General features: G+C 39.7%; 1 long non-coding RNA gene across 1 annotated transcript; it reads left to right on the top strand.

The window, feature by feature from the left end:
• Nucleotides 1–18,411: 18,411 nt before the first annotated feature.
• LOC132636423 (uncharacterized) lies at nt 18,412–45,791 on the top strand. The gene is made up of 3 exons (XR_009581255.1): nt 18,412–22,140; nt 38,700–38,754; nt 45,151–45,791. It is a non-coding gene; the product is annotated as an uncharacterized LOC132636423 (long non-coding RNA).
• Nucleotides 45,792–72,089: the final 26,298 nt, after the last annotated feature.

The raw sequence follows: 72,089 nt of genomic DNA, 5'->3' as shown, positions 1-72,089 counted from the left end.
CATCACTTTCTAAGCATGTTTTGGGGAAATTGAGGAGCTCTTGGCTAATCCTTCATTGTGGTAAGTTTTCTAGCCTAGTATTCATTGACTTAATCTTCCTAAGCTTGAATCCATGCTAGAAATCCATTAGAATCAAAAAGGGAAAATCGATTTTGATGATAACTTCTTGAAATGAGTTATAGTCTTTCAAAATGGAAATTGTTGATGGGTTTGACAAATCTATTCATAGAATTTGATGATTTCATAGCTAATTAGTTTGAATCTTCCATTTTTGTTGATTAAATTGAAGATTGTAAAGTAAGGTTCATAATCAAATTGGGGGTTTTCACTTGAATCTCGAAATTAGCTATTCTTGAGTTATTTTAGCAATTGTTTAGTAGGATTGAACTCCTCAAACATGGAATTTCATATTTCACTTTTGAAATGACCATTTTACTCTTGTGGGCCCGTTTCCCCTTTCTCCATAGCTGAATTGACCCAAATGATAAGTATAGCAATATGGGTGTTGTTCTTCATGATTTCTGATATATAATGTGAATATGATTAGACTTTGAGTATTTGGAGGCGCAACGAAAGGGCTAGGCAAAAGTTTGATTGTTCGTGGCTCCTGCTCGGCTACGAGGTAGGTTACGGTTTGCCTTATAGTTAGACTTCAGTTAGCAAAGTATATGTAGAGTTAGAGATTGTTGGAGAGATCATGTTACGCCTTCGGGTATGAAGTTGGGATTACTTAGGTTGGTATTGTTGTTTGATTGTGGCTTGTTGCCTAGTTGTGATCTATTGGCTTGTGGCCCCATTTGTGATACTAGACTTGATATTGATAAATCTTCGTGATACGTGTCCATGTCTGGAATTGGTGATATTGATATCATACATGCATTCATACTTACATATTGGGATTGGGTTGCGCGCCGCAACACATCTATTAGATCGGGTTGCACATTCCGTAACATATATTCGATCGGGTTGCACATTCTGCAACATATATTGGATCGGGCCGGTACATGAACTTCGCGAGTCCCGCATGGGTCAAGACTAGCAGGCGTGGAGGTCTTCCGCCTGGAGCGTGTATGTATCATTGCATTCTTATTACATATTCGTACTGTTGGATTTGGACTTGGTACTTGTATTTGCGGTGATATTCAGACATGGTGATCTATACTTGTGGAGACATTTGGACTTGATATTTAGCAATTGTTAATCCGTTCTTGGACATTGTTGATTGTACTTATTGTGAGCATGTCTATCTTTCAGTCTCTTACTTATATAGGTGTTAGCTAACTGTTGTCGGCCTATGATGCCTACTCAGTACGTGTTGTTGTACTGATTCTACCTTGTTGCATTCTTTTATGAGTGCAGGGTACGTGGCTGGATCGACTTCTTCCCCTTGAGACTGACTCCTGAGGCATTGTTGACGAGCATCTAGGGTGAGCACATGGCCAGATCCGCAGCCCAGTTGACTCCTCCTATGTTGCTTGTCTTATTCGCTACTTTTGAGACAGTATTTCATTTTGAGACTATGTATTCAGACTTTTAGTTATGTAGCGGCTCTTGTACGACCTAGACCAGATTTTGGGATTGATGTAATATTTCCGCACTTATTTACTTAGCTATTTCAGACTTGTTAGATATTTATGTTGGTTGAGTCATTTTATTGTTGTTTGAATATTGATTAAAGGACGGGTTCGCCTACTAGGTGGGAAAAGGGTAGGTGCCCGCATGTTCCCGATTTGGGACGTGACATAGCCTTAATTGACTTAAACAATGAAATTGACTATTTCAATTGTGACAATAATTAACTAAGCTGCAAGAATCATATAACAATCAATTTTCAAATATAACCACAATTAAGAATCATATAACAAGCAATTTTCAAATATAACCACAATTAAGCATCTAATTAATTCTTATTAATTTTAAATTGTAAATGCAAACTATGATTATGCAATTTTGAAACAAGAGGTAAAATGATTATGCAATTTTGAAATTGAGAGGTAAAATGCTTATTCATTTAATTAATCAAATTGCTTGAAATTAAACTAAGTAAATTTGACAATTTGACCTTTGATAATTTAAGCAATTAATCGAATAATTGTTTCAAGTTATTTTCTAATTTGTCTTGACAAATACTTTAATATTAATATTAAAATATGTAAATTATTTTTAAATAACTTACAATATATATGTGAAATTATTTTGCCAAATAAAATTGCAAAATATTACCGAAATAATTTTTGTAGAATCATTTGATTTATAGAAATACATATTTCACTCCATTTTGGGATCCAAGAATCTCGGGTAATTAGATAAAATTATTGGAGGGTCAAAATTAGGTGTCAACAACTGCCCCTTCACTGTTCGGGGATGGCAAGCCCATCCCTGATCATCAAAATTTGACAAATCCTGATTTTGGCAGACCAAATTTCAAAAACTCTTCCTTTTTATGCAATTTTTTCAAGTATATGGTCGGACCCTAGTTTTTGGGTTTCCTACATATCTCAGGTTACATACGAATTCAGGCCATTTGTAGTTCGACTCATTTAGACTTCTAAGTGCAAGTTCAAACAAATTTCAAATTTCCCAGTGTCAAATCTGAGAAACCCGGAGTGGTTTGTTGGAGTGTGACTGACTCTCTGGTATTGAGTCCGCCTACATATCCTGGGTCTTGGGAATCAAGTCACTTGTAGTTCGACCCGATAGGAGGAAAAGGGTATCCCTTATGCGGGATTGCCTTTGTGTTTTTTCGGAGTGTGCCCGACCGGTTGTGGGAGTTTTTGAAAAGAAAGAAAATAATGCAAGCAATCAAATTGAATTTGCGCGGCTGAGCACAGGATGGAGCGATCTTCCAATTCCTACCCGAGAGCTTAACTCTCATGGGCACTGTTATACCCCATTTAAACGGGTTAAATTAGAGTACAACATATTGGTGATTCCTATTTTGCTTTATTTTTAGGAGTCGCCACCTAATTGATTTTAAGGTGAATTAGGGCACCTAATTATTAACTAAGGTAAAACTAACTAACCTCCGTTAATAGTCTGCTTAATCAGTGTGATTCTAGGTAAGTGTTCTAATTATTCTAAAGGGAAGGGGTTAGGCATCCTCTAGGATCCGTTAACTACGATTTACCGGCCAAACTTAGGTTAATTAATTAAGGTTAAATGTAGTATCTAAATTTTAGAAAATGGCTTACAACTATTGCTAAAGTTTTAAAGGAAAATAATGTTTGTTAAAATAAGATTTACAAAAAATACAATAATTTGTATAAAAGAAGAACTTTAAAGGCTACTTTAAAACAAACTTATAAATATAACTAAGGCTTTAAATAATAATGCTATTTTTAAAAAATAAGATTTGCAAAATATAATGATTTGCATATAAGTAAAAACTTTTTTAAGAGAAGACCTAGTCAATTTAAACTTAGAATAAGTTATATTGTAGGAATATAGTGGTGTAAAAATCTAGACTTATTTTATAAATAGAATGCAAAAGGATATGAGTTTTCTTTCTCTTTTACTAACTTTATTTAACTATATTCGGCTTAAAAATATATATAATTTGATAAATCTTAAAATGTTTATAGAATGTCCTTGAGTTTATATTTGCGTGTTAATGACGTTTTGAAACTTCAAGATAGTAAGAATAAAATATGATTCCCTTAACTCAAAATATATAATTACGCTATTTGCAAATCAACTATTCTAAATAAAATAAATATTAGATGCTATAAATAGTTTTGACATTAAAAAAAATGAAGCTTATGGAATTAATTGGTCTTCCTTAAATTAACTACCCTTTCGCTAAAACTAAGTTCCATACTAATCTACTAAGGTTCATTTAGTTAAGGAAACAAACAAGTAAAATGTTAGTTGCACAAATACAAATCAAATGCATAAAATAAAATAAAGGAGCAAATGATATTAAAATGGGCTCAGCCCACTTTTTTAGACTGCTGCGATCTGTTCCTGGATATTGGGCTTTGGCCCAGAATTTTGTTTTCTATTTTCTTTGCTGCGAACAGGTTGACTCGAGAGAGAAGATATCGCGTTGGGCTCTTAGCCCAACACCGAATGCGGAAGGGACGAGTCCTCGGACTCGCATGCGATGGTCATGCATAAAAAAAAGAAAAGGAAAAGGATTAGTACAATGAGGATTTGCAAGACCCGTTCCTCAAATAACTATAAAAAAAAAATAGCCAAAACACAATAAAGCCATCACGTGAATAATAAACAAAAGTAGAATCTTGTCATGCCAACTTAATAGAGCAAACTCAATACACAAGTGATGTATATATACATTAAGTATACTTCGTGTATACGTACGTATAATTCATAAACAAATAGCAATGGTGCGCACATATGCGTTATTGAGCCTTTGCAGCCCAGCAAAAAAATAAAATAAAGTAACAGCATTCAAATTAGAAACTTTACACTAGTGAAAGAAACTATCTAAACTCACTGCTTTAGGGGGAGGGTTGAGTTGGTAACTGGTTCCTAGCTTACACTTAAAAGAATATGATGTATCACATTTTTTATGTCTTAATATAAAGATATCATACAGCCTCATCTAGTGAAAACCTTGACATGGTTCAAACAGTGACGTAGCAAGTTTAAGGGATTTTTTAAGAGAACTAAATCAGACATCAGATGCAACACTCAGTTTTAAATATTATAACAGAGGGCAAGTGACCAACACTAAGTGACCAACCAGGACAAGACGTGAGGTAAGACTTAAAGCCATTTTTACTATTGTTTTAATCATATAAGCAGCAGCTAACTGAAAAGAAAAATAATCTCAACATGACATTCATGGGATTCCTTGTCAGCATATTTGAGAGCGTAGGAGGAGAGATTTCAGCATTTTATTCTCAGCCGATGTATTTCAACTAGTAAGATAACAACCAAAGTAGTGCAGATACAAGTAAGGAAATCACATCAAAGGGGTGGTTTTATGATGCACATATATGCTCAAAATGGGAACTTCACACAACTCAAACCATGATAAACACTTCCTCATCTTCAAGATGAATACAACAGATCCAACTTAACTCATTTAACGATCACATTCCACTTACCAGAATAGAAAGAAACAACTTATGATTGAGGTCATGATTCAACTACTTGCATTTTAACTACTCACACATTATTCCCTACTGATTCAGACATTCTACTTCTCCAATTTATCTCCTATCTTCAAATATATGACTTTCTTCTTATCATTCAACCCAATTAAACACCAACAGCAAGGACTACTAACATTTACAGGGTGATTCACTTAAAGGACTAATTATTGTTTTAGAATCCTCTTGTTTTTAGTAGAGTACCATTTAAGTCTAGGTGTTCCATTTTTTAGCTGATCTCTCTTCTTCATGAGCCAGATCAGGACAATCTTTAAAAACATGGACTTCTCAGACAAGACAAACATGGCATACTTTAGTGGTAAATCAATTTCATTCTATTGTTCCATTATCAGTCTTGTATATCAGTTATATATGGAGGCTAACCTAATTCTGAATTGGACCAAACTAGACAAACAGATACTTATCAAAACTAATGACTATCATATTACCCCCAACAAATACATGATTAAACAGCAGTCAAACTACACAAATATAGAACACGCTGATGACCTAACAAACAGTAATCAAACCCAATAAGGCATAAGAACACATATGAAAATGCTAATAACCTAAAACTATCTGAACAAACACATTTGAACAGAACCTGAACGTAACTTAAACATGCTTGTAATCATCTTAATAGGCACATAATTAGGTATTAGCATAATCTAGTCAAGCCACAAAGCATGTTCATACTAGACCAACTATATAATTTGAGCAGTATGAAAAGCTAAGCTATAGACATGCTAATGACTACAATAAAAACTACCATCAGGTTAACGACTAGGCTAATATAACCCATACTTAATCCAATTAGCAATTGAACTAAATTAAACTAAATAACACACTAACAACTGGGCCACCCGAACAGAACATTAAACTAAAAAAAAAAAAAAATGAATAACCGCACATATAAACAAGTTAAAAAAACATGAAAAATAACTAAAGGAAAATGAATTACCTTTCTTGGGTGCAGCGAACGGGGTGCGGGGCTTCCGATATACCTCGAAACACTTCGAAATTCGAACTTGCGTATGCTCGGATTCAACGAACACCCAAAGCAAAAATAGAACAGGATTTAATATTTTGTGACGATATAGAGAAAATTAAAAGCCGATATTTTAAAGGAGAACTGGAACAATTAAAGACTCGTATTTTCAAGTAAATTTGGCGATTCAAGGACTTTAATCTTAGGGAATTTCTGCCGCTCAAAGACCTCCTTTTTTCAGATTAGGAAGTGAATATTTATAGGGGGTTAACTAGGGTTTTGCTAGGGTCTGACGACGAAAATTGGGCGGGATTCTAAGTCAAATCCCCTTTTCAAATTAAAACGTTAGGAACCCTTTTTCTGTCACCGATCAGAAGCAGAGAGGAAGAAAACAAAAACTATTAAACTTGTACCACGAAAAAAATGAAAAATAACTGATGAGAGAGAGAATTCAGTTTCACAAATGGACAAAAATCTATTAAAACATTTCAGATTGTCAACGAAAAAAGGGGGAAGAAGACGACTTGCAGACTAGTTGAACACTGACGGGGAGTATAAACATTAATTTCCCTTCCCAAATCGACCATGCACGGTCTGGGGAAGGTGAAATGAGCCTGTGATTTGGCCATTTTCGGTCAAGGGCGTGGAGGAAAGAGAGTGAGGAGGGAGGAGAGAGAGGAAGGGGAAAGAAAGGGGGTGTGTGGCGCCTGATGAAATGAAGAGATGAACCCTAGTGGTTCATTTGTTAACAAGCGGGTCGGGTCGTGGATGGTGGGCCAGTTCGGTGAATTAAACGTGGGCTGGGTATTAAATGGGTAGTGGGCTAATTGTTAAATGGACTGGTTCGAACGTTGGGGAATTAATTGGGGAGGGTAGATGGATAGTGGGCTGGTCGAATTAAAAATGGGCTACTGAGTTGAATATTATTTTGGGCTTCTAAATTTGCATAAAAGACCTCCTTCAAAATATTATTTAATAAAAAAGTATGTATTTATTAGTGCTCAGATAAAATAAAATAAAAAGAAATGAATTATATTACGTCGTAATAACCGTGCGATAATATTTTAAAAGTTCAACAGCAAATAAATGCTATTATTTAAGTGTGCGAAAATAAATGCGATGCGTGTGCATAGGATGGTAAAAATGTTGAAATGATAAAATGCGAATTATAATAATACTGGTAACAACAACAACAACAACAACAACAACAACAACAATAATAATAATAATAATAATAATAATAGTGGTAGTAGTAACGGTAATAAAAATAAAAGATGATAACAATAGTGACTATAATAGAATAATGAAATGCCGGTATTAATAAAAGCTAACAATTATAGTAAAAATATAAATAATTATTTCTTAAATTGCGAAAAATATTAGAAGCGTAAATAAATATTTTGGAGGAAGGCGGGACAAAATTGGGTGTTAACAGGCACCCTATCTGTAACGACCCGTTTGGTTGTTATAGTCTTTTCGGCACTTTTGACCCTTCCTCGAGCTTGTAAGCTCACATTATACCAGAGGGAACTGTTGACACGCTTCCCGAGGTGGTTGGATATGATTTGGGTGACTTTTTGGAAAAAATGGGCTTTAAGCAAAAAAGAATTGACTCAAAGTTGACTTTTGGGTAAACCGACCCTTCTCAAAAATTCATCTATTTCGAGAGGTCTTTTCAAAATTATTGTCTATTTGGTTCGGTTCCCAATACACTCGAGTCCATTTCGGGATTTGGGTTGGAAAGTTGATGTTAAGGTATCGGGGGTTGACTTGGTCAACGAGACCTCCGTTGGGAATTTTGAGGCTACTAGTGCGTTCGTAGCGTGTTTTTATGTATGTCCGCATATATGGTATGTGAGCAGATGGCCTCAGGAGATAGTCGGGAATTTGGGTTGAGAATGTGAAAACTTGAGGTTTCTGGTGTCTGGTACCCGCTTTGGCAGCACCAGCACCGCGGCGGCGGTACTTCTTCAGCGGACACCCTGCCGCTGAAGCCGCCTATGTGATTTGGACAGGACCGCTGCAGCAGTCATAGGACCGCCGAAGCGGTGCCGCTGAAGCGGTATAGTGGTAGAAGAAGCGAGTGACGGGCAGTTAATTTCTTTAAATGAAGTGTTAAAAGCCCTAAGTTCCTCATTCATTACTATTCCGAAAACTAAGTTATTGGGAGCATTTCAAGGTGATTCTTGGGGGGAAATCTTGGTTGTAAGTCCTTCTATCTTCTTTCCTATTCCATGATCTTATTATCACCTTAGTATTCCATTATCATGCTAGTTCACTAAGAGTTTAAGAATTAAAAGAGGGTTCAATGAGTTCTCCTTCTAGGCTTTGTAATCTTGATTTATTAACTGGGTTAGCTTCTTTAAGCATGGAATTGATGATTAGAATCTATTATTGCATGATTTCTTCCTAATTAGTGGCTAATTTATGGAATTGGAAGTTAGGGTTCATATCGAAATTTGGGGGTTTTGCCTAGAATCTGAATTTGAGTAAATTGTTGATTGTTCTAGCTTATTATTGATGGGAATTGATCACCTAGAGCTTTAATTTCATGTTGAGACCTTTAGATTCCTAATTTCACCTTTCTAGTTCATAAACCCTATTCCATAGGTTGGGGATTTGGGTCTTGAATAGAAGTAGGGTTTGATTGATGTTCTTCTTGATTCTACTTTCATGATTCGAATATGTTTAGACTTTCAGTATCTCAAGGCTCAAAGGAAAGGAAAGACTAAGGAGTGATTGTTGGAGACCTTAGTGTTCGGCCTTCCAGATAGGTTATAGTTTATCCTATGGTGAGACTTCGATTAGCAAAGCATATATTTAGACGATATTGTCGAAGAATGCATGTAAGCCTTCGGGTATGAAGTTGGGTTGGATATTGCCTTAGGTTGGGCCCTGTTGTGTGATTTGGGGCTAGCCACCCCATTGTGTTGTGACTTATATTGTTCTATTGTTGTTGGCTCGATGCCACGTGAAAATAGTTGATATTGGTGACAAGTGATATATCTTCATGATAATATTGTAGCACCTTACTTGTTGTCGTTTGAGACGAGGATAGTGATTCTATTATGGCATATTGTGTAGCCTTTTATGGATATTATTGGTGTGCCTATGTGTGGTACTTTTGATACACCGATGATATACAAGGAAACACTGTTATGAGCTGGGCTCAATTGGATGAGAGTGACGTGAGGATCAATGTCCGATGTTTTCCTAGAATCGAGGTATGAGTGCTGGTAGCGATTGTCGAGGTTGTTGTCAGAATCAAAAGGGTACATGGACTTCGCGAGTCCTCCATGGGTTGTGCTGTCGAGATGTAATGTTCCATCATCGGAGTACATGGGTACGGTGCATATGCATTGCATTAACACTTCATACATTATTACATTGCATTGTATTGTTTGGCATTTAGTGATATTCCTGTGATTTCTTGTGACCTTTGTGATATACGGATTCAGATTGGATATACTAAGACTTGATATATTTGGGTTTAGATGCTATAACATAGGTGATGATGTGTACTTGGTTACTGGCTCGTGATTGACTTATACCTTGTTGATTTACCTATTTATCTTACTTTATTGCCTTGATATATGTTAGCTAATCTTAGTCGGCCTATGATACATACCAGTACTTGTTGTTTGTACCGACCTTCACTTGTTGCATTATTTTATGAATGCAGAGTTCCAGGTGTGATCGACCTCTACTCCTCATGACTGATAGTAGTTCGAGGGTTGCTGTTTAGAGTCTTGCAGGGTGAGCACGAGGACGTCCGCCACCTTGAAGATTCTTATTTTATTTATGTCTTACTTGATATCTGAGACATATTGAGACTATTGATGTATTATTATTACTTCCAGACTTGTAGATTCTAGTTAGATGCTCTTGTATGACCAGACCAGATACTGTGGTGGTTTTGATGTATTTCCGCATCATTTATCTATTTATATGTCAGACTTACGTATTTCTATCTCTTCCGCTCATTTACTTATTTATTCATACTTTTAAGATTGTTGGGATAAGGGTACGCTTATCGAGGTGGAAAGGTAGTGCCCGTGCTACTTAGTGAAATTGGGTCGTGACACTATCTCGACCGACTGCGTAAGAAAAAATTTCACGTTCGCTCCACATGCATCTGGGTCTGGTTTGATCAGCATGCTCCTCTCCTTGGCGGCTGCTAACCTGCTTCCATCTGCTGGGTAACATTGTGGTTGACCTCTTTGTCCTGTTCTGCTTTCGTCATCTTTGTGTGGTTTTGTACCTTCTTGGTTTTGTGGGTTCACCATCTCGGCACCGTTTAAATCTGAATGACCATCTTCGCCCTGCGTCCTTACTTTACCACCCTACGTGGTTTCTGGCGGCCCTCTTAGCTGCTCTCTGAAAATAAATGACCTTCTCAACATTGCTTGTTTCAGTAGACCTCCTCTGGTCTTTTTTGTATGAAATAGCCCTCTTGGCAGCTTTGCACGAATGACCCTCTTGGCAGTATGGCCCTTTTGGCTATATGGCCCGTTTGGTGGTATGGCTATCTCAGCGGTATGGCCCTCTTGGCTGTATGGCCTTCTTGGCGGTATGGCCCTCTTGGCTTCATAGCCCTCTTGGCGGTATGACCCTCTTGGCAGTATGGCCCTATAAGCAGTATGGCTCTTTTGGCGGTATGGATGAACAACCCTCTCGACAATATGGATGAATGACCCTCTCGACAGTTTGATATGAATGTCCCTCTTAGTATGTTAATGACAGATATGGCCCCTTAGGCTAAATCGTCTTTCTTTCGTCCTTTATATTGATTATGACCATTTAGGCCTGATGTTTGCCCTTGGGGCGTTTGTCCCCTCTTCAACCCTTTCTTACTAGATATTTGTCCTTGTGGCATTTTAATCCTTTGTCAGCCCTTTTTTGCTAGATGTTTGCCCTTGTGGCATTTTGTCCCTTTTCAGCCCTTTTCGGATAGATATTTGCCCTTGTGACACTTTAATCCTTCGTTAGCCCTTTCTAGTTAGATGTTTGCCCTTGTGGCATTTTATCCCTTTTCAGCCCTTCCTGGCTAGATATTTTCCCTTGTCCCATTTTAATCCTTCGTTAGCCCTTTCTGGCTAGATGTTTGCCCTTGTGGCATTTTGTCCCTTTGCAGCCCTTCCTGGCTAGATATTTGCCCTTGTGGCATTCTAATCCTGTTCACAGCTTCCTTGGCTTGGTTGTGGTCCCGATCTTCCTCAGATAGGGTGTTTTCACCTGGTATGAACAAATAAAATTAGATAAATGGTCGTTCTCCTGACGACACTAGAGACCTGCATCAGAAAATGTTAGTTTCCTATAAAGTTGATTCGTGTTGTTGTCTTCGATTGCATCCTGGCTTCGCTGGCTTCGCCTGCTTTATTGGGCAAGGTCCTCTTAGGTACAGTAGTTTGAAAAAATGAATTCATCTTGAAGCAATATATATATTTGCTGATCAAAAAGTTTTCGTATTTTTATTTTTTTTGTTCATAAAAGAAATGTAAATTTTGAAAACTGTCTAAATTGGTTGTCATCACACACATATTTAAATGAGGACTTTTCTGCCCTTCGTTGTGTCTGGTGGTTGAAGCTGCAACTCCATTGTGTGAAATTTTTGAGACCTTCTCAAAAATTCTGCCCGCGTTTAAATCTTGCTTTGGCAAACTCTCGCGTCAAATCTTTAAGAAATTTTGAGACCTTCTCAAAATTTCTACCATAGTTTAGGGTTTCGAGTCGATTTTCTCTTAGACGTGAACTATTGAGGGAAGAAATTTTTGAGATCCTCTCAAAATTTCTGCCCAGTTTGAGATGCTAGATTGGCTGACTCTTGGGTCAGACTTGTTGAAGGAATTTTTTGAGATCCTCTAAAAAAATTCTGCCCCAGTTGGGTATGTTTGGCGAGTTCTCGTGCCAATTCCAAGTTCTTTTAGAAGTATTATCTCTGTGGCTTCCTAGGGGTTTTTGGGTTTTTTGTTTGGTACGACCGAGCTCAAAGAGCGCCTACGTATCTTGTCGCAGCAGGAATCAGGTCGAACGTAGTTCGAAACAAAGTAATTAAGTTTTGGGTTTTTACTAATAATGCGACCTGGTCCCAAATGGGCTGTGGGGAAGTCAGGTCATTGCGTAGTTCATATTATAAGGAAATCATTTGTTTTTTTTTCTATCTATTACAAAACGATTACATGCAAAGAGATATCTATCAAGCAAATAAATTACTAATACAAAAGAAGTGTGTCTTCATGCGTAGTATCGATTTATTGCATCCGAGTTGATTGCTTTAGGTCATTCTTGGCCTTCCATTTCTGATAGTATCACTGCTCCTCCGGAGAGCACCTTGCGGACCACGTACGACCTTTGCCAGTTGGGTGCCAACTTTCCTTTGTACTCGTCTTGGTGTGGAAATACTTGCTTGAGTAACATTTTCCCTATTTGGAAAAGTCAAGCTCTTACTCGCTTGTTGAAAGTGCGAGCCATTCTTTGTCGGTACAATTTACCGTGACATACGACCACCATCCCTTTTTCATCGATTAAAGCCAGTTGCTCGTATTGGTTTCGGACCCACTCTGCGTTGTTCAACTCCGCTTCTTGAATGATCCTCAGTGATGGTATTTCCCCTTCAGCAAGTATGACTGCTTCAGTGCCATAGACAAGCAAATATGGAGTAGCTCCTATTGAAGTTCGAGTTGTTGTTCGGTATCCCAGCAATGCATAAGGCAACTGTTCATGCTAGCACTTGTAGTTGTCTGTCATTTTCCTTAATATCCTTTTGATATTATTGTTGGCTGCCTACATAGCTCCATTCATTTGCGGTCAATAGGCAGTTCAATTCCAATGGGTTATTCAGAACTGTTCACAGATGTCCTTCAGCAGGTTACTGTTCAGGTTTGCTCCATTGCCCGTTATGATGGACTCTGGTATGCAGAAACGACATATGATGTTGTTTCGCATGAAATCGGCTACTAACTTCTTTGTCACTGATTTGTGCGATGTAGCTTCTAGCCATTTGGTGAAATAATCGATGGCGACCAAGATAAATCGGTGTCCATTTGAGGTGGCAGGATCGATGGGTCCAATGATGTCCATGCCCCAAGCGATGAATGGCTAAGGTGAGCTCATAACTTTGAGTTAATTTAGTGGGACTCTGATCAGATCTCTATGGATTTGGCATTGATGGCATCTTTGCACAAATTTGCAGCAATCGCTTTTCATTGTCATCCAGTAATAACCTGCTCAGAGGATTTTCTTGGCTCGAATGAACCCGTTCATGTGAGGTCCACAGATTCCCGCGTGCACTTCTTCCAATAACTTTGCAGCTTCGGCGGTGTCTACGCATCTGAGTAATCCTAGATCCGGCGTCCTTTTGTAAAGAATCTTCTTGTTCAGGAAAAACTCGTTGGCCATTCTCCGAATAATTTTATTCTAGTTGCTCGAGATGTTCTCGGGATATTCTCCCTTTTCCAGATATACTTTTATGTCAATATACAAAGGTTTGCCACTGGGCTCTGCTTCCACATGGGAACAATAAGCGTGTTTTTCTATTAAACTTATTTCCAGCGGGTCAATGTGACTGCTTTCGGGATGTTGTATCATAGATGCTATAGTAGCAAGAGCGTCAGTGAACTCAGTTTGAGCCCTCGTTGTGTGCTTGAAGTTAATCCTCTTGAACTTCTTGCATAACTTCTGAGCGAGATTTACATACGGCAAGATCTTGGCATTCTTGGTAGCCCATTAGCCTTCTACTTGGTAGATCAACATATCTGAATCACCCATTACTAATAACTCATGGATGTCCATATCCAAAGCCATTCTGAGGCCTAGAATGCAGGCTTCATATTCTGCCATGTTGTTGGTGCATCAGAACTTGAGTTTCGCAGCCATTGGGGAATGTTGCTCGGTTTCTGATATCAAGACTGCTTCGATTCCTGAACCCTTCTAATTGACTGCACCGTTTAAAAACAATCTCCATCCTGAATAGGGCTCGGCTATGGATTCTTCTATCGTCAGTACTCCCTCATCTTCATCGACTGGGCTTTCGGCCAGTAGGTCAGCCAATGCTTGTCCTTTGACAGTCTTCTGTGCTATGTATACAATGTCGAATTCGCTTAATAGCATTTGCCATTTGGCCAAATTCCCGATAGGCATGGGGTGGCGAAAGATGTACTTCAGTAGATCCATCTTGGATATGACGTGAGTAGTCTACGATGACAGGTAATGCCTTAGCTTTTGGGCTACCCATGTCAAGGCACAACATGTCTTTTCCACCAATGTGTATCTTGCTTCGCAGGTAGTAAACTTCTTGGTTAAGTAATACAATGCGCACTCTTTTTTACCCGTTTCATCGTGTTATCCTAACACGCATCTGAAAGCATTATCTGATACTGAAAAGTATAGCAACAACGGGCTCCCAGGCCTAGGGGGTACCAAAGCCGGTGGATTGGACAAGTACTTCTTGATAGTGCCAAATGACTTCTGACACTCATTAGTCCATTTCATCGGTGCATCCTTCTTTAGTAGCTTTAGTATTGGTTCCACAATGATAGTGGAATGCGCTATGAACCATCCAATGTAATTTTGCCTTCCTAGGAAACTCATGACCTCTTTCTTAGTCTTTAGAAGGCATAGCTCTTGGATAGCTTTGATCTTTGACGGGTCTAGCTCTATGCCCCTTCGGTGGACTATGAATCCTAATAGTTTTCCGGCAGGTACTCCAAAAGTATATTTGGCCGGATTTAACTTCAAATTGAATGTTTGGAATCTATCGAAGAACTTCCGCAAATGTGTAATGTGCTTCGAGCTTTCTCTCGACTTGATGATGACATCGTCCACGTACACTTCAAATTTCTTGTGGATCGTGTCATGAAAAATTGTGGTCATAGTCCTCATGTAAGTGGCGCCGACATTTTTGGGATCGAAAGGCATCACTCTGTAATGATACACTCCCCATGGAGTGATGAAGGCTGTTTTTTCCGCATTCTCTTCGCTTATCAAAATTTGATGATATCCTGCGAAGCAATCCATGAACGATTGTAATTCGTGTTTTGCGCATTTATCAATGAGTATGTGGATGTTTGGGAGTGGGAAGTTGTCCTTGGGAGTGGACCGATTGAGATCTCGGTAGTCCACGCATATTCAGATCTTTCCGTCTTTCTTAAGTACCAGCACTATGTTGGCCAACCACATCGGGTATGCAGTTACTTCCACTACTCCGGACTTAATATGTTTTTCCACTTCATCCTTGATGCGGATACTAAGATCTGGCTTGAATTGCCTGGTTTTCTGCTTGACCGGAGCGAAACCTGGATTGATGGGTAATATATGGGTCACTATACTAGTACTTAACCCTAGCATGTCAGCATACGACCATGCAAAAATATCCACGTATTCTCTTAACAAGTTTATCAGCTCTTCTTTTTTAGGTGCTTCCAAATACGCACTTATCCTAGTTCCTTGATCATTTCCTCAGCTCCTAGATTGATTGCTTCTGTTTCATCTTGGTTCGGCTTTTGCTCATTCTCAAATTGCTCTACTTCCTCTACGAGGACCTCAGACAACATTGTCTCTTCATCATACTCTTCGTATTCCTCTTCTCCTATGTCACTCGACTAATTCGTTTTGCGACATGTCATGACATTTACAGTTGTTTTGTTGTTTTTATTACTAAAAAAATCAAGGCAAAGCCAGGTTAGTATGAAAAATACGCGTAAGTAAATAAAAGAAAGGTTATCATATGTTTTTTCATTTTTCATAACTCGAGGCTTCATTAATTTCGACTGAAAAGAAGTACAAACTGTGGTCCTGACTCGGATCAACATCGAGTCATTTCTGTTTTTGAAAATATTAAAATAATAGAAAGTGCAAATGGTGAGTAATCGGGCCTCGACCGATTCTCACCATTTTTAAAGCATAAATTCATCATTTCTCTACCGAAGAGCCAAGAGCGGGGTAGAGGTCCAGTTGGACAGTTAATCACCTGGATCAACATTGCGGATGGTGGGCGCTTCAGTGCATTCTTCCAATACCACTAGGCAATCCTCCTCTCGAAATAGCATCCCTAACCCTTCTTCTGTGCTTCCATTGTTCACACATAATTTTTAACCTCTCATAATTTATTTTAAATACCCGGAGTCCTGGGATATCAAATGGAGTGAAATATGTATTTTTTTTAAGTAAAAATGATTTTATAAAATTGTTTCGATAATATTTTGCCATTTTCATCTGGCAGAATAACTTCAATAATATTTTAAATCACTTAGTAAGTAATTTACATATTTTATGATCAATATGAAGCATTTGCAAAATTTAATAAGTGAGTAATTCAAAACAATTATTTAACTGATTGATAAAATTATCGAAGGTTTAATTGACAGGTATTTTGCTCCGTTTAATTCAAGAAATCTGATTAATTGCATAGTTTAGTCGTTTCTATTTCTCAAATCTTAATTCTACATAATCAATTTGCATTTGTGCAATTTTTAGATTTAATCATAATTAATTAAGTGTTTAATTGTGGTTATATTTATAAATTGTTTACTATGTGATTTATTGCAGCCACAATTGAAATAATCGATTGTCGGTTGACTGTGGCTTTAATCAAAATAGCCAACTTCATGGCTGAAGTCAATTAAGATCACATCTTGCAAAATTAACCTTTAAATTGGTTGCTTAGACTAAGTATGACCATAATTGAAACAATTAATTTCATGGTTTGGAGCAATTAATGCTATGTTTGCAATTTAGGCCCTTTATGCAATTGGCCGTGTTTAAAACATTGTTTTAAAAGGCAGTGTCAGGACTCGTCCCGGGGCTCGCCTCGGGGCAGGGCAGTGGCAAAACGCCCTGGGGCTAACGTGCGGGGCTTAGTTCCTATGAGGCTTACGCCCTAAGCGCCGAACCGTACGCCCTAAACACGCCTAACGCCCAACGCCTAGGGCTCGCCTAACAGTTCTTACACAAATTATATTTTAAATTCCTTAATTAAAATCATTCACTCTCATAATTGTTTAACAAAATAATGATACTTAATAGTTTTTCATCTATAGAAATAGAAGATTGGGTGTAACTCATATAACAAGTCGTGGTATTGGATATTTACTATTTGAGAACGTCGTGAGGGTGAATATCACTTTTTTTAAAAAAAAAAAAAACACATAGCGGAATTGTACATTTTCACTTGTTATTGGTCATAAGTCCTATGTATCAGAATTATCATATAATTTTATTTTTTGTTCATGAAGAAGTTATGTTTTAATTGTAATATTGATAAATTTTATTGATTATTTGCTTATAGGGAGATAAAATGAATAGTATGATAGTAATAGTGTTTTAAGAAACTGTGTTTTTTTTTTTCGTGTTTGAAAGTTAAAATGTTAGAATTGTTTTGCATTTCATAATAGCTTTTATTTCATTGTATTGTTTATACTTGTAAAATTATGTTATATATAATTACAAGTTATAAGCGGTGTATAATGAGCTTTGATCATTTTTTTGTGAGGATCAAGCGCGCGCGCGCTCTCTCTCTCACACACACACACGCACGCGCACACACACACACACACACACACACACACACACACACACATATATATATATATATATATATATATATATATATATGAAGGGGAGCCTTGACGTAACTGGTAAAGTTGCTGCCATGTGACCAAGAGGTCACGGGTTCGAGCCGTGGATACAGCCTCTTGCAGAAATGCAAGGTAAGGCTGCGTACAATAGACCCTTGTGGTCCGACCCTTCCCCGGACCCCGCGCATAGCGGAAGCTTAGTGCACCGGGCTACCCTTTATATATATATATATATATATATATATATATATATATATATATATATATATATATATTTCATTTATTTACAGTTTTTTTTATTTTTTAATGTAATTTTACCTATTTAAAAATATTTATTGTAATTATATTATTTTAAGAAATACTAAAAATTAAATACCCATGGGGCTTACGCCTCGTCGAGACGTATGTAAAACGCCCCGCCTTACGCCCCCGCCTTTTAAAACACTGGTTTAAAATAATCAATTAGCCTTTATTTATAATTCGGCCATAATTATGAATGTTCAATTCACGAACATTTTAATTTACGACTATTTGTTAAATTCGTGTTATCTGCCCTCCCATGTATACATGGATATACACGAGTATACATGTATACGTGTGTATATCACATGTATATAATAGAGTCGCCCTATTCTTTTCTTTTATTTGGCCAGGCCCAGTCCAATATGGACCAGACCCGGCCCGCTTGTGGCTTTAACCAGCCAAACGACCCCTTGCTATTTCATTTGTGAGATAAAGGGTTTCTAGGGTAGAACTAGAAACCCCTGAATATTAATGGTTTTTGTCTCATTGAGACCCAAAGCTTCGATTCTCACTGGTTCATGAAGAACCACATGGATTGACCAAGCTTTGAATTCGAATCTGACCCTTCACACCTTATTTTTCTTGAATCTTGACCGTTAAAACGGTTTTTTGGGAGAATTTTTCTCAAATCTATAAAAGTTCCTCATCGGCTAATGTAGGGTTTCTCACTGATTTGGGGTTCTATAATAGAACCCCATTTCTCAAGATTTAAAGAGAGGAAGATACGCATACACCCAGATTTTGAGCATCAAGACTTAAAATTAGGGTTTTAGTTCAAAAATTTTATTTAACTTTTCAAGTTGAGTCTCTAGTTTTCAAAGTTTAATTACTTGTTCTTATTTTGGTGGCTGAGTTCGAGATTGGAAGCACAAAAGGCTCCAGATTCATTCTTATCTCGGCTGCGCAACAAATAGGCAATTACTTATCATTTTATTGCTTTTATCTAATTTTCGCTTAGTTTAGATGTGCATTTAGTTATGATCTGCTTAGTTTAATATTCTGTCTGCTAATTTAGGTGTTGGTTTGTTTTTCATTTTGTTAATTTAAGTGTTGATTCATTAGCTTTTTGCTTAAGTATTCTGCTTAGTCTCAGTTGCTCTTGATAATGTTTTAGTTATTGTCTAGCCATGTAGATCATTGATGTATTTGTGTATTTTGTTTTGAGCCTGAATCTTTATTGTCTATGTTTAAATTGGGACCTGTTGTGATTGGTTTAATTAGATCTTAGATGGTTGATCACCTTAAATGAAGGAAATTTGAAATAATCAAAGATTTTTGGTATGAATTCAGAACTGGAAATGGTAATATGACTTTGTTTTGCTATTGATGTATCGAAATGGTCCTGATAGCTTATGAATTAAAAAAAAAATGAAATCATAGTGTCACTCCCTTATCTTAAATACTTAGCTTAACTACACAGATGTCTAAACAACCAAAAACAATGGTGTTCAGTAGTTTGAAATATGAAACTGGCCTGATTGCTTGATGTCATAAGTGTCTCAATCCCTTTTCAAGACCTGTTAGCTTGAATATGTGCATCTTGATGAACCTGTCTTGGTGTTTCTTATCCCACAACCATTGTGTCTTTGAAACTTATCTATGTTTGAAGTCCTAAAGAAGTTCATTTAGGTTGAAAACTGAAAAGATGAACCTTAAGGTTCAAATCTGATTTCTGACTGCTAAAATGGGTCTAAATGATTTTTATTAATCAGTAAAGTGAACTGGAGAAGTCTTTTGACACTTCATTTGGTCTGAACTAGGACTCTATGATGTTAGAGTTCTTTAATGGCTTTGAACATGTAATTCAGGTCTAAGGTAGGCTAACATAAGACATTGATATGACATTTGTGCTAATGGTGTTTCACTAAAACCAATCACTTAGTCTTAAAGGATCAAGAAGTGTAAAAGGGGAGCTTGATATGAATCTATCTATATCTTTCTTTGATAAACTGTTTGCATCATTTTAAGTATTATGGTTCAAATGATAAGTGTGTGGTGATCATGATTAAGAATGAGATTGAGAGTGGTGTTTGCCTCTCTCTCTCTCTGGGGTTAAATTATGTTGTGTCTGGCCTTGTCTTGTTCGGTTGTGTCAAATCAGGCCTAAAAATGAGATGTGCAGATCTGTTTTGAACTCTGTCATTATCAAAAAAGGGATTAAAATTCATACCATAATTAGAATTCTAGGCTAAATAACTAAAAGTACTCATCTAATCTATGTTAGTCAAGTGTTTGGTTGGGAATTGATTCAATGATGGTATTTGTAGGGATATACGTGTTCATGGGCAAGCTATGAACCACTTGACAATAGAGGAGCCTTTTAAAGGCATCTTAGAGAGAGGATTGGGAAGAACCAAGTCCAACTTGGTTCGTAGTACCTTCCTCCAAATAAAAGGTTCCATGGCATGTCTATGGGGTGTGTTTGCCATATGAATACATTTGACTCTACAATCCTGTCATTAAATTAAAGGGCAAAGGATAAAACTGATGCTATCTTGTTTAAGATAGGTTGTTAAATTAAATGGTGGACCTGTCTGGGTGGAGTTGACTGATTTTTGGGAATAAGAAATTAATTGGTTAAGTTAAAGTCTTGATAGTAAAATTGTTGTCCTAAAATGAGTCCTAAAATACTAATCACATGATCTGTTTGAGCTCTTGTATCACTACTTTCCTTCAAGATTCTGCTAAAGTTGAAAGTCATAGTTTTCTTTTCATTTTATCTAAGTTATAATGCATGTGAGTCATGTATCTCTCTTCTGAATACTTCTCTTATGTTGTTTTAAGCTTGTGTTCCCCTGTGTTATATCCAGATTACCTGAAGTGGTTTAAGTATTGTCCCTCTTGTGCTATCTCTGTTCATCTGAATTGTTAAGCCTTATATTCCATCTGTTCTGGTTGACTGATTCATGAATTCTTTCTCTTGGGCTTTCCTGGTTTCATGCTTAGTTCAGTGGATAAAGATGTTTATTTTCCTAGTTGACCCTGCCCGGACTTGGGAACATTTTAAGTGCCCTGTTAATTATGGGATACCAAAGTCTGTGTTGGACTTGTGTAAATCACTATCCAGTATTTAGTTGATTAGTTTGAACTCATATTGGCCTTAGTCTAGGTTTGAACACTGTTTGATAAGAAGGTTAAGAACCAAGACAATCCTAAGAAGCAAAATAGGTTTAAAAATTGGATTGATGTCCTAAGGTGATATACACCAGCTATATTCATAGGTTGATAGAAGAAAAAAGAAGTATACATATGGTATACACTTATATGCATGTCAAATGTGTATATATGAACAAGAATAGTCATATAGGGTGTACATCAACCATTTTGAGGAGTAGAAGGCCCATAGACTTGCATACTTAGTTAATATTTGGAATCGGCAGAATTGCGGCCTGGCCCATTTTAAGTCACTACATAGAAATCCATAGCTCTCATACTTAGAGCCCATTTGGATTATGGCTTATAAGTTGGTCAAACTAGCTTATAAGTCATTTTTAACTTATTTGGGTGTTTGACAAAAATAGAAAACAACTTAAAATAAGTCAAAAAAAGTGCTTAAAATAAGCCAAAATCAAGAAGTTGCTCAAACCCCAACTTATTTTTTTTGGCTTAAAAGCCATTTTGGTTTGATCAATAACTTTACCATTTTATCCCTTATATTTTCTGTTAATTCCAATACTACCTTACTTCTAAAAACCCTTTAAGCACTTTTATCCAAACACATAACTGCTTATTTATAAAATAACTTTTAGCACTTAAAAGTATTATAAGCACTTATGCTTAAAAGCCACTTTTTTTTGGCTAATCCAAACGGGCTCTTAGTCAAAACAGGGACCAAATGGGGTTTGGGTAAAATTATTAAGATGTGCTAGTGGGCTTCTAGGCCCAATGCCCTGGAAGATATGTTTTACTTGTATGTATATATACGCCGTATGCATTTATAATAAGTTCAGTAGTATTTTTCTAACCTGTTTCCCTTTTTCCTTCTTCCTTCCCACTGCATGGCCACTTGGGCGGGGTCAAAACCGAACCTGTTGGGTCAAGGCCCAAGAGTTCAATTCTTTCAAAGTTATGGCAGTCCAGATCGACGAAAGGGAAGCAAATATGTACGAGAATGCAGTGAAGGTCCAACCATGGGTGAAAATAGTTAACTAGGGTCTTGGTACGCCCCTAGCCTGACTCACCTCTTCCTTTATGCATTTACATTGCGATGTTGTATTGTATTGATGTGCATGTAAAAAAAAATACTTGTATTTATTGGAATCCTTTGGTTATGAATTAGTCATCTTAGGACAATAATGATACGTATGCCGTTTAGTTTACTCTTAAGTCCCCTAACTGATTTCTAGAACCCGGATTAAGTAAAAAATGATTTTCTAAAACTTGAAGGGCAACAAAACATGTTCTTGATATAAGTTATAAAGAAATAGGTAGGATTTTTTCAAATCACAAGTGCTGTGATATTTTCTCAAACAAATCGGGTCAATTTTGAAATAAGGAACACATCTTCATAAAATGAAATAGATTCAAGACTAAGAATGAATCAGGACTAAATGATTTTGGGCCTTAGTCCACGGAAATTTGAAACTGAACACAAGGGTTTTGGGGCTAAGCCCACTCGACTTTTAACCAAAAACAAAGGTTTTGGGCCAAAGCCCACTAGTGAGGAACAGGAATGTGGTAGTTCTATTTTAAATTAAGTCCACTGCAACTTCCCCTTTTCAAAAGTCTTATTGGGCCTAAGCACAAATCAAGGGCAAAGAATAAAAAATTAAATTTCATACGTGTACATATATGGTTTCATGAAAGGAAAATCAAATCATTTTCACAAGTTAAGATTAATTCAAATAAATGAAATACATTCATAAATACGAGGCTTTAGGATAAGATGCTCTAACATATTATATGGACGGACCCTAGATGTTCTAATGTATTATATTTTTCACGGTATTTGAATAAATCCTTTACCACTAGTTTTCTTAATTTTCTAAAAATTAGGTGGCGACTTTTTTTGAAAACAAGTCCGAAAGGGCACTAACAAGTTCTTAGTAACTTTCCGAGCGCTAATCTCGCTTGCGAAATGCGAACCGTAACAGATGGCGACTATGCTAGGGGACTCAAAGGTTCTAACCATAAGGATTCCAGTATAATGTGAATTTATCTGCTTAAACTGCTCATGTGTTTACTTTTTGGCAAATATAAACTGTCATTGCATGGATATCATAACTCCGCCACTCCTGACATTTATTTTACACTTTTTCAAAGACGACTTCGTGGAGCACGCGGTCGTTCCTTTACTAAAAAGCCAAATATTTCCTTTGGAATCGTTATGAGGTAGGGTTGGTTCGCGGTGGTCCAACAACCCTAACGGTTCAGCCCCAGTTGTCCGCTCAGGTGCCAGGTCATTTGCAAAAGCCCACTCTAGTGATAACTAGGATAGAGCGAAGCCAAATCCCTATCGAAATAGAGCATTCATGCCTAGACGAGCCTTGGGTATCTCAGACCTACCTAAGGCTCATTAAGAAGACGAACCTGTGTTCGAATAGTCTATGACCTGAAGACACTGCATCTCATTTACGTGCTATATGGAAACATGCTTGTGCCTATGTGTTTTGAACCATTTGCCCTATGGGAAGGGGGGAATCTTAACAGTGCTTTATTTTGTAGATGGAAAAAAGGATCCAGTTTGACATCGTCGTCACAGCTTCCAAATTTGCTTAGAACTTTGTGGGAATGGTTGGGAGATGCTCACCGTAGGACTATCAGTTGTACCCTGGGTCATTTACCCTGAATCATGACTTGAAGGGTCGCCTGGAGCTAATAGAAGTGTTAGCCGGGTATTGGGACGACAAGGAAATGTTATTCCGCTTTGGAGACATTGAGATGACATCGACCCTAGAGGAGATTAGGGATGCTATAGATAGCAATAGAACCTGTCTAAGGAGAAGACATAAGCCAAACCATAACTTGTTGTTCCCTTAGAGGCTGTTAGTCAGATAGATTCAGAAGTATCTTGCTTTGACTCAAGAACCTTGGGCTTATGGGCCTACAGTAGCCTTCAGAGACTTGTACGGGAGATTCAGGGATACTACTGGGTATATATTGTATCAGGAAGAGTTCAAGAGTCGAGAAAACTGTTCATTTGTGCCCTTCGTTGGTGTCCGGGGGACTCACCCCTACTACCCCTCCCGAGTCCTGAGACAGTCTGGGAGAAGACAAGTGATACCCCAAGTAGGGAACACCGAGTAGTTCATTATAGAGCACACGGGAGAGAAAATCTCGAATGCTACGGTGATTCTTTGAGAGTGGAACGGGCGCATGAGATTGGACCCAGAAATAATAGCCCTCGATAGGTTTGAGGCAGGATGCGATCCAGGGTACTACGTCTGGCTACAGTGTCACTTAGACAGCACCAACGTCTCGGGACCCATAATTCATCACACTGTCATGGACAGATCCGCACAGGCCGAGGCTAGGGTTTGCCTGATTGAGAGGATAGCTAATGATAGGGACTCCGAGTATTTCGAGAAGATGGAGCATGATTAGGCCGCTATAGCCGGTTTGATTCAAGAAGAGGGCAGCTTGAGGGAATGTCTGGAGAACGTTGATGGATGCTTGGCTACTATTTTGGATGAGTTAGATCCAGTCATATTCAGGATGGGACTGTATAAGGCACGCCTTCACATTCAGATTGCCATTCGAAGGGCCAAGAAGGCAAAGACAGACCGAGCCTCGACATCAGTCGTTGGAGGAGAATTCTGCTGATTCACCGCTTTTTTTTTATAGCCCTATGTCGGCTTCATCATTTTTTGTAATCCCCTCGGGGAAGATATATGAATGATGATTTTTGGGACAATGGTTCATCTTTACAAATGGCACTTGCATGTTTCAAACGATTAGGATAGCCATGGCTCAAAAAAGCCTTAGGAACACGAGTAGTATAACTGTTTACAAATTACATGACTGTTTGCTACGTGCTTCACATGCCTGCTTGCTATATGTGCTATCATGTATTAAAGCCTGAATACGATTGATCCAATGTTTTAAATTACATACCTAAAATAAAAACAAATTGACTTAAGCCTTACCCTAGTTTATCTCTACTAAAAAAAAGTTGACATACAAATGGCAAACCAAGGAGATCAGAACATGCTCACCCTAGGAGAGACTGTCGAAATGCTGCGACTCAAGGTTCAGAAAATGGAAAAACATCTTCAGGAGATAAGCAGAAAGGTTGAGTCAGTTGATAGGTTGCTAGATCTAGTTGGTAACCCAACGGAAGGGATGCCACAAGAACAATACTATGAAGAGAACGTCTCTAAAGAGGTGAAGGAGTTGGTGCTGAACCACATACTGTTGGAAACGAGGCCAGAGACGCCTCGAATGGGAGTCCCAGAAGAGGAAAATGAGAGCTAAAGAGTTGAATCCAACCCGTGGCTAATGGAGTCGGACCCACAAGAAGAGTCGAAGCCTCAAGAGGAAGCTCCCGAGCCATAAGAAGTTGAAGAGGAGCAGCCAGAGGAAGCTGAACTTCAAGATATGGAACAGGAATAATCTAAACCTATAGACATAGAAGCTGAGAGAGAACGAGAGCCTCTGGAAATGTTCCCTGAGTTCTAGGTGGAAGGACATGATGTGGACGAGGAATCTGACTGATACAAACCCACTGACAAAGGATCCGACTACTACGAGCCTTCACCAGAGCCGGTGCCAGCTACATCCACCATGGCATTGGAGAACTTTGGAAGAGTAGATCCTCATTCACCCGTCTGGTAGGGAATAGCCTTCAAAGCCCGATCTTCCCTTTTCGAGTGGCTCCTCGACCCTTCAGCTGCAAAGACGTGATTGAGAAGATGCAAGCCTCTGGAATACCTTGCACCATTCGAGCTAGACTACCAGTCCCCGAATTGGTTTATGCTTTTAAGAGATGCCCTTTTCACTGCAACCAAGCTGGGCATAATCTAAACGAGTGTTTGGGTCAAAAAAGAAGAATCATCAGTCTGATAGATGATAGGGTTATTGGGACTGTATTGGGGCCACACACGCTACTAGTCCATGACCCTATCACCCCAAGAGAAGGAGTCACCACTGAGACTCAGATCTGGTAGTACGACTTCACAGTATATGAGGAGACGCACTCTTGCATCTTCTCAACCGTGGCTGTCTTGGGAATAATCAAGCTTGTGGAACCTGTCCACGAGCCCCTACCAGTGGGGCCCAATAAAAACAAATTATGCTTGTTCCATATTGGAGCCATGGGACACGACATTGAAGAATGTTATGCTTTCAAGCTCGAACTCGAGCATATGATCAGAGTTGGGGAGATCTTGGTCATCCTCCCACCCCAATTCTAAAAAGAAAGAAAGACAACATGAGAGAGCGAGTTTGCAAGGACAACGACTCGTAGAGAGACATTTTTTGGGTAGATATTAGGTGTCCCCTGCTTTTGCACAAAAAAGTTACCCCCCCCCCCCCCTCCCATAAATATGTAAGGAACCACGCCGACGTGATGTCCCTATGTAGGGATACATGGGAAGCCCTTGTCGGGCTTGGTCTGGGGATGTCCTAGTTTAGGTTTAGCCCAAAGGATATTTAGGAAAAATATATATCCTCCTTTGTAAGCTGAACTACAATAGGGCCTGATTTCCCCCGAGGGATACGTAGGCAGTCTAAGTAAGACTCGGCTTCTATATAATATAAATTATAATCCCTTCCTATTATTTTATAAAAGAAGAAAGGTTAGCCAAAGTAAGTCAACCTCAAAGCCCATTGGACTAAGATCCACTCAAACACAAAAAGCCCATAGCATCCAAACCTTTAGAACAAAGGATCAATTAGTTATTCGGGATTTAATACATGATTTTGTGTGCTACGTGCGTTTCGATACAGCACATATGATATCTTGCTTTTTACATTATCTTCCAGTACTAACTTTACCCATCTTTGAGTTATTTTTATTTCTTATGGAACGAGGCCGATTAGTTTAGAACCGAAAACTGGCATACTTTACGAGATTAAAAGCCGCATTAGTATCACTCTCGAACGACGACAAATAGAAAGAGAAAATGACTGGTACATCGGATGATGGAAGAAATGAGCTCGTTCTCCGCGAAGGAGATACCTAGGACCCCAGGAGGCATCGCCTCAGAAGGACGTAATTGCAACATTACTAAGTTCTATGACGGCCCTCCAAGATTGCTAAGGCTGAAACAGCCAACGCCAACAAGGATACTTCCGCTGAAGGAAGGAGGCCTCCTCCTACGTTCCCCTCGCTCAGCTCTCAATACCTGAGCACTTCCCCATCTGCCCACCAGGGACTATCCCAACTCCACTAACTCCAGCTGACCCATATCACATCAGCACTTCTTACAGCACCCCACCTCCAATTAAATATACCCAAATTCCGAGAACCACTCATTTGGTTCCCTCATATTAAGCTCCTCAGCCAGTGTTCATCAAGCCGGCAAGTTGATCACATATTTCGGCTCTGCCAACCGGGCAAACCGCGTCAGTCCCACTAAACCACCCCACTTGCCCAACAACGTCCTTCTATACTCCCAACGCTCCAAATAAATTTTCTCCAGGACACAAAGAACTGGACCACTATGAGGAAATGGAGAAGGCTTGGAGGGCCGAACACGACAAGCAAGAGAAAGACATGGAAAAGAAAATGGAACAACTACTGAGTCACAAGAAGGTCCACAGGATTAAGATACGATGATCTGTGCATGCATCTAGACTTGGACCTACCAGAAGGGTTCAAGATCCCAAAACTTGAAATGTTCAACGGGACAGGGAACCCCAAAGAACACCTCCGTTCTTACTGCGACCAGCTGGTCGGCGTTAAAAGGAATGAATCTCTAATCATGCGGCTATTCATCCAAAGTCTAACGAGCGAGGCCGACTGATGGTTCGCAACCTAAGACATGCGCCGCTGGCTCACTTGGGAAGACATGGGAGAGGCCTTCGTGGAAAGGTTTTGATTCAATATCGACATGGTGCCAGACTGATACTATCTCGAGAAGGTGAAATAGAAATCCACTGAGAACTACAGAGAATTTGCCAGCCAATAGAGGGCCGAAACAGCCCGTGTGCAGCTGCCAATGTGTGAAGGAGATTTGGTCTCTGTGTTCAGCCGGTCACAAGAACTGAATTTCTACGATAGAATGTTATCCATGGTCGGGAGGCCATTTGCTGAATTGGTTAAGATGGGAGAGGCTATAAAAGATGGCCTCAAGTCTGGTAAGATCGTCAGCATCTTCGAAAAAATATTTGGTCAAGCTGCTGCGGGAGTTTTCCACAAATAGAAAGAGGATGTGGCAAGCATATCCCACACTCCGAACCCAGATACCAAAAGATAGGAAGAACCACAATCTTCTCACCAAACTCCACCTCATGTCAATTAACCAATTGCTCCATAAAACCCTATGCCTATATTTTACAGCCGAACTTTACAAATATTGTGCCAGCATACTCAGCTCCACCAAGCGACCGAGTACCTGCTCCTACTTACCTACTACCAACACAACAGAATTCACCAACCACCACCACAACAAGCTTATCAAGCAACAACCCACGCTTACCGGCTACCACAAAATGAGACACCACAGAACTACCAAAACCATCCACCTCCAAACTACCAAAATCAACCACCCCCTTTGGCATACAATGTTTCATGTCCTGCTTTCGACAGAAAGACAACAAGAGAGTTTACAATGCTGCTCGAGCCAAGGGCTTAACTCTTTGAAAGGTTACATTCCGCAGGCTTCATCCAGAAAGTCCCTCCGAAGCCGGCTCAGCCCGAAAATAGGTTCTACAGAGCCGATCAAACATGTGCCTATCACTCAAGAGGCAATGGACACAGCAGCAAAGATTGCATAATCTCAAACACAAGATTTAAGATCTGATCGAGAAGAGGGAGATCGTCCTGGAAACCACACCTCCCAATGTAAACATGAACCCATTGCCAAATCATGGAAACAAGGAGGTCTATATGATTGAAAAGAACAAAGACTGGGTATCCTGAAGAGCATTGATCCCCAGAACAGTCAAGTTTATTGAACAGACAGTAGCCTCCATCATGCTTCAAGTGCGTCCCAATTTCAAAGTCTTGGTTCCAGCATCGGGAATTCCCAAAACTATGCCACAAAACCCTAGTCACAGCACCAGTGGTGGCTCAGGCAACACAACAGACAGTACCTGCTCACAAGGAACCAATCATGGTGCAAGCAGCCATAACACAAGGCCTGAATCGCTCAGGAAGATGCTATACTCCCAAAAAATTGGCTCAGAATGCCATAAGAAAAGAAAATAATCAAAGGAAAACAATCACTGAAGGAGAATCGGAAGACTTATGGCGACGTATATAGCTGAAAGACTACTCAATTATCGAGCATCTAAAAAAGATACCCTCTCAGATATCGGTGTTATCTCTTCTAGTCAGTTCGCCGCCTCACAGGCAGGCTTTTATGAAAGTACTGGACGATGCACATGTGCCAGCAGGCACCAACAGTGAAGATTTGGCCGGACTAGTGGCCCATGTCATCGGAGAAAACAAAATCTGCTTCTCCAAAGAAGAATTACCAGCTGAAGGAACTACCCACAACAAAGCTCTCTACATTACTTTAAAGTGTCGTGACAAAGTGATCGAAAGAGTGCTTGTCGACAATAGGGCAGGACTCAATGTCTGTCCCCTGGCCACGCTGACCCAGCTTGGCTACGACAAGGGAAAAATCCACCAAAGCCGGACCAATGTTAAAGCATTTGATGGATCTCAGTGCTATTCTATGGGCGAAGTGGATCTCCACATCCAGATGGGACCCGCCTCTTTCACAGCCAAATTTGAAGTCATGACAATCACTGCCAACTACAATCTACTCTTGTGAAGGCCATGGATACATTCTGCCTATGCGGTACCATCAAAACTGCACTAGGCAATGTAGTGTGAATGGCAAGGCCAAGAAATAGTGATTGAAGCTGAGAAGGATGTGCAAAAATATCCGTACAACGAGGTGCCAGTGATTGAAGGGAGTCCCAATGGATCGGATTTCCACGTGGTAGGATATGTTGGAGCAATATATGAAACAGAAGAAAATCATAAGCTAATGCCGGGAGTCTACAGAATGATTGCCTCCAAAATGCTGAGAAACGGATCTGAACATGGGAAGGGCCTGGAAAATATTTGGATGGCATAGCAGAGCCTGTGCCAATACTAAAGGAAAATTATCACTTTGGTCTGGGGGTATACTCCTAGCAGGAGTGAGCATAGAAAAGCCACAAAAAGGGACTCAGAAAATAAAGGATTGCCTCAGCCGATTCCGGGGTTATACCACTCATTTCCCAAGCAGGTGCCGATGCAGAATGACAAAGAAGCTGATCAAAGAGCCTGGGGCCGCTGTTTCGAGAGGAAAAGTGTTGCACCATTATCGAAGAATGTCAGGAAGCACCTACCATATGTAACCTGAGGCCGGGAGAACGCTTGGACAACTGGACATCCATTCCTCTCTTGGCTCCTCGATAGAGAGATGGTCTTCGTTTAAATCCATTTGCTAAAACTGGTGACATTGGCTGAGGCCCAAATGATCACCCTTTCTAAATTTACTCCATAATGTTAAAAAAGAGAAATAGTCCGATGTTGTTCCAGACCAGGACCACAATGTGTAATCAATTACTTTTGAATCAATGAAAGCCTCGATTTACGTAAAAATATTCTTTACTAATAATAATAAAACATTCTTTATAAACCATGCATAATGAACAACAATAAAAACCTAACTTTACTTTCCCTCGCTTTTTCAGTAATAATAATAACGATAAAACAACTGAAAATGTCATGACATGTCGAGAAACAAACGAGGAAAACGATGAACAAGAGTACGAGGAATACGACAAGGAGACAATGATGCCAGAAGGCCTGATAGAAGAATTGAAAGAGTTGGAAAACAAGAAGAAATCGAATATGGATGAAACCGAGGTAATCAACCTCGGTGATGAAGAGAATGTTAAAGAAACCTGAATTAGCGCACACTTGGAAGGGCCACAGAAAGAAGAGCTCGTAGCTTTGTTGAAGGAATATGAGAACCCTGAAAGCATGGATATCCCAAGTCGAGCGCTATTTCGAATTCTACGAAATTGCAGAAACCCACAAGTTATCTCTCGCTTAGTTCTACTTCGATGGAGAAGCTGTAGAATGGTATCGGTGGGCGGTGGCTGTTTTTGAACAAACAGCTGGGGAACACTTTGATGAGAAGGTGAACATCCGTTATCAGCCAAAGGGGCTCAAGTCTGCTGAAGGCCAATTGGCGAAGTTCCAAGTAACCACTGTCCCGGAGCTACAGAGCAGATATGAAGTCGTCATTGAAGGAATATGTGGACATATTCGCCTGGTCATACGTCGATATGCCGGGATTGAGCACTGAGATAGTGGCTCATATATTACCCATCAAGGAGGGATTTGCTCCGGTTAAACAAAAGACTCGGACATTCAAACCAGACATGAGTATCAGGATAAAGGACGAAGTGGAGAAACAAATCAAATTTTGAATAGTGGAGGTAACGTCCTACCCCACCTGGTTGGCAAACATAGTGCCAGTACCCAAGAAGGACGAAAAAATCTGGATCTGTATGGATTACCAGGATCTCAATTGGGCCAGTCCAAAAGATAACTTTCCCCTTCCGAACATCCATATTATCATCGACAATTGCGCTAAGCATGAGCTGCAGTCATTTGTGGATTGTTTCGCTGGGTACCATCAGATACTCATGAGCAAAGAAGACGCTGAAAAAACAACTTTCATCACCACTTAGGGAGTCTATCACTATAGGGTAATGCCGTTTATCCTCAAGAACGCCGACACCACATACATGAGAGTAATGACCACCATTTTTCATGATATGATACATCGAGAGATTGAAGTCTATGTAGACGATGTTATCATAAATTCAAGAAAAAGTTCAGAGCATACTATTCACTTGCGTAAGTTCTTCGACAGACTTATCAGGTTCAACCTAAAACTCAACCCGGCAAATTGCGCATTTGGAGTGCCTGCAGGTAAGTTCTTAGGGTTCATCGTCAGCCGAAGGGGCATTGAACTAGACCCTACCAAAATCAAGGCAATCCAGGAATTGCCGCCTCCCAGAACTAAGAAAGAAGTCATGAGCTTCCTGGGAAGGCTGAACTACATCGGGCGATTCATAGCCCAGTCAACTGTGATTATGGAACTAATCCTTAAACTACTCAAGAAAAATGCTCCCACAAAATGGACAGAGGAATTCCAAGAGGCATTTGACAAGATCAAGCAATACCTTTCCAATCATCCCGTCTTAGTGCCACCCAGGCCAGGGAGCCTACTGTTGCTATACCTGTCAGTATCATAGAACTCTTTCAGGTGTATGCTCTCCTAACATGACGAAGAAGGCAAGAAGGAACATGCCATTTATTATCTGAGCAAGAAGTTCACATCCTGCGATTCAAGATACACACTCATAGAGTAAACGTGTTGCGCCCTGATGTGGGTCGCCCAAAAACTAAGACACTACCTATCAGTGTTTACCACTCACCTCATCTCCAGAATGGATCCATTAAGGTATATCTTTTGGCAGCGATGCCCATTGGAAAGCTAGGCAAATGGCAGATGCTACTAAGTGAATTCGACATTGTGTACGTAGCACAGAAGGCAGTCAAAGGACAAGCCCAGGACGACCTGCTAGCAGAAAGTCCCGTCGACGATGAACTCGAACCATTATGGACTTTCTTCTCGGACAAAGAAGTGATAGCCATGGAAAAAGAGGTGGCCGAGCCGTATTCAGGATGGAGACTGTTCTTCGGCGGAGCAGTCAACTACAAAGGTTTCGGTATCAGAGCAGTGTTGATATCAAAAATAGGACAACACTATCCGACGACCGTAAAACTCAGCTTCAGAAGTGCCAACACCATGGCCGAATATGAAGCATGTATTCTTGGCCTTAGAATGGCATTGGACATGAACATACGAGAGTTGTTCGTAATCGGAGATTCCGATTTTCTCATCAATCAAGTGAAAGGAAATTGGGCTACCAAAAATGACAAGATACTGCCATATGTGAAAAGCATAGACTTCAAGCATACTCTGAGGGCTCAGAAAGAGTTCGCTGACGCTTTGGCTACGATAGCCTCTATGATTCAGTACCCCGAGAGTACTCACATTGATCCAATGGAGATCTCTTTGAAAGAAGAATAGGCTCGCTCACATCGAGGCAGAGCAGATGGAAAACCATGGTACACCGATATCAAAGCGTACCTGGAAAAAGGAGAATACCCCCCCCCCCCCCCTCCAAAAAAAGTTCAGGAAATCAAAAGAAGAACATCATGAGGTTAGCCAATAGGTTATTCCCGAACAAAGAAGTATTATACTAGAGGACACCCGACCTCGGTTTACTCAGATGGGTGGACGTCGAAGAGGCCACAAAATTGCTGAAAGAGGTCTACGTAGGGACATGTGGACCTCACATGAATGGATTCACTCTGGCTAAAAAGGTCTTAAGGATAGGATACTACTGGATGACCATGGAGCACGACCGCAACAAATTCATGCAAAAATGCCATCAATGTCAAATACACGGAGACCTGATCAAGGTTTCTCCAATAGAGCTACATACAATGAGTTCACCTTGGCCGTTCGTCGCATGGGGGATGGACGTACCCATAGAGCCATCGACATCCAATGAACATCGCTTCATCTTAGTCGCTATCGACTACTTCACTAAATTGGTAGAAGAAACTTCCCACAAGTCAGTAACCAAGAAGGTCGTGGTTGATTTCATTAAGAACAATCTCATATGCCGCTTCGGTGTGCTCGAGTCCATCATTACGGACAATGGAGCCAATCTGAACAGCCATCTGATGAAAGACATGTGTGAGCAATTCAAGGTAACCTACATGAATTCTACTACCTACAGGCCACAGATGAACGGAGCCGTAGAGGCTGCCAACAAGAACACTAAAAGAATCTTGTGAAAAATGATCGACAACTACAAGAACTGGCACGAGCAATTGCCATATGCTTTGTTGGGGTACAGGACCACAACCCGGACATCCACTGGAGCTACCCCTTACCTTCTTGTTTACGGTACAAAAGCAGTCATACCCGCACAAGTAGAAATTCCCTCATTAAGGATCATTCAAAAAGCAGAGCTAGACGATGCCTAATGGGTTAAAAACTGCTGTGAGCAGCTGGCTATGATAGACAAGAAAGGAATGGTGGCAATATGCCACCGACAACTGTACAGATAGAGAATCTCTAGTGCTTTCAATAAGCGGGTCAGAGCCCAATTTTTTCAAATGAGACAACTCGTACTGAAGCGAATCTTCCCTCATCAAGATGAATACAAGGGAAAAGTTGCACCGAATTGGAAAGGACCATACATGGTCCGAAAAATGCTTTCAGGAAAAGCCGTAGTCCTAGTCAAGATTAACAGACAAAAATGGCCCAAAGCTATCAATACAGACACACTCAAGAGATACTACGTCTAAGATTTCATTTGCTTGTAACTGCATTTATTATTTCCCTATAATAGTACCTTTTGCTTGTAATCGTAATTTTGCAATAGAATAGGAAAAAATGATCACCTATGTAATATGAACTACGCAATGACCTTACTACCCTATAGTAGGATACGTAGGTAGTCCGTATCGGACCCGGTCACATTATTAGTAAAAACCAAAACTCAATTGCATTATTCCAAACTACGTTTCGACCTGAGTTCCTGCTGCGATAGGATATGTAGGCGCTTTCGAGCTTGGTCGTCATAAAAGAAAAACCAAAGAAACCCTTAGGGAACCTCAGAAACAAGAAGTCGGAAGGAAGCAACGAAATCTGAATACAAGAAGTGACGCAAGAGTCAGCCAATGCCAACCCTACAATGGGGCAGAATTTTTGAGGAGACCTCAAAATTTCCTGCCAAAGCAATCAGTAAAGAAGACAACAAATCCAGACCGAACAAGAGTCGATCAGCACAAGACCTGAAACTGGGCCAGAATTTTTGAGAAGGATCTCAAAAATTCCACCAATCCAGGAATGCAGCAACAAGACATCCCGGAAGACCTCGTTCGAAAATACGTGTCATGACATCTAATAACAAACAAAGATTTTCAAAGAAAACAACGCATAGTTTATGACTTTATCTTTTAATTTTCAAAGCAACGATTAACATAATCTCATTTTCAAAACCATCTCTCAAAATATCAAGTCCAAAAGGAATGGATACAAAGAGGAAAACACCAGACGGGAGGATGACGACACCAACCGGCCTCTTAGGAAACTAACTTATTTATTGGGAAGCAGGTTTTGCAGAACTAACTAAGGAGATAGATACATCACCAACTAGTTTGCCCGCAACGAAAAGGGGAAGACCAACTCAGCAAAACACGGCTGACCAAAAGGGTCATGAATGAGAAAAGACATATCTGGCCAAGGGTGCCATAAATAACAAAAGACAAAAGACATATCTGACCAAGAGGGTCATAAAGAATGAATGACAAAGACGCATCTAGCCAAGAGGGTCACAAATAATGAACGATAAAAGACATATCTGACCAAGAGGGTCATAAAGAGTGAATGACAAAGATATAACTGACCAAAAAGGTCATAACAAAGATAGAGAGGGCATATCCGACCACGAGGGTCACAACCTACACTGCGGATAAAAGAAAGACAATCATGCCACAAGGGCCGTATCTGTCATATGCATGCTGAGAGGGCCATTCATACAAACATGCCGAGAGGGCCATTCATACAAACATTGCCGAGAGGGCCATTCATACAAACATTGCCGAGAGGGCCATCCATATAAACACCGTCGAGAGCCATTCATACAAACAAACAATACCAAGAGGGCCATTCATACAAACAAACAATGCCAAGAGGGCCGTTCATTTAAATAAACAATGCCAAGAGGGCCATCCATTCATTCAAATAAATAATGTCAAGAGGGCCATCCATTCAAACAAAGACACCGCCAAAGGCCATTTCAAACAAGCAAAATCTGCCATGACGGCCATTCATTCAAATAAAGAACACCGCCGTAAGAGGCCATTTCATACAAATAGATTGCAGGTGGTTAAAACACAACAAATATCAAAGAAACAAGCATCGCCATAAGAGCTGCTAAATGGTGGAAAAACAAGAAACATGCAGGCTGCAGGTGGTCAAAGCAACATGAATGATGACAGGATCATGTATGCCGGAAGAGGCCATTTTAGTACAAACACACAGACCACAGGTGGTCCAAGAAAAATCAGTGCCAGAGAAAGCACAACACAAAGATGAACAAATACATCCGAAAAGCCACACAGGTGTGGTAATACGAAACAAGGCCAGGAGGCCTACCACGATACTACTCAGCAGATGGAAGCCGAGGAGTAGGTTGATCAGACCAGATCCAGACATTTGCGAAGCAAACGTGGAACTTTTTCTTACGTAGCCGGTCAAGATAGGGTGCCCATGAGAGTCAAGCTCTCCATCCAGGATTTGGAAGCCATCTGATCTTAGACTCAGCCACAATTTTGTCTTTTATTTACTTTCTTTGTTAAAAATCGCGACCGGTCGGATACACATCGAGAAATGCGAAGGTACTCCCACATAAGGGATATACTCTTCTCCAGTGAGTCGAACTACATGTGAACTAATTCCCAGAAGCTGGGGATATGCAGATGACTCAAAACTAGAGAGTCGGTCACATTCCAACAGCCGTCTAGAGAAATCTCAATCACAACACTGAGGAGTCTCGGGACTTTCGCTCAAAGCACTTAAAGTATTAAATGAGTTGAACTATATGTGACCTGATTCCAAGAAGGCAGGGATATGTAGGTGACTCAAAACCAGAGAGTCGATCACATTCCAACAGCCATCTAAAGAAAATCTCAGTCACAACACTGAGGAATCTCGAGACTTTCCCTCAAAGCACTTAAAGTCTTAAATGAGTCGAACTACAACTGGCCTAAATTCTAATGTAACCTGAGATATGTAGGTAACCTAAAAGCCAGGGTCCGACCACATATTTGAAAATCTCATGAAAATGAGAGTTAGTTTGGAGTGGGTCAGACAAAAATCAGGGTTAGTCAAATTTCGTTATTCAGGGATGGTCCCGCCATCCCCGAACACCGAAGGGACAGTTGTTGACACCTAATTTTTGACCTCCCATAATTTATTTTAAATACCCAGAGTCCTGGGATATCTGACGAAGTGAAATATGTATTTTTTTTATAAGTCCAAATAATTTTATAAAATTGTTTTGATAATATTTTTCCATTTTCATCTAGAAGAATTACTTCAATAATATTTTAAATCACTTAGAAAGTAATTTACATATTTTATGATTAATATGAAGCATTTGAAAAATTTAATAAGTGAGTAATTCAAAACAATTATTTAACTAATTGTTAAAATTATCGAAGGTTTAATTGACAGGTATTTTGCTCCGTTTAATTCAAGAAATCTGATTAATTACATAGTTTAGTCATTTCTACTTCTCAAATCTTAATTCTGCATGACCAATTTGCATTTGTGCAATTTTTAGATTTAATCATAATTAATTAAGTGTTTAATTGTGGTTATATTTATAAATTGTTTACTATGTGATTTATTGCGGCCACAATTGAAATAATCAATTGTCGGTTGACTGTGGCTTTAATTGAAACATCCAACTTCATGGCTTAAGTCAATTAAGGTCACATCTTGCAAAATTAGCCTATAAATTGGTTGATTATATTAAGTGTGGCCATAATTGAAACAATCAATTTCATGGTTTGGAGCAATTAACGCTATATTTGCAATTTAGGCCCTTTACGCAATTGGCCGTGTTTAATCAATTAGCCTTTATTTATAATTCGGCTATAATTACGAATGTTCAATTAATGAACGTTTTAATTTACGGTTGTTTGTTAAATCTGTGTATCTGCCCCTCCATGTATACATGGATATACATGAGTATACATGTATACCCGTGTATATCACATGTATATAACAGAGTCGCCTTTTTTTTAAATTTGTCCAGGCCAGTCAAATATGGACCAGACCCGACCCACTCGTGGCTTTAAGCAGCCAAACGACCCCTTGCTATCTCATTTGTGAGATAAAGGGTTTCTTGGGTAGAAACCCTAGCTGCGCCGCTTCTCTCTCCTCATCACTATTGCCAGAAACGGCAAAATCTCAGGCAAGGTTTGCTTTGCTCAGTCAATGCTAGTGTATTTCGAGTAAGAGCATTAATTGCTCTTACCCTCTCTCCTCTCACCGTTGCTACACTACCCCAAACACAGTACTGTTCCCCCCTCGCTCTTTTCTTTTGCTGTAACATTTCAATGGTTTTTATCTTAAGACCCAAAGCTTTGATTCTCATTAGTTTATGAAGAACTGCATTGATCGACCAAACTTTGAATTCGAATCTAACCCTTTATACCTTATTTTGCTTGAATCTTGACCGTTAAAATGTTGTTTTGAGGGAACTATTCTCAAATTTGTAAAAGTCCCACATCGGCTAATGCAGGGTTTCTCACTGATTTGGGGTTCTATTTATAAAGCCCTATTTCTCAAGATTTAAAGAGTGGGATATACGCATACACCCAGATTTTGAGCATCAAGACTTAAAATTAGGGTTTTAGTTTATAATTTTGATTTAACTTTTCAAGTTGAGTCTCTAGTTTTCAAAGTTTAATTATTTGTTCTTATTTTGGCGGCTGAGTTCAAGATTGGAAGCAAAAAAGGCTCCAGATTCATTCTTGTCTCGGCTGCGCAACAAATAGGTAATCACTTATCATTTTAATGCTCTTATCTAATTTTTTTCTTAGTTTAGATGTGCATTTTGGTATGATCTGCTTAGTTTAATGTTGTGTCTGCTAATTTAAAAGACCTACTCTAACCATGAAAGACTCCCATAATGAACCTACAATACCTAAGATGGATTATAGACATATACTTCAGCCACAAAACCCTAATCCCATGCAAAATGGTACATCGAAACTCTCTGTTAAAAAGGTGGAATATCGCAATGGTGTTCATATATTGCGATGGACTGAGAGGGAGGTGGATCAGATGGAGCAATTGGAAGATTTGAAGCATGCAGTCGTTGGAAAATTTTCATATGGATGGCCATCATTGGAGGAACTAATATCTATCATCCTTGTTCAATGTGGGATGAAAGGGAAGTGCACCATTGGCTTGTTTCGTGATAGACATGTGCTTATTAGACTTTCGACGAAGGAGGACTTTGTTACTCTTTGTTCAAAAGGTGTGTATTACTTACAATCTAGAGATGGATATTCGTACCAAATGAGACCTTTGATATATGATTCTAAGTTTAAAGTTGATCATGAAACATCAAAGGTTATATCTTGGATCTCCTTTACATACTTGCTGCCTACTTTCTTTGTCAAAGAGGCATTATTTTCACTTGCATCTGCTGTTGGTATACCTCTTCATGTGGATCTTACCACTATTAATCGCACAAGACCAAGTTGTGCAAGAGTCAAAGTGCTTATGGACTTACTGGCAGATCTACCAGATTTTGTTAATATGGAAATTGAAGATGAGGATTCTAAGGAGGTTAGAGTTGAAAAAGTGAAGATACAATATGATTATCTTCCAAAATATTGTAAAGAATGTAAGTTACAAGGGCATAATGAGGCTGAATGCAGGAGACTTCATCCAGAACTAGCACTATTTGATGAGGACAAGGAGAAGGATGATGAGCATGTAGTGAATGAGCCTGAGAAAGTGGAAAATGATTCTGTTAAGAAAGGGAAGGCTATTGTGATTGATGAGGTGAAACATGATGAGGTAACAAATGGAAAATTACTTGATGCACATCGTCAAAAGAATCATTTTTTTCAGAATAAGAGGAGATTTAATGCTAGGAGATTGGCCAGTGGGAAATTACTTGGTGATCCTAGGAATTGGAATGTTGTTAAAGATAATAGGGATTTCTCGAGTGCCAAGCAGGATAACTCAGATTCAAAGTTATCACAGATCACCCCAACTGAGATTAAAGATACAAATGTGATGGTCCAAAACAAGTTTGAGGTGTTACAAAACCAGAATAATGGAGATGATCTCGATGTAGAAGTGGTAAATAACAATGCAGATGAAGACCAGGAGCAGGTGTTAATTATCTCTGAAGATCAAAGAAGGCTTGGTGATCAGAATCAAAATTTATTGTTAATGAAGGATGGTTCAGAAAAGAAATCAAATGTTAAAGTGTAGAACAAGTTGGAGGATTCACAAGATCAAATGGTCTCAACTGATTATGATAAAATTGCAGAAGTGGAGCTTATCAGTGTTTAAGGGCATGGAGATATAGTCAATTCTCTTCAGGTGTTGGTTCAAGGAGACATGCAATCTGATGATCTGGAGACTAAGCCAAAAATTGTAACTGATACTTTGAAAGTTATGAATGATCATGCTGATTCAACTCAATGTGAACAAAAGGAAATAAAGCAAGCTAAGGTGCTGAATAAAGAAGAGGATGTTGTCATTGGACCAGAGATGATTCCTGATAACAAGAGTGTTGATAGCACAAAAGAGTGCTTAGCTAATTTCTCTATATCTGATAATATGCTTGAGAATGATAGCAAAATGGAATCTACTTTGGAGAAGGAACATGTCACTCAAGTATTATCAACAAATGTAAGCATGAATAATGAGAGTGATGGTGATATGAGCATACAGGTTGATGCAGATAGGGTGACTGAAGAGATTTCTAATGAGGATGTAGACAATTATAGCAGTAACTTGCAGTTGGTTGTCTATTATCCTGAAAAAGGTGTAGATGCAGAAGAAAGGAATTTAGCTTTGGCTATTATTCCTGATGTCAAGGATGCTCAGCCTCTGAGTGTTGCTGTAAGGATTTCACCTAATAAGGCTTTGCATGATGTAGTTTCTCATAATCTATAGGATGAAAAAGATAAGTTGGCTTTGGTCAAAAATAAGAAAGAAGATGTTGATGGTGCTGCTATTGATATGATTCTTCAATAGATGTGTATAGAAGCAGGATTATCTCCAAAATCACAAAGCAAAGGGCCAAGAAAAGGAAGAAAGCAAAATTCTTCTGATGTTCCACAAACAGTGAGGTACTCAACAAGGAATAACTCTAAGAAATTTGTTAAATGATTGTTAAATCCTTATTTTGGAACATAAGATCAGTGAAGTCACAACAAGCATTTCATAGAGTTCAAATGTTAAATAGGCATCACAAGTTCTTTTTGGTGGCTCTGATGGAACCTCTTCAGCATCAGAAACAGATTCAGAAATATAGAAGGAGACTTGGAATGCCTTATGCTAATTTCAACTGTAATGGTAAAATTTGGTTTTTTGTTCAACATAATGTAGATGTTGAGGTTCTTTTGGATACTGAACAATCCATTACTGTAAAGCTGAAGTTTCAAGAATTGAATAGAGATATGGTGGTTACAATGGTCTATGCTAAATGTTCAGAACTGGAGAGATTGCAGTTATGGGATAGTTTATACTTCTTGGCTAGTAACATGACATCTCCTTGGCTGATTGGTGGAGATTTCAATGTTATATTGAATGAAGAAGAAAAAATAGGAGGTTTACCAGTATTACCACAAGAATATGAAGATTTTGCCTTTTGTCTGAATTCTTGTAAGTTGCATGAGATGCCTTTCAAAGGGAGTCCTTTCACTTGGTGGAATGGTAGGGCTGCCAATGACTGCATTTTTAAGAGGTTGGATAGGATTGTGCATAATGATACATTCTAGAATTGGTTTGGACAGCTTGAAGTGGAACATTTGGCAAGGACTGGTTCTGATCATGCACCATTACTTGTATCTTGTGGAGATCAAGTGGATAATTTTGTCAAACCATTCAGATTTCTCAAATTCTGGGTGGAGCATGATACTTTTCTTGACTTTATTAAGCAGCAATGGGAAGCAGACTTATCTGATGATGTTTTTCTTTCCTTTAAACTCAAGATGAAGAAACTGAAAGTTGCTTTAAGTACATGGAGTAAGGCTACTTTTGGGGACATTTTTAAACTAGTCATCAGAGAGGATATAGTTAAGATTAAAGAGCATTTGTTTGAGGAGAACCCATCTGAAGAAAATAGAATGGTCATGCAAAAGGCCCAAACAGAACTTAAACTGTATCTTCACTATGAGAAAGAATTCTGGAGGCAAAAAGCTGGGATGGACTGTTTCTCAGAAGGTGATAAAAATACAAGATATTTCCATAGTCTGGTAAAAGGAAGAAGGAAATGGATCCAGATTAAGAGGATTCAAGATGCTATTGGAAATTGGCTAGAGGATGTTGATAGAGTTGCTGGTGAAGTTGTTAATTTTTCTCATAAGTAATTTACTCATGAGGAGGTTAGTTAAGACTCTCCAATTCTTAATCATATTCCTGAACTGATCAGGGAGGAGGATAATATGCTACTTGCTGAACAACCTACCATGGAGGAAGTACAGAAGGCAGTGTTTGAATTAAATGGGGATAGTACCTGTGGCCCGGATGGCTTTTCTGGGATCTTTTGTCAGAAGTGTTGGGAGGTGATCAAGGCTGATGTATTTAGTGTTGTTAAAGCTTTCTTTGAAGGACAGTCTCTTCCCAAGTCAATCACTCACACAAATCTAGTTTTGTTGCCAAAAAAGAATGTTGTTGAGTCTTTCTCTGATATGAGACCTATAAGTCTTAGCAACTTTATCAATAAGGTCATATCAAGAGTAGTTCATGATAGATTGGACAAGTTACTTACAAGGGTGATTTCTCCAAATCAATCAAGTTTTGTCAAGGGCAGGAATATAATTGAGAATGTATTGTTGACACAAGAAATTGTAACTGATATAAGGAAGAGAGGAAAACCAACAAATGTTGTGATTAATTTGGATATAACAAAAGCATATGATAGGGTCTCACGGTTATATCTCTGTAAGGTGATGAAGAAGATGGGATTTTCTGGAGCTTTCATTGATCTTATAGGGAGGCTATTGGCAAATAATTGGTATTCTGTATTTCTAAATGGTCAGGCACATGGTTTCTTTCACTCTACAAGGGGTGTCAAGCAGGGGGATCCACTCTCTCCTGCTCTTTTCATTATAGCTGCAGAAGTTCTTTCAAGAGCATTAAACTCTTTGTTTGATCAGTCTGGTTTTGTTGGTTATGGGATGCCAAAGTGGAGTGCTGAGCTGAATCATCTGTCATATGCAGATGACACAATCATCTTTTCAGCAGCAGACAACTACTCTTTACAGATGATCATGGATACTCTTCAAGAATATGAGGAAATATCTGGACAGCTGATAAACAAGAGGAAAATTTCTTTTTATATGTTCAGCAAAGTTTCAAATGAGTTAAGTCAGCAGGTTGCAGCAGTAACAGGATTTGTGAGAGGGAAATTTCCTTTTACATATCTTGGAGTACCAATTACTCATGCCAAGAAAAAGAAAGTGGATTATACTGAGTTATTGAAGAAAGTCAAAGACACGTTGCAAACTTAGAAAGGAAAGTTACTGTCTTATGGGGGAAAAGCAGTGTTGATTACAAGTGTCCTTCAAAGTATCCCAATTCATGTTCTATCTGCTATAAGGCCTCCTAAATGTGTTATAAAATAACTACACAGGATCTTTGCAAGGTTCTTTTGGAATAATAAGGAGGAAGGAAGATGCAGACACTGGTCATCTTGGCTCAACATGTGCCTTCCTAAACATGAAGGAGGTTTGGGTTTCAGGTCTATTTATGACATGTCCAAAGCCTTATGTGCTAAAGTTTGGTGGATGTTTAGAACCACTAGTTCACTTTGGGCTAATTTTATGTGGAAAAAATACTGTAAGAAGCAAATTCCTCGGGTGGTTCAATGGAAGGGAGGTTCACAAGTCTGGAAGATGATGTTGGAAGCAAGGGACAGTATTGAGCAGGAAATCTGGTGGGAACCAAAGATTGGAAGTTCAAACATCTGGTTTGATAATTGGACTAAGTTAGGTGCTCTCAGCTATGTGGTTCCCCATTCCTGGCAAATCAATGATCATGTTGAAGATGTTTCTGAGCTTATTTCAAATGGAAGATGGGATATTAACAAACTCATGCAGCTGTTTCCTGAAGATATAGTGCAGCATATAACACAGGAAATTGATATTAAATATGCATCAAATAAATGGGACAGACCTTGGTGGATGATGACAAGTACATGAAGTTTTACAGTAAGTAGTGCATGGGAGCTATTGAGACAAAAAGCTAATGTAACAGTGCCATTTTAGAATATGTGGATTAAAGGTGTGCCTTTTAAAATTTCATTCTTCTTATGGAGATTGTGGAAGTTTAAAGTGCCAATTGATGAAGTGGTCGCAAGTATTGGCATTTCTATAGTTTCAAAGTGTTGTTGCTGCCATACTGCTCAGAATGAGACCATTAACCATCTGTTTCTGTGTGGAGATTTGGCAACTAAGGTATGGAGAATCTTTAATACAGGGGCTGGATTGAGCATGAATTATATTCAGGTGAAACATGCCATAAGAAGTTTGTGGGAAGCAAAATGCCATTTCAAACTGAAGTTAATATACAAAGCAGTTCTTGCTTTCATTGTGTGGAAAATATGGAAGTGGAGAAACAATAGGCTACATGATGGCAATACGAATTTGAATAGAGTGATATATGAAATAAATCTGAACATTTATATGTTATGTAAAGTTCAATTTCCTGGGCTAAATATTTCAACTAGATGGTATCAGATTATTCAATTCTTTGAAGGGTATAAACCAACTATTATCTGCAGAATTATTAAATGGATGAGACTTGCATCTGGATTCTACAAGTGTAATACTAATGGAGCTGCTAAAGGAAATCCAGGGCCAAGTTCTGCTGCATTTTGTATCAGAAATGAAGGTGGAGATTTGGTGCATGCTGCTGCTAAACTTTGATTGATGGATCAAATATAGTTGCTGAGGCTGAGGCTATTAGAATAGGTCTGATGTACTGTGTGGAAAAGCAACTCTTTCCATTGATTATAGAGACTGATTCCATGACCATGAAGATGATTATCAATGTTGAATGGAAGATCCCTTGGAGCATTTCAATGTTGGTGGATGATATCAAAAGGATGATGGAAGATCAAAGAGTGACTGTGGAGCATATACACAGAGAAGGAAATAGACTTGTAGACTTTTTAACTAACTTTGTTTTTTATTTTGCAGGTGCAATTCAGGTTCATAATTTTCAGGAATTACCAATTCAAGCTAAGAAGATTCTAATTTGGAAAAAATAGGAATTCCTAATTTGAGAGTAAGAACTCTTCAAGACAAAGCACCAGATTAAAGTCTTTGATACCAGAACTATAAGCCATTGCTAAGTACAGTTTTTCAACAGACTGTGAGCTATTGCAGCATATGTATTAGGGTGGTATCAGTGTGCTTGTCATGCTCATTCCTTAATATAAATGTTGTAATGCTCATGATCTAAGTAGCAGACTGTACTGGTTATGGATCAAGCAAAATAGTGACCTGGTTTTCATGCAGAAGGTGATATACACAGCAATATACAACTACTTTCAAGCTTGCCTGAAGAATGATTCAGATGACTTGAAGCTTTCCACCTGTGAGACTTTGACGTGTGATAGAAGTTATCAAGCCAAGGCTCTTGGATTCTTTTTGGTGTAATCTGTTCATGTCTACTTCTACTGGCCATAAGTCACTAGATTTTCCTGTGTTTTCTTTCATTTTTTGGATCAATCTTGTTGGATTGATCTTTTCTTATTTCTGTTCTTTGTTTTTAGCTGGATCAATCTGTTCTGGATTGATGTGTACATATTTTCTTTATTAATAAAATTCCACCTTAATGGCGGCCTTTACTAAAAAAAAAATGTTGTTAATTTAAGTGTTGATTCATTATCTTTATGCTTAAGTATTCTACTTAGTCTCAGTTGCTCTGGATAATGTTTTAGTTATTGTCTAGCCATATAGATCATTGATGTATTTGTGTATTTTGTTTTAGCCTAAATCTTCACGGTCTATTTTTAAATTGGGAAGCTGTTGTGATTGGTTTAATTAGATCTTCTGTCACACCCCGACGAGGGGCTTGACCGGCCCCCGACCCTTACGATGGAATACCACCTGACGTGACATAATATAGTCTTAGTAAAACTGTTACGAACGTAATTATTTCATATACATGCAAAAGCAACTGCATACAGAAATGGCCTAACATAGACATTACATATACATCTTTGTGCATAACCGTGTACATAAGCTAGCCGACGAAGGCGCAACATGAACATCATGAAAATGTCATATAGCTGACCCTACAACATATGCATTATAAGTATTTTGAAATCATGCATGACTCTGACACCCACTACATTGTCTCTGAGCCTCTAGGAGTACGTACATCTGTCATTTACATAACATGTAGACTCAATAAATACCCAACTAGGAAGCCCGGTACAATGGTACTCGCTGACGTCTCGCAGAAACTGGCGATCCTACTGAAAGGGTTCTTCTGCTCTGCCTGTCAGGACCTGCAGCATGAAATGCAGCGCCCCAGGAAGTGGGACAGTCAGTATGGATAAAAATACTGAGTATGTAAGGTTGGGAAGTAATGACATCAATAAAATATAAATGTAAACATGGGAGAATAGTGATAACTGGTAACCTGTGAAATCTGAAACCATACAGTATACCATGCATGAGAAAATCATTTTTCATATGCAACATATACATATACATATAATATATATAACGTACCCGGCCCTAGAGGGACTCGGGGTGAAGCGTACCCAGCCCTTTCGGGACTGGATGTGAAACGTACCCGGCCTTTTCAGGACACGGTGTGTATATCATCATCATCATCATATTATCATCCTCCTCGCTTCCGGGAAAACATCATTATATCATAACGTACCCGGCCCTAGTGGGACTCCGTATGATACGTACCCGACCCTTACGAGACTCCGTGTGAATACTCAACTGATTAGTGGTTGCACATCTACGTGCCGTACCGGGTGACTATAGTGCGGCTTGGTGTAGTAAAATAGTGCATACATATATATATATATAAAGGCATGAGGAGTCACAGAAATGACATCGGGCCTTTCGGAGTGATGTAAGGTCGTTATACCTCCCAATTTATTATGGGACTCATATCGAGGCCAAGAAATGACTCAAGTGACAATAATCATAATAAAATTATAGGAATCTTTCGTGTAGTATACGGATGTTATAACTAGGAGTCAATAAATGTCGTAACCACGGACGTATACTTATATACATTATGTTGGAGAAATTCGTTGAAAAATGGGAGTTTCATAAAATATATAATTTTCATAAAAATAAATATATTTCTCATAAAGTAATGGAAATTATGGATAAACTTGAGTGAATATATTATGCACGCTAGTGTGGTCTAAGATTCGTGCCAAGGATAACGGGGACGAAAACCTTACATACCTGCATTGCCAAGTTGTTATTCGAACGAATTCCATATTTCGATGCTCGCCCTTTCACCCAAACCTATATGAGGGCATACGAATCCTGGGTTAGTCCTTATTTTTCTTGCATGCCAACACTTAGGTGCTAATTCAAGAATCAATCCGAAGTTGCGGAAATTCGGGCAGCATTGCCTCTGTTTATACTCCGATCCCAGGACTTTAACAACACTAACCCAACACCAACAATCAAAATCCAACTCCATATTTGTGCTAACACCTCAACAATATTCATAATAATCTATCAACAATACCCATTATAGGGTTGTATCGTATTTTCATCAATTCGACTTAATACGAGTTAAATCTAGCAGAATTTACTATGATATAACTTTGATTATGAGTAGATAGAAAGGAAATTTCCTTAATTTAGCCTTGCATGCACATAACACCACCCATGTTGATGTCTCCGCCCCTATCCACGATAATACGATAACAAAAATTGAGAATTACAAGGCAAACCGTCATTTTCGAGCCAAACTTGATGTGGGAAACCTCTAATTTCAGTTATGGTTGGTATATGGACTTGGGGTTAAGGTTATGGAGTGTTCTAGAGAGGTTTGGTTGAAGGAAAGGCGTGAAAATTGTGAAAAAAACTAAGGTTTGGGGCTATTTATAGGGTTGTTGGTCGGGTCACTTAGTGGGCCTTTAAGTGGGCTTTTAGGATTTTTGCACAGGTTCGCGGGCTTCTGGTAGTCCATTTTAAAATGCTCATAACTCTCTACTCGATGTTGTATAGATGAACAGTTTGTTGCGTTGGAAACTAGACTCGATGAACTTCAATTTGGATAGCTTATTCACTCCATAACTCCTCATATGCTAGGAGATATAACTCGCCCAAGTTGGACAAAAAATCTTGTCCGAAATTTGCCCAGTTTTACCCAAAGCTTTGACAACTTACTTTCTTCAACCCACTTAACCTCTTATTACTTGTTAGAAATCTTTCTTAGCCTTATAAGAGTTCTATGGCCTCTCCGGGCTCACGATCATTTAGTAACGGTACTAACGATACGAAATTCTTCCAAAGTGTAACACCCGTTTATCATGACTTATATCCCGCGTATGGTAATGATGTTAACCTACCATAAGCTCCTTCTCTGAAAATACGCCATGAGTACGAAACCTCCTTTGCTCCTGGGAGCGCGAGGTGTAACATCTTAGATGGTTGATCACCTTAAAAGAAGGAAATTTGAAATAATCAAAGATTTTGGGTATGAATTCAGAACTAGAAATGGTAATGTGACTCTGTTTTGCTATTGATGTGTTGAAATGGTCCTGATAGCTCCAAATGCCTTGTGCTATTCGCGTGATACCTTTCCTTGGACACAGGACCATAGATAGTAACCATCATCACATTTCCTTTTAAGCTTGGTATATTGTTGTTTCAGCGACTCTAGTCCTTTTCATTTTTCCTTTGTCTATGTCCTCTTACTTAGCTATTCGACCTTGGTCAAACCATCATTATCTATTTTCTTTCGGGTCGAAGTTGGTACTTTCCATGTAACATGTACTGGTGTGTCCTCTATGCCCTTAATTTAGTTACCCTATGGCACCTCCCAAGCTAGAATGCTATATCGTTCAGCCGACAATCTCTTCTTGACAATGGTTAGTCGCTTTCTGTAATGAGGATATTATCTTGTGACTTCTCGTACTTCTTGACTTATAATAATTTTTTTTCACTTCTTGCCTTGCTCTTTCTTTTAACTCTAAGTCCTCTTTCACCAGTATAACTTTTCCTAGTACTTTCATTCGTTTCTTGTATCTACCCTTGATACCTCACTATCTTAGAGTCATACTCCTTCATGCCTTATCTTTATAAAATTTTCATTGCTTCTGGCCTTGCACAATACCCTCATTAGGGTGTACTGGGATTGCAGTCTCAGTCCCTTCGATGACTTCATCGTATCGTCTTGTTGCTATGCCGAAGGTACCTCCCTAGCTTCATTCATTTGGGTGTTTAGCTAGCATGTTTCCTTCAGTCACTTAGACGAATACCTCCCATTGATTACTTAACTAAGTCCTTTCTGCGTTAGCTCCTTCCGACACCTGCTTAATATCTTTAGTCGGGTTCTTAACTTCCTCCTCTTCCTACCTCATAGCTTCCTCCTTTATAGGGCTGTAGCTATCTGACGCTTTCGAGAACTCCCTCCTTCTTATTAATGTGGTCATCCTTCCTCCTGGCGGTCTCTTCGCGCCAACGAGGGGTTAGGCTCCTCCCTCGAGTCATATCTTCCATAGGGAGATAAATTCTTAATTTTTTCGGCATTCTTATTAACTGAAATTTGATATATGGTATTCACGTCCTAATTCACGGAATCACTATGTTGCTTAAGCCTTCTTCATATTTGCTCATACTCTCGCTAATCACAAGGCCGATGTATCATCTATAGTAATATGGGGCTCATTTACTGTTTCCAGCATAGCTTATCTAACTCCCCTCTTGTCGGACTTACCAAACGTGCCCCTCATGTTAATGGCCTGAAGATTTTTTTGTCACCGAGTTACCTTCTTTTCTTTACCAACTAACCTGTGGCCAAGCGTATCCCTCAAGAAGGCGACGATCCCATACATTGGTGTGTACTTCTTTCTTTTCACGATATCCTTTGTATGACTCCCTGCTCATACTAAGCATTCCTTAGCGTATCGTTGGCTTAGCGGTTCCTTTACCTTGCTTGCTAGCGCTAAACTTCTTAAGTCATCTCCTTCCCATTGTTCGTACCTTCACGGCCTCTGCTCTTTGAGTGCCTCATTGCCCAAGTTTATTTTCTCCGCCATCTTTCATTTATGGTGATACTATTATGCATGGCCATGTATCATCCTTTTCTTCGTTGTACGCCTCCTTACCCTTTTCCACATGTCCTAACATACTTTGAAGCTGTTGGCGGGAGCCGGTTCGTTAAACTTTTCATTGTTCGTTAGAATTATTCTTCCTATTATGGGGCTCCGTCATTCCTTCCGGTACTTCACGAGGTATATACGTGTCTTCCTGTGCTACTTAACCCTATTTGATATCACTCGTACTATAATACGTACTCATAACATTGTTTGTTGCGAATGCTTCGTGAGGGTCTTCTCCTTACCATTTTTCACGATCTCTCTTGTGTCTAATCGTCCATCTCTTTTCCTTAGAGTGATTCCTTTACATCCACATTCTGGTGTGAATTCTAACTCAACTCATCCTTCAAAACTAGTGTCCTTCTCCCTTCTTTCATAGACAAACATTTCCTTATAGTGCTTATCACACTTAACAGATCCCTTTATTATCCATCGTACGCTCGCACTAAGCCACATCCTGCTTACATAGCCGTTCTTTCGTAAGGCAAATAGGACTGCGGTGTTCATGAAATCTTTCTTGATAACTTTCATTTACTTCTGTTATGATTCTTTGTCATTGTCGCTTTTAACTTTTCTTTTCTCCAGGTCCTCTTATTCCTCAAGACTTGTTTGACTTTATTGCAACTAGACTCGTCCGTTAGCATTCTTTCTCATAATTATTTGTGGGACTAGCTCAAGGTATTCTTAATGCTCCTAACTCCTCTTGTCCCAATCCATCCTGACTTCTCTACCTGACTTATAGTTAGTTTAACCAAATCTTCTAAGGTGCTTCGAACTTCGTGCTCATCCATCATCAAGTTGCTTACTCGATAAGACTTTATCCACATACATGCACCATATATCTCACCATAAGTAACTAAGCCCTACTTCTGACTTTCTTTCATTTAGGCATTTGGTACAACGTAAGTCTGGGACCTTTAACTCCATATCCCTGATGGGATAGGGTGTAGTGGTAGGGTGTTATACTTCCCTGGCTAGCGACACCTGGCATATTATCCACTTGCTGCATAGCGCCACGGTTTCGTTGCTTTTATTTTTAACCTATACCCCCTTTTGAATCCCTATAATCTCCATCTGTTGCGTAGCAAATGGCATTCTAGTTCCCAAAACGTGTGCCAGTAGTTTCAATGGAGGGGTCATTAGGCTTGTAATCATCCTACATTGGTCCCGTTTCTGCGAAACTTAACTAGATGCATACTCGAAGTGGAACTTTTCTATTCTCCTCAGTTACTCTCCTCCCCTTGGTTGACCATCTTATTCTTCGTATACAACTTCCATACATACACTAGCAATCCTTGATTAACAAATTTTCGAAACTGAAAATCGTCTGATATTTTGTAATACTAGATGAAAAACCGGATATGCCAACTCTCTTAATGCTTTTTCTCATATCCTTCTCATCAGCCCTGCTGGTAGGGCTAACGTCTGAGGTGGAGTCACGCTCGCAGCTTCCTTAATGTGTTATATCAAGTATTTTCGCATATTCGGAAAATTCGAAATAATTTTGACTTGTAAGAAATAAGGCCATAATTTGATCTTTATTTAATATATGTGTTGTTTATGGAAATGTTGATGTGGAAATAAGGAGGAAGGTCAAGGGCAAAATGGGGAATTTTGGAAATTAGTTTCGGGAATTACAAAATAAGCCCCATAAATGAATTGGGCTAGAAAAAAAAAGGAAAACAAAGAGGCCCATATTAGTAGTGGCCGGCCATGAGAGGAAAATATAGGCCCAAGCCCATGTGACTAATTAACCCAAGTAATAAAAATAGATAAGGGCCACCATTTGCTCATTCTAGAACACTTAAGAAACAAAACAAAAGAGAGGGAGCAAGAACAAGAGAGGGGTTCGGCCAACCCAAAAAAAAAAAATTTAGCCATCAACCTTGATCCAAAAATCCAAACTTTCTAGTATTCCTACTAAGCTCGAGACCCTCTTCATCGGGATATAAATTTTGAGGCAAGAAAATACTTTTTTTTAGCAAGTGGAAAATCTTGAAAAAGGTAAGAATTCTACCCTTTTATGTTATGGAAGATTTCTATATGTTATAGTGAGTAGAATTTATGAAAATCATGGAGTTGTTGTGTGTTGAGTGAGCCATGTGGGTGTGTGTAAGTATATGTGGCCGTGTGATGTTGTTATGGTGAGGAGAAGATGGATTAATTTTATTTAGCTTGTTAATTGTGTTGTTGTGACCTTGTGATGTAAATGGAAGAATAATGGTTCAAGATTGACATGAAAATTAGTTGTAAGTTGTTGTAGGAAAATTGTGTGATTTTATTATAGTTTTATGTAATTATGGAAATGGAATTGTTAAGGTGCGAATTGTTGTTGTTGTTGATGAAATTGGAAGATAAAAATGTGTTGTGAATGTTCGTGTCGAAGATTGGCGGTTTCGGGTGAAATATGGTTTCGGCGGGATTGTTGAATATTTTGTAGAATTGTATGAAATGCTTTTGAATTGCACTTGAATGATCTTGAATTAGTAGTGAATATGTAAGTGTCGATATCAGCTTGAAAATTCATAGTTGAATTGAATGTTGATGAATTATGTCGAAAGGAAGGTTACTAATGTTGGAATGTGTTTTGAATTGATTATTGATGTTGTTGGTATTGTTGGTATGGTTGTTGATGAATTTGGCCGAGTTAAATTCTCGGGGATGTTGAATTTACAGGGGAGTTGCTGCCGAAATTTCTGTAGACAAGTGCTAATTAGAATTGGATTTCTAAGTACTTGTAGCTAATATTATTGTAGATATTGGAGAGCCCGAGACTTGATTCCGGAATTGATTAGCGGGCGATTGAGGTATGTAAAGCCTACCGTTCCTTCTTTTTGGCATGGTCCTTTTTGGAATAAACAAAAATGTATATGTATGCTTATAAAGAAAATCCTACTCTTAGATGCCACTAGGATGGCTAACATCTTTGACCTCCGTAAGCTATCCCATATGGTTCGATACACATTTATGATGTTTTAAGATTCTAGTTGATATGTTTCCGAACAATGTCTGAAAAATATTTGATATGGCTAAAGCTTTGGATACATATATTTTGATACGTACATATGATCTTAAAGGCTCCATTTGATTTGCTCCTTAGTAATGGTTGAAAGCTCCCCTAATACAAATGTTACTTGAATTTCCAAAAAGAGCTTCTGAAATGCTTTTAGAAAGTTCTGTACTTCAAAAGTTCGTAACTTTCGTATATTAACTCCGATTGACCCGAAACTGATTTCTGAGCCTTCGGATGTCGTAAAAATATTTGTTCACCAAGTTTTGAAGCTTATTTATTTATATGCATATGGTTTCCGCACTACTCCGCTCGTGCCTACTACTATGATATCGTTCGCCGGTTCCCGGGCCGATTCTGTGATCGTGCACACTTTGGTATATTCGGCAGTATGATGTGTTACGATTCCCGAGACCTCGCCATAGGGTCGGGTACCGCTTATATACGGCGTTATGATGTGATATGGCATATGATATGTTCTGGTGTTGTGATATGTTATGATGATACGATATGTTCGGGGATTGTACGGAGATGTGAAACCTTCTGGAGTATGATGTGTTGTGGCGCCAGCGTCGGAGTGGCGGCCACGTTCCTGAGCCCTATGCATGATTTTTTATTTGCATGATATATATATATATATATATATATATATATATATATATATATATATTCAGCACAGGTTTTGATATACTAATTCTGTATCCACATTCTGTACTCCTCACTTCGGTTATGATTCGGATTTTTGTATTTCATGCTTTGCATACTCAGTACATATTTCGTACTGACCCCCTTTCATCGGGGGCTGCGTTTCATGCCCGCAGGTACGGACGTTCGTTTTGGTAATCCTCCAGTATAGGATATATATTCTGCCACTTGGATTACTCCTTTTGATCCGGAGCTCATACTTTTGGTACATATATTCTGTTATACATATTCTGTATATATATGACTATTTGGGTACGGCGGGGCCTTGTCCCGTCATATGTTCTGTCATGATTTGTAGAGGCCTGTAGTCATATATGTGGGTCATGGGTCATGTTTGTTCGTTTGTGATTATGATCTGCGTCTTAATGCGGTCCCGTTTGCTATTATGGCCAAAACGGCCCATATGTATGTATATGTGTGTATATCTGGGCGATGTGCATTCCACCAGCCTACAGGATTTGATATGATGTTTCTGTACGGGCGAACGCTTAAGATGATATTTGTTTTCAGTATCTGTTTAAAATAACGTATGTTAAGTTTGAATAAATCTTTGATATGTCGATCTGGTACGTAAGTCTGTTTGGGTGTCCAAATAGGGCACCAGTCGCAGCCCACGGGGCTGGGTCGTGACAGAAGTGGTATCAGAGCGGTTTATCCTTGGAATGTCGACAGGCTGTGTCTAGTAGAGTCTTGTTTATCGGTGTGTTGTGCACCACATCTATAAACAGGAGGCTATAGGACATTTAGGGTGTTACCTTTCTTTGAATCTTAGATCGTGCGATAGATCTGTGCTATTAGGATGACTCTTTTTCTGACCGGCTGTTTTGTTTTCAGTGATGCCTCCGAAGAAGGCGGCGCCTGCCCAGAAGGGCAAAGCAGTGGCAGGAGAGACTAGCCAGATACAGATAGTTACTCATGCTCGTGCTCAGATTATGCCCGATAGTGCACTCCAGTCAGAGGGTTCTGCTACACCCCCACCAGAGGAGCCTGGAGCGGCTCCACCATTAGCTCCAGAGGCTCCAGTGCCCGAGCCTCCCGCTCCTCAGCCAGGGGCGAAGGACAGGGCGATGAGAGAGGCTGTTCAGTTGTTGACGACATTGGTAGCAGGACAGGCTTGCAGACGCGGGATAGGGGGTGATGATATGGACAGACGTGACAGTCTGAGGGTTCGTGATTTCTTGACTTGTGGTCCTCCAGAGTTTTACGGGTCCAAGCCCGAGGAGGATCCCCAGGATTTTATTCGACAGATGCAGCGTGCGTTGAGACTAGTCAGGGCTTCTGAGACTGAGTCTGTCGAGTTAGCTGCACACAGACTGCGGGATGTAGCGATTAATTGGTACGAGCCTTAGGAGCTGTCCAGAGGCGAGGATGCTCCTCCAGCCGTGCGGGACGAGTTTGTAGCCGCCTTTTTCAGCCACGTTTTGCCCCCAGAGTTGCGGCGGGCGAGAGTTGACAGATTTTTGCAGCTGCGGCAGAGAGGCAGGAGTGTCCGAGAGTACAGCTTGGAGTTTGATTCTCTGGCCAGATATGCACCTACCATAGTAGCTGAGATGGCTGACCGGATGCACCGGTACGTGATAGGATTGGATCGCTATTTGATTGACAGTTGTATGGCGATGGGATCGCAGACTGGTATGGACATTTCCCGGTTACAGGCTTATGCGCAAGGGATGGAGGACCGGTACAAAGAGGATCAGTCGGGTAGAGACCGTGATAGGAGGCCGCCCAAGCGGGCTAGGTTAGCTGGGTATTCTGGAGAGTCTCGAGGCGGGCAACCTCATCAGCAGCAGTCTAGTAGATATCCTCCTTCGTCAGGCCAGGGTACACAGTCTACAGGTAGACGATTTGGCAGTGCAGGGTATTCTGGAGTGGGCCAGAGTTCCAAAGCCTCGGGTTTGCAGACGAGCAGGGGTCCCAGTCAGTCTAGGCCACCCATGCCCCGGTGTTCTTATTGTGGGAGGTCGTACCCGGGGGAGTGCTATCGAGCTACAGGTGCCTGTTTTTCCTGTGGTCGCCAGGGCCATATTATGAGAGACTGTCCGTTGGTGGGTGGTTCTGGTGGTGCAGTTCAGCCGACGAGATCAGCTGCTGGCTCGTCTTCAACTCCTTCAGTTATGCGCCTTGCGGGGCGAGGTATGCCAGCACCAGCGAGCCGCGGTAGAGGCCGTGGCGGGGTTTCTGATTCTAGCGGTCCTTCGAACCGCATATATGCATTGGCTAGCCGACAGGATCAGGAGGCATCGCCAAATGTTGTCACAGGTAAATTATTGGTCTTCTCTCGAGCTGTGTATGCATTGATCGATCCGGGTTCTACTTTATCATATATTTCTCCCCTTGTCGCTAGTAAAATTGGGATAACACCTGAACCTATAGAGCCGTTCAAAGTAGCTACACCGGTTAGGGATTTTATTATAGTGAGGCAGGTTTATAAAGACTGTTCTGTGATTATATGTGGCCGTTGCACTAAGGCTGATTTGGTAGAATTAGATATGATGGAATTTGATGTTATTATGGGTATGGACTGGTTAGCCTCCTGTTATGCTAATGTTGACTGCCAGAAAAAGGTAGTTCGCTTTCAGTTTCCAAGGGAACCAGTTATAGAATGGGCAGGAAGTACAGCATCGCCGAGAGGTAAGTTTATTTCATACCTCAAGGCTAGGAAGATGATTCAGAAAGGGTATATCTATCATTTGGTTTGAGTGCATGATACTAAAGCAGAAGCACCTACACTCCAGTCAGTTCCGGTTGTTAATGAATTTCCAGATGTGTTTCCGGACGAGCTTCCAGGTCTTCCCCCTGAACGGGAGATAGACTTCACGATAGATGTGCTGCCAGATACTCAGCCTATATCTATTCCTCCTTACAGAATGGCACCTGCAGAATTGAAAGAATTGAAAGAGCAGCTGAAGGATCTATTAGAGAAAGGCTTCATCAGACCCAGTACGTCTCCCTGGGGAGCGCCGGTATTATTTGTAAGAAAGAAAGACGGGTCGCTGCGGATGTGCATTGATTACAGACAGCTGAATAAGGTGACTATAAAGAATAAATATCCCCTCCCCCGGATTGATGATTTATTTGATCAGTTGCAGGGTGCTAAATATTTTTCGAAGATAGATTTGCGTTCAGGCTATCATCAGGTGCGAGTACGAGAGGCAGACATTCCAAAGACTGCTTTCAGGACCCGATATGGGCATTATGAGTTCAGAGTGATGTCTTTTGGGCTAACTAATGCTCCAGCAGTGTTTATGGATTTGATGAATCGGGTATTCAGGCCGTTCCTCGACATGTTTGTGATTGTATTTATTGATGATATTCTGGTTTATTCACGATCAGCAGAGGAGCATTCAGATCATTTGAGGACCGTACTTGGCACACTGCGGCAACAGAAATTATATGCTAAATTCTCCAAATGTGAATTTTGGTTAACTTCAGTGGCATTCTTGGGGCATATCGTTGGAGCAGATGGTATTCGGGTCGATACACAGAAGATCGAGGCTGTACAGAATTGGCCTAGGCCCACGACACCGACTGAGGTACGCAGTTTTCTGGGATTGGCCGAGTATTACAGAAGATTTGTGGAGAAATTTGCTTCTATTGCGGCACCATTAACAAAGCTAACTCAGAAGGCAGCAAAATTTCAGTGGACCGATGCTTGTGAACGTAGCTTCTAGTTGTTGAGGAAAAATTAATTACAGCTCCAGTTCTAACTCTTCCAGAGGGGTCAGAAGGGTATGTCATTTATTGTGATGCTTCTGGCATTGGGATAAGGTGTGTATTAATGCAGCATGGTCGAGTCATAGCTTATGCTTCCCGGCAGCTCAGACAGCACGAGAGAAATTATCCTACTCATGATCTGGAATTAGCCGCGGTGATTCATGCTTTGAAGATATGGCGGCATTATTTATATGGGGTCCATGTTGATATCTATACGGACCAAAAAAGCCTTCAGTATATTTTTAAGCAAAACGAGCTAAATTTGCAGCAAAGAAGATGGCTTGAATTATTGAAAGATTACGACATCGATATTTTGTATCATCCTGGAAAAGCTAATGTTGTGGCAGATGCACTTAGTCGCAAGTCTATAGGCAGTTTGATCGACGTGCAGCCAGGGAAGAAAGAATTGGTTCGTGAAATTCATCAGTTAGCCAGCCTTGGAGTCCGTTTGGCCGATTCTGGAAATATTGGGATTTCTGTCCGAGAAGTTGCTGAATCATCGATGATAGAAGAGGTAAAACGGCGTTAGTTCTAGGATCCTATTCTGGTACAGTACAGAGATGTGGCCCTTAATAAGGAAAAGACTCAGTTTGAAATTTCACCTGACGGAGTATTATTATATAGAGGCAGGTTATGTGTACCTGCCGTTGCAGGGCTGCGGCGACAGATTATGGGGGAAACACATTATGGTCGGTATTCTGTTCATCCCGGATCCACTAAAATGTACCATGATCTCAGATGTTTATATTGGTGGGATGGTATGAAAAGAGATATTGCAGAGTTCGTTGCTCAGTGCCCAAATTTCCAGCAAGTTAAGATCGAGCATCAAAAGCCCGGTGGATTGTTACAGGAAATGGAAATCCCAGCTTGGAAATGGGAAATAATCAATATGGATTTCATTACAGGTTTACCGCGCACTCCACGCAGGTATGATTCTATTTGGATTATTGTTGATAGACTGACGAAATCAGCCCATTTTCTTCCGGTCAGGACCACTTATTCGGCTGAGGATTATGCCCGGTTGTATATTAAGGAGATAGTAAGGCTTCACGGAGTTCCTATATCTAATATAACCGACAGGGGTGCTTAGTTTACAGCAAATTTTTGGAGGTCATTTCAGGAGGGATTGGGGACTCAGGTGAGTCTTAGCACAGCATTCCATCCTCAGTCCGACGGACAGGCCGAGCGTACTATTTAGACGCTGGAAGATATGCTACGGGCCTGCGTTATTGATTTCAGAGGTAGCTGGGATGATCACTTGCCGCTTATTGAATTTGCTTATAATAATAGCTATCATTCCAGTATTCAGATGGCACCGTATGAAGCCTTATATGGTATAAAGTGCAGATCTCTGATTGGTTGGTTCGATATGGGTGAAACTAAATTGATCGGGCCAGATATGATCCAGCAAGAAGTCGATAAGGTGAAACTTATTCGGGAGCGGTTATTAGCAGCTCAGAGTCGACAGAAATCATATGCAGATAAATGACGTCGACCGTTAGAATTCCAGATTGGTGACTGGGTATTCCTGAAAGTGTCGCCTATGAAAGGTGTAATGAGATTCAGTAGAAAAGGAAAGCTCAGTCCGCGATATATTGGGCCTTATCAGATTATTCGGAAGATAGGCGAGGTCGCCTACGAGCTAGACTTACCATCCGATCTGGAGGCAGTACATCTGGTATTTCATGTGTCAATGCTCCGTAAATGTATTGGTGATCCTTCCAGAGTATTCCCCATAGAAGATATTCAGGTAACGGAGGAATTGTCTTATGAAGAACAACCTGTAGCTATTCTGGATCGTCAGGTGAGGAGACTACGCACCAAAGATGTACCCTCTGTTAAGGTCTTGTGGAGAAACAATAATAGAGAAGAAATGACTTGGGAAGCGGAGGACGACATGAAGAAGAAGTACCCCTACCTGTTTCCTATGCCTACAGGTAATCTAAATTCCGTAACTGGTTATTTTGATTAATGAATGATTTATATGTGTTGTCCATATAAAGAACCTCCCCCAAAATGCTTGTAAGACCTATAAGGCTAATTTAACATTCGAGGACGAATGTTCTAAAGGGGGGGGGGGGGGGGAGGATGTTATATCCCGTATTTTCGCATATTCGGAAAATTCGAAATAATTTTGACTTTTAAGAAATAAGGCCATAATTTGATCTTTATTTAATATATGTGTTGTTTATGGAAATGTTGATGTGGAAATAAGGAGGAAGGTGAAGGGAAAAATGGGGAATTTTGGAAATTAGTTTCGGGAATTACAAAATAAGCCCCATAAATGAATTGGGCTAGAAAAAAAAAAGGAAAACAAAGAGGCCCATATTAGTAGTGGCCGGCCATGAGAGGAAAATATAGGCCCAAGCCCATGTGACTAATTAACCCAAGTAATAAAAATAGATAAGGGCCACCATTTGCTCATTCTAGAACACTTAAGAAACAAAACAAAAGAGAGGGAGCAAGAACAAGAGAGGGGTTCGGCCAACCCAAAAAAACAAAAAATTTAGCCATCAACCTTGATCCAAAAATCCAAGTTTTCTAGTATTCCTACTAAGCTCGAGACCCTCTTCAACGGGATATAAATTTTGAGGCAAGAAAGTACTTTTTTTTAGCAAGTGGAAAATCTTGAAAAAGGTAAGAATTCTACCCTTTTATGTTATGGAAGATTTCTATATGTTATAGTGAGTAGAATTTAATGAAAATCATGGAGTTGTTGTGTGTTGAGTGAGCCGTGTGGGTGTGTGTAAGTATATGTGGCCGTGTGATGTTGTTATGGTGAGGAGAAGATGGATTAATTTTATTTAGCTTGTTAATTGTGTTGTTGTGACCTTGTGATGTAAATGGAAGAATAATGGTTCAAGATTGACATGAAAATTAGTTGTAAGTTGTTGTAGGAAAATTGTGTGATTTTATTATAGTTTTATGTAATTATGTGGAATTGTTAAGGTGCGAATTGTTGTTGTTGTTGATGAAATTGGAAGATAAAAATGTGTTGTGAATGTTCGTGTCGAAGATTGGCGGTTTCGGGTGAAATATGGTTTCGGCGGGATTGTTGAATATTTTGTAGAATTGTATGAAATGCTTTTGAATTGCACTTGAATGATCTTGAATTAGTAGTGAATATGTAAGTGTCGATATCGGCTTGAAAATTCGTAGTTGAATTGAATGTTGATGAATTATGTCGAAAGGAAGGTTACTAATGTTGGAATGTGTTTTGAATTGATTATTGATGTTGTTGGTATTGTTGGTATGGTTGTTGATGAATTTGGCCGAGTTAAATTCTCGGGGATGTTGAATTTACAGGGGAGATGCTGCCGAAATTTCTGTAGACAAGTGCTAATTAGAATTGGATTTCTAAGTACTTGTAGCTAATATTATTGTAGATATTGGAGAGCCCGAGACTTGATTCCGGAATTGATTAGCGGGCGATTGAGGTATGTAAAGCCTACCGTTCCTTCTTTTTGGCATGATCCTTTTTGGAATAAACAAAAATGTATATGTATGCTTATAAAGAAAATCCTACTCTTAGATGCCACTAGGATGGCTAACATCTTGACCTCCGTAAGCTATCCCATATGGTTCGATACGCATTTATGATGTTTGAAGATTCTAGTTGATATGTTTCCGAACAATGACCGAAAAATATTTGATATGGCTAAAGCTTTGGATACATATATTTTGATACGTACATATGATCTTAAAGGCTCCATTTGATTTTCTCCTTAGTAATGGTTGAAAGCTCCCCTAATACAAATGTTACTTGAATTTCCAAAAAGAGCTTCTGAAATGCTTTTAGAAAGTTCTGTACTTCAAAAGTTCGTAACTTTCGTATATTAACTCCGATTGACCCGAAACTGATTTTTGAGCCTTCGGATGTCTTAAAAATATTTGTTCACCAAGTTTTGAAGCTTATTTATTTATATGCATATGGTTTCCGCACTACTCCGCTCGTGCCTACTACTATGATATCATTCGCCGGTTCCCGAGCTGGTTCTGTGATCGTGCGCACTATGGTATATTCGGCAGTATGATGTGTTACGGTTCCCGAGACCTCGCCATAGGGCCGGGTACCGCTTATATACGGCGTTATGATGTGATATGGCAGATGATATGATCTGGTGTTGTGATATGTTATGATGATACGATATGTTCGGGGATTGTACGGAGATGTGAAACCTTCTGGAGTATGATGTGTTATGGTGCCAGCGTCGGAGTGGCGGCCACGTTCCTGAGCCCTATGCATGATTTTTTATTTGCATGATATATATATATATATATATATATATATATATTCAGCACAGGTTTTGATATACTAATTCTGTATCCACATTCTGTACTCCTCACTTCGGTTATGATTCGGATTTCTGTATTTCATGCTTTGCATACTCAGTATATATTTCGTACTGACCCCCTTTCCTCGGGGGCTGCGTTTGATGCCCGCAGGTACGGACGTTCGTTTTGGTGATCCTTCAGTATAGGATATATATTCTGCCACTTGGATTACTCCTTTTGATCCGGAGCTTATATTTTTGGTACATATCTTTTGTTATACATATTCTGTATATATATGACTATTTGGGTACGGCGGGGCCCTGTCCCGGCATATGTTCTGTCATGATTTGTAGAGGCCTGTAGTCATATATGTGGGTCATGTTTGTTCGTTTGTGATTATGATCTGCGTCTTAATGCGGTCCCGTTTGCTATTATGGCCAAAACGGCCCATATGTTTGTATATGTGTGTATATCTGGGCAATGTGTATTCCGCCAGCCTACTGGATTTGATATGATGTTTCTGTACGGGCGACCGCTTAAGATGATATTTGTTTTCAGTATCTGTTTAAAATAACGTATGTTAAGTTTGAATAAATCTTTGATATGTCGATCTGGTACGTAAGTCTGTTTGGGTGTCCAAATAGGGCACCAGTCGCGGCTCACGGGGCTGGGTCGTGACATAATGGTTATCTCATAGGGGTCCTAAGACGGATCCTTTACGATAGAGGTCATAATTTCAGGAGGCTTTGACTTAATCATATAGGCTCTGACTTAATCATATACTTATATTTCCCTCCATCTCTTCTGTTACCCTCTGACTCGTATTGGCAGTTAATGTTAGCCTAACATCTACTCTCGGAGCCGACCCCACATTTTATTTTAACTGAAACCCTTCTTTTGTTGGCATAATCGCAATTCTAATGAGAGGATAGAATCAGGAACAAACTTTCCTACGTTGTTGGCTCTATCGCACGATCTAAATCATGGAGAAAAAAGGTATTTCCTAAATGCCCAATAGCCTCCTGTTTAGAAGTATGGCGCGTTTCATACCCCTAAACAAGACTCTACTAGACACGACTCATAGACATCCCCAGGATAGACCCACTCTGATACCACTTTGTCACACCCCGACGAGGGGCATGACGGGCACCCGACCCTTACGCCGGAATACCACCTAATGTGACGTAATATAGTCTTAGTACAACTGTTACGAACGTAATTATTTCATATACATACAAAAGAAACTGCATACAGAAATGGCCCAACATAGACATTACACATACATCTTTGTGCATAACCGTGTACATAAGCTAGCCGACGAAGCCGCAACATGAACATCGTGAAAATGTCATATAGCCGACCAGGCTACAACATGTTCATCATAAGTATTTTGAAATCATGCATGACTCTGACACCCACTACACTTTCTATGAGCCTCTAGGAGTACGTACATTTGTCATTTACATAATCTGCAGATTCAATAAATACCTAACTAGCAAGCCCGGTATAATAGTACTCGCTGACGTCTCACTGAAACTGGTGATCCTACTGAGAGGGTTCTTATGCTCTGCCAATCAGGACCTGTAGCACGAAATGCAGCGCCCCAGGAAGTGGGACGGTCAGTACAGATAAAAGTACTGAGTATGTAAGGCAAGGAAGTAATGACATCAGTAAAATATAAATGTAAACATAGGAGAATAGTGATAACTAGTAACTTGTGACATCTGAAACCATACAATATGCCATGCACGAGAAAATCATTTTTCATATGCAACATATACATATATATATATATATATATATATATATATATATATATATATATATATAACGTACCTGGCCCTAGTGGGACTCGGAGTGAAGCGTACCCAGCCCTTTCGGGACTCTGTGTGAAACATACCCAGCCTTTTTAGGATTCGGTATGTGTATCATCATCATCATATCATCATCCTCCCCGCATTCGGGAAAACATCATTTTATCATAACGTATCATTTTAAACCTCCGAATTTATTATGGGACTCATATTGAGGCCAAGAAATGACTCAAGTGACAATAATCATAATAATATTATAGGAATATTTCGTGTAGTATACGGACATTATAACTAGGAGTCGTCGTAACCACAAACATATACTTATATCCATAATATGTTGGAGAAATCCGTAGAAAAATGGGAGTTTCATAAAATATATATCTTTCATACAAATAAATATATTTCTAATAAAGCATAGGAAATTATGGATAAACTTGAGTGAATATATTATGCATGCTAGTGGGCTCTAAGATTCGTGCCAAGAATAACGGGGACGAAAACCTTACATACCTGCACTGCCAAGTTGTTGTTTGAACAAGTTTCGTATTCCGATGCTCGCCCTTTCACCCGAACCTATATGAGGGCATACGAATCCTGGGTGAGTCCTTATTTTGCTTGCATGCCAATACTTAGGTTCCAATTCTCGAATCAGTTTGATGTTACGGAAATTCAGGCAGCATTTCCTTTGTTTATACTCTGATCCCAGACTATAACAACAGCAATCCAACACCAACAATCAACATCCAACTCCATATTTGTGCTAACACCTCAACAATATTCATAATAATCCATCAACAATACCCATTATAGGGTTGTATCCTATTTTCATCAATTTGACTTAATACGAGTTAAATCTAATGGAATATACTACGATTTAACTTTGATTATGAGTAGATAGAATGGTTTGGGTGAAGGAAAGATGTGAAAATGATGAAAAAAACCGAGGTTTGGGGCTATTTATAGGGCTGTTGGTCGGGTCACTTAGTGGGCCTTTAAGTGGGCTTTTACGATTTTCGCGCAGATTCGCGGGCTTCTAGCAGTCCAATTTAAAATGCCCATAACTCCCTACTCTGATGTTGTATCGACAAACAATTTATTGTGTTGGAAACTAGACTCGATGAACTTCAATTTGGATAGCTTGTTCACTCCATAACTCCTTTTATTCTAGGAGATATAACTCATTGAAGTTGGACCAAAAATCCTATTCGAAATTTGCCCAGGTTTTCCTAAAGCTTTGACAACTTACTTTCTTCAACCCGCTTGACCCTGGAACCTTTATCTATTCTCTTATTCCTTGTTAGAAGTTTTTCTTAGCCTTATCAGAGTTCCATGGCCTCTCCGGGCTCACGTTCATTTAGTAACGGTACTAACGATACGAAATTCTTCCAAGGTGTAACACCTATTTGTCATGACTTATATCCCGCGTATGCTCACGATGTTAACCTACCATAAGATCCTTCTCTGAAAATACGCCTTGAGTACGGAACATTCTTAGCTCCTAGGAGCGCAAGGTGTAACATCTTAGATAGTTGATCACCTTAAAAGAAGGAAATTTGAAATAATCAAGGATTTTGGGTATGAATTCAGAACTGGAAATTGTAATGTAACTCTGTTTTGCTATTGATGTGTTGAAATGGTCCTGATAGCTTATGAATTAAAAAAATTAAAATCATAGTGTCACTCCCTTATCTTAAATACTTAGCTTAATCACACAGATATCTAAACAACCTCAAACAATAGTGTTCAGTTGTTTGAAATATGAAACAGTCCTGACTACTTGATGTCATAAGTGTCTCAATCCTTTTTCAAGACATGTTAGCTTGAATATGTGCTTCTTGATGAACCTGTCCTGGTGTTGCTTATCCCACAGCCCTTGTGTCTTTGAAAATTGTCTATGTTTGAAGTCCTAAGGAAGTTCATTTAGGTTAAAAACTGAAAAAAGATGAGCCTTAAGGTTCAAATCTGATTTTTGACTACTAAAATGGGTCTAAATGATTTTTATTAATCAGTAAAGTGAACCGGAGAAGTCTTTTGACACTTCATTTGGTCTGAACTAGGACTCTATGATGTCAGAGTTCCTTGATGGCTTTAAGTATGTAATTAAGGTCTAAGGTATGCTAACATAAGATATTGATATGACATTTGTGCTAATGGTGTTTCACTAAAACCAATCACTTAGTTTTAAAGGATTAAGAAGTGTAAAAAGGGATCTTGGTACGAATCTATCTAGATCTTTCTTTGATAAACTGTTTGCATCATTTTAAGTATTATGATTCAAATGATAAGTGTGTGGTGATCATGATTAAGAATGAGATTTAGGGTGGTGTTTGGCTCTCTCTCTGGGGTTAAAATATGTTGTGTCTGGCTTTGTCTTGTTCTGTTGTGTCAAACCAGGCCTAAAAATGAGATGTGCAGATCTGTTTTCAACTCTGTTATTATCAAAAAGTGTTTAAAAGTCAAACCATAATTAGAATTACAGGCTAGATAACTAAAAATACTCATCTGAGTCTATGTTAGTCAAGTGTTTGGTTAGGAATTGATTCAATGATGGTGTTATGGGGATGTATGTGTTCATGGGCAAGCTATGAACCACTTGACAATAGAGGAGCCTTTTAAAGGCACCTTAGAGAGAGGATTGGGAAGATGATTGTGAGTCCTACATCTCTCTTCTGAACACTTCTCTTATGCTGTTTTAAGCTTGTGTTCCCCTGTTTTATCTCCAGATTACTTGAACTGGCTTAAGTACTGTCCCTATTGTGCTATCTCTATTTATCTGAATTGTTAAGCCTTATATTCCATCTGTGGGAAAATCATTTTATAGGCCAAAACAAAAATGTCCACCGACTTTAAAGTATTTGGATTTTTTGGGCAAAGTACGGGCAAATCGTACTTTCAGCCCGTACTTTGGGGGGGGGGGGGAGGGGGGGGGGTTCAAAATCTAACTTTCTGGAAATTTTGGGTGAAGTACGGCTAAAAAGTGCGGGATGCGCTTCAAAGAATGGGCCGTACTTCTAAGAATCGAGATCTGTCAGTTGCATTGGAAAGAAGACTCGCTGAACTTGAATTTTCCTAGGTTATGCATTCCATAACTCCTCATATTCTAGGAGATATGCCTCTCTCAAGTTGGACCAAAAATATTTGTCCAAAATTCTGCCAAGTGTTCCCAAATTTTCAACAAACGAAATTTCTTCTATTCACTTGATCCCGAAACCTTTAGACACTTGTTTAGCACTTGTTAGAAGTCCTCCTTAACCTTATAAGGGTTCCATGACCTCTCCTGGCTTATGTTAGTTTACTTACCACGCAACAACGTGAAAATTTTCGAGGTGTAACATCCTTTCCCCCTTACGAACATTCGTCCTCGAATGTTAAACTCTTAGGGGTCTTTTAAAAATTTTGGTTGAGTTTCCCCTATAATTGTACCACTACCAACTTGTTTCAACAACCCAAAATATACAACGGCACACAGGGACACTACAAGCAATAGCAATAATGGCTTCACACGACTAGTAATCATAAAGAATGAAACGATACGCGCCTGGAGGCAAGGGTGTCTCTGTCAGGACCTCCCCTGGAAGCGAAAATAAGTGCGGGTACCTGGATCTCATACCTTTCTCTGCTTACCAAGTCATATCCTCGACATTCTTATTTCTCCAGAGAACTTTAACTGAAGTTACATCCTTATTCCTCAATCTTTGAACCTGTCTATCTAGAATGGCAATAGGAACCTCTTCCGATGATAGTTGCTCAGTAACCTGAACATCATCAATGGGAACGACTCTCGAAGGGTATCCAATACATTTATGAAGCATCAATACATGGAAGACCGGATGGACTGATTCTAAATCCGAAGGTAGATCTAGCTCATAGGCCACCTGGCACACTATACGTACAATCCTTTAAGGTCCAATGTACTGAGGACTAAGCTTACCCTTCTTTCCAAATCTCATAACGCCTTTCATAGGTGATACCTTCAAGAATACCCAGTCACTAACTTGGAATTCTACATCTCGTCGACGATTATCCGCATAAGATTTCTGATGACTCTGAGCTGTCAATAATCGATCCTGGATAAGCTTGAATTTTTCCACTGCTTGCTGCATCAGATCTAGCCCTACTAACTTAGTCTCCCCCACTTCGAACCATCCAATAGGTGACTTGCATTTCTGCCCATATAAAGCTTCATACGGGGCCATGTGGATACTGGAATGATAACTATTATTGTACGCTAACTCAATAAGCGGCAAGTGATCATCCCAACTACCTCCAAAGTCTATCACACATGCCCGTAACATATTCTCAATGGTTTGAATAGTATGCTCAGACTACCCGTCTGTCTGGGGGTGGAATGCTGTGCTAAGACTTGAGTCCCCAAACCCTTCTGGACAGACCTCTAGAAATTAGCTGTAAACTGCGCACCCCTGTTGGAGATGATGGATACTGGAACACCATGAAGTCGGACTATCCCCTTAGTATAAAGCTTCGCATAATCCTCGACTGAGTAAGTAGTCCGGACTGACAGCAAATGGGATGATTTAGTAAGTCTATCAACAATCACCCAATCAAACTTGCGCTGGGACCGAGGCAAGCCTGTAATGAAATCCATATTAATTGTCGCCCATTTCCACATTAAAATTTCCATAGCTTACAATAACCCACCGAGTTTCTGATGTTCAATCTTCACCTCTTGGCAATTAGGACACTAGGCCACGAACTTTGCTATGTCCTTTTTCATTCCATCCCACCAGTAGACTTCCTTAATATCACGATACATCTTCGTCGTCTCCGGATGAATAGAATAACGAGAACAGTAAGCCTCCACCATAATATGATGATGTAATCCTGCAACATCAGGAACACATAGTCTGCCTCGGTATCTAAGAAATCCATCTACAGAAATCTTGAAAGGTGATTTTTTGTTCTAAGGAGTTGCGTCTTTATAATGAACTAACATGAGATCCTCGTACTAGCACTCCTTCACCTAAGCTACTAAAGATGAAACTGCTGCATCATGAATAGTAACACCCGAATCGCCCGAGTCCAATAATCGAACTCCTAGGCTAGCTAACTGTTGAAGCCCATGAACAATCTCCCTTTTCTCTGGCTGGACATCACATAAACTACCTATGGATTTGCGGCTAACAGTATTGGCCACTACGTTCGCCTTTCCGAGATGATATAAAATGTTGACATCATAATCCTTCAGTAACGCTAACCATCGTCTCTGCCGCAAATTTAATTCCTTCTGCTTGAAGATATACTGAAGACTCTTATGGTCCATTTAGATATCGACATGGACACCATATAAGTAGTGCCTCCACATCTTCAATGCATGAATCACCGTAGCTAACTCTAGATCATGTGTTGGATAGTTCTTCGCATGCTTCCGCAACTGCCTTGAAGCATAAGCTATAACTTTACCATGCTGCATCAACACACAACCAAACCCAACACCTGAAGTATCACAATAAATGACATAGCCTTCTGATCCATTCGGAAGTGTCAGAATTGGGGCCGAAGTCAATCTGTTCTTCAACTCCTGAAAACTACACTCACAACCTTCCGTCCATTGGAACTTAGCTGATTTCTGAGTCAGCTTCGTCAGTGGTGCCAAAATGGAAGAAAATCCTTCTACAAATCTCCTATAATAACCTGCCAAACCCAAAAAACTACGAACCTCCGTCAGCGTTGTGGGTCTAGGATAAGTCTTCACAGCTTCAATCTTCTGTGTATCCACCCGGATACTGGTAACTGAAATAACATGCCCCAGAAAAGTCATTAAAGTCAACCAGAGTTCATATTTAGAGAACTTTTTATACAACTTTCGATCTTGGAGAACTTTAAGAACAACACGTAAATGGTCCACATGCTCTGCCTCTGATCATGAGTATACCAGAATATCATCAATAAGGACAATCATGAACAGATCTAGGAAAGGCCTAAACACGTTATTCATCGAATCCATAAATAATATCGGTGCATTCGTCAATCCAAACGACATTACACGAAATTCAAAGTGGCAATATCTAGTTCTGAAGGCTGTCTTCGAAATATCCTTCTCTCTGACTCTCACTTGGTGATACCCTGATCTCAAATCTATCTTTGAGAACCATTTAGCACCCTGAAACTGATCAAACAAATCATCAATCCTCGGGAGTGGATACTTATGCTTTATCGTTACCTTATTCAGCTGTTTGTAATCGATACACATCCGTAACGAGCCATCCTTCTTCCTTATAAACAACAGAGGCACTCCCCACGACGACGAACTAGGCCTGAAAAAGCCTTTTTCAAGAAAATGCTTCAGTTGTTCCTTCAACTCCTTCAATTCTGCAGGTGTCATTCTATAAGGAGGAATAGTTATTGGCTTAGTTTCTGGTAACACATCATTGGTAAAGTCATTGTCTCGTTCTGGCGGAAGACCTGGAAGCTCGTCCGGGAATACATCCGGAAACTCATTAACTATTGGAACAGATTAAAGAGTCTGTGGCTTTACTTCTGTATCCTGAACCCGGACTAAATGATAAATACAACCCTTGGCAATCATTTTCCTTGTCTTGAGATAGGAAATAAACCTACCTCTCGGTGTTGCTGTATTACCTTCCACTCTAGAACTAGTTCTCCAGGATACTGGAATCCAACCATCTTCATTCTGCAATCAACATTAGCATAACAAGAGGACAACTAGTCCATACCCATAATAACATCAAAATCTACCATATCTTGCTTGATCAAATTATTCATAATATGATGATCACAAACTATGACCATACAATTTCTATATACCCGTCTAGCTATCACTGGGTCACCAACGGGTGTCGACACCTCAAAAGGTTTGATTGACTCGGGTTTCACCCCAAGCTGACCAGCAATAAAAAGAGGCGGTTCTGAGAACTGCTCGAACTGGACACTCCATCTCTGCCTCTATCACGACCGACTAGTGTCTGAGAAGTCTGCCTAAAAGGGTGTACAGATGTCGAAGATCCCGCTGCAGACCCTTTCGGCTGAACTATACACTTCTACCAGCTCTCGTAGGGCAATCTTGCATAATGTGGCCTGGACGACCATAATTATAACAAACATTTTGACCCAAAAGACACTGCCTAACATGTAACTTAACGCACTGGTCTTATGTGGTTTTCTACCATTTTTTTTAACATCTTTTCTCATTATTGTTTGGCTCAGCTCATAATAGTTTAGGGGTACAAATTATAAATGATGATTTCAATAATGTTTATATTATCAATGTATTTTCCCTGTCCTACTATATTTCATGCAATAACAATATTAATAAGTAGTTGAAGGTGTTATGCATACAAGTGATGTTGTTAATAGGTCATATGGGTGGGGGTTTTTTTTTTTGATTGATAAGGTAAGATTTTATAGAAGACAATATCAAGCTGATACTGTGAGATCACTAGGAAAAAAGCTGAACTTGACTACATTAGAATCCTCAACAGTCTAGCAAGTTCAGCATACTATGAAAATCTACAACAGTATTTCCCGAAGATCTGGCCCTCTTACTCTGACCCCTATAATGCTCATGCTCAACTCTCCGCTGCTGCTGCCGCTTTTCAAGATTCTGAGCGTGCGCCTGAATGCGGGAAATATCCATACCTGACTGAAGTGAGGTCATCAAGCAATTATCAATCAAATGTGGTCCCAATCCACTCACAAAATAGTAAACACGATCTCCCATGTCAGCTACCATTGCTAGAGCATACCTAGCCAATGAAGGTTCAAAAACCTATCCGCTCTGGCCCGTCGAATCTCTGGCGGCAAATAATGTCGAAGAAAGGCATTTATGAACTCCTGCCATACTGGTGGAGGTACATTAACCCCTCTAGAAGATATCCAAGTATCATACCAATGAACAACCACAGCCCGTAATCTGTAAGAAGCCAACTCTACCGACTCAGTATCTGAAGCATGCATCACCCACAATATCCTCAGCATTCCATCTATAAAGTTCTGCGAGTCCTCATGTCCAAATTAATAAAATCACGAACCCTGGAACTAACAACCCTACCACAAAGACCGGTACCCTGTCTCTGGGCCTGAGCGGCTACTAACTGGGTCAACAACTAAATAGCATGTCACATCTCCTGGCCTGAGGCATGTGGTGGAGGAACTGGGGGTGCTGGAGCTGGAGATGGGGCTGGAGCTCCTCTATGCTCCTCTGGAGCAGGCAAAGTATGGGAGGTCTGGGATGGAACCTCATTCTGGGACTCTCCCTCCTCAACATCTATAGGCGGTACCCGTCCAGTCCTCCTTCCTCCCATTGACTTGCCCTTCTGGGCG

The sequence above is a fragment of the Lycium barbarum genome, chromosome 4, assembly GCF_019175385.1.
Source record: "Lycium barbarum isolate Lr01 chromosome 4, ASM1917538v2, whole genome shotgun sequence".
In the NCBI taxonomy this organism is placed as follows: domain Eukaryota; kingdom Viridiplantae; phylum Streptophyta; class Magnoliopsida; order Solanales; family Solanaceae; genus Lycium; species Lycium barbarum.
The sequence above is the reverse complement of the archived record's forward strand: the minus strand, read 5'-3'. Positions and strand labels throughout refer to the sequence as shown.